Source organism: Drosophila erecta, unplaced genomic scaffold (assembly GCF_003286155.1).
Source record: "Drosophila erecta strain 14021-0224.00,06,07 unplaced genomic scaffold, DereRS2 tig00000000-arrow-pilon, whole genome shotgun sequence".
NCBI lineage: Eukaryota > Metazoa > Arthropoda > Insecta > Diptera > Drosophilidae > Drosophila > Drosophila erecta.
In genome coordinates, this window is record NW_020825194.1 from 16279809 (window position 1) to 16340756 (window position 60948).

At 39.6% G+C, this 60948-nt stretch overlaps 5 protein-coding genes across 5 annotated transcripts; 2 read left to right on the top strand and 3 right to left on the bottom strand.

Moving 5' to 3' along the window:
* The first annotated feature begins 23000 nt into the window (after nucleotides 1-23000).
* Nucleotides 23001-23713, top strand: LOC6553551. The gene has a single exon (XM_001980216.3). It carries the CDS (start codon nucleotides 23202-23204, stop codon nucleotides 23601-23603), a length of 402 nt encoding a protein of 133 aa, XP_001980252.1. The 5' UTR covers nucleotides 23001-23201; the 3' UTR covers nucleotides 23604-23713.
* A 4063-nt stretch (nucleotides 23714-27776) lies between these two features.
* On the bottom strand, nucleotides 27777-28208 carry LOC6553549. Its single transcript, XM_001980214.3, has one exon. The coding sequence runs from the start codon at nucleotides 28171-28173 to the stop codon at nucleotides 27814-27816; it is 360 nt and encodes a 119-aa protein (XP_001980250.2). The 5' UTR covers nucleotides 28174-28208; the 3' UTR covers nucleotides 27777-27813.
* A 21393-nt stretch (nucleotides 28209-49601) lies between these two features.
* LOC6553548 lies at nucleotides 49602-50062 on the bottom strand. Its single transcript, XM_001980213.3, has one exon. The coding sequence runs from the start codon at nucleotides 50021-50023 to the stop codon at nucleotides 49697-49699; it is 327 nt and encodes a 108-aa protein (XP_001980249.1). The 5' UTR covers nucleotides 50024-50062; the 3' UTR covers nucleotides 49602-49696.
* Nucleotides 50063-54701: 4639 nt separating this feature from the next.
* Nucleotides 54702-55260, bottom strand: LOC6553547 (34 kDa spicule matrix protein). Its single transcript, XM_001980212.3, has one exon. It carries the CDS (start codon nucleotides 55173-55175, stop codon nucleotides 54831-54833), a length of 345 nt encoding a protein of 114 aa, XP_001980248.1. The 5' UTR covers nucleotides 55176-55260; the 3' UTR covers nucleotides 54702-54830.
* A 3264-nt stretch (nucleotides 55261-58524) lies between these two features.
* LOC6553546 (keratin-associated protein 19-2) lies at nucleotides 58525-59098 on the top strand. The gene has a single exon (XM_001980211.3). The coding sequence runs from the start codon at nucleotides 58634-58636 to the stop codon at nucleotides 59042-59044; it is 411 nt and encodes a 136-aa protein (XP_001980247.1). The 5' UTR covers nucleotides 58525-58633; the 3' UTR covers nucleotides 59045-59098.
* Nucleotides 59099-60948: the final 1850 nt, after the last annotated feature.

Consider the following 60948-nt stretch of genomic DNA (forward strand, 5'->3'; position numbering starts at 1 on the left):
CTCGCATACATACTACATATGTTGACCATGGAAATGCATAAATAATGCGGCACAGCGGGTGGGGCGGGTATATGGCCTACAACCGTTAGCCAGGAGTCACTAGCCTGGTCGGCAGGATTGCAGGACTGCAGGTCCTGCGACGCTCTCTGTTTGCCATATTCGAACATTCGCATCAGGATTTCCCGCCATTGTACTTTTTGGCTTTTGTTTATTTACAGTCAGCGCAAAAATGTTTGTTATGCTCGGGATGTCCTGTCTCTGTGGTTGTCTCTGCGAGTGTGTGCTGTTATCCGTGTGCATGTGTGTGTGTGTGCTTGTGTGTGTCTAGTTGGATTTAGGCTAAGTAAGCCGCATACACCTGGTCGCAACACAAACACTCACACAATCACACGCTCACATGGCAGCCAGACCAATTTAATACATGATGGCATGCCTGAGCTTTCAATATTTGACTGTAGCCGTATTCGGGCTGTGTTGTTGGCTTTGTTGCATCCCGGCTAAACAACAAATGTCACGCGTGGACTCGCCTCCAATTATTCATGAGCGAAGCGTTATTAATTTGAAAGCATATTTATCACAAACGAAATCTACGCCACATGCCATAATAAATCAACGAACGTTTTTCGGTCCCACATTAAAATCGCACACTCACACAGCTGCGTTCAAAATAATAGCAGCAGTTACAAGGACATTTCTCTTTAAAGCTTATCATGAGGGCTTTTTGTGTTCTTTAAGTGAATGGACACAAAACAGTAAGTGAAATGCAGGATTGCTTGAATTTTTTGAATATCAATATAAAAACATGAGAGATTTTGGCCACCTTATTTCCCAAATAAAATGTTTAACCTAACTTTGCCGAATATCTTATAAAAAGAGCTTTAAATTTGGCAACAAAATAAATGATAAAGGATACAATTTTATAGCACTTTTCACATTTGGTTTGTGTGTTTTAACATATCACAGAACAATGACAATTGTTTAGCTCTACATTACATTGTTGGGTATTATTAAATCAGCAAATCAATTCATTAGAACTCTTTAACACTTAACTAAGCCGACGTATGCTTTTATTACTAGTAACACATTTGTTTATTTGCATAACCGCTTACATAGATTTCGACGCGACGGGGGGTTTGGAATTATGGCTAAAATCGGCGGAGAGGGCATCTGGGTATGTCTGGCCAAATCGAGTCGGGCTGTGTCATATCTATATTTAAGCACACCAGCTCAGAGTCTCGAGATACGAAACACTCAAGGTGATATGAACCTTTTAGCGAGGACCTCGTCCTTTACGTCCTTTCGGTGTCCTTGGCGGCTCACAGCTCGGCGTGCAACAAAAGCAGCAGCAACAACATCATTGATGGTGACGATAAATACATAAATTCACAGCCGCTGCCAGCAAAAAGGTTGACAACGCGTCATTATCCTGTATGTCAGAAATTTTGGCTGCGACTTCAAAAGCCAACACAAGTGCAAAAGGCGAAGCCCCAAATCTAGGAGGGCTTTGATCGAGCACAGACGGAGAAAATATGTTCTTGTCGAGTCATAAAAGTCGAGTCATACCCAGCTAAACTGGTACAATAATCACTTAGAGCAATTACCCAATTCGATTTTGTAATTTAGTAGCTACTCGGCAGAAGCCACGGAAATTGCTATTAATTCAAGTAAGTAACATATTTCAGACGATTTCAGACGCCTATTTTCAAATACCGGTTTCGGAATCGGCCACATGTGTACACTATTGATAAGAAAATATTGGCAAAGCAACGTAGATTGCTCTTCCATTTCTGATATTGGTTTTTTCTCTCTGCAGCAGCAAGTGGGTTTCAATGCCAACGGATGAAATTCCAATTGTTTGGCTCCCCCTTTCGGGATCGACTTTTGAGCTGAGGTTGCTGGTTGCTGGTGGATGGTGGATGGTGGATGGTTGATGGAGCCACAAAAACCAGGAGGTGGAAGCGAGGAGCCCGGCCCTCGTTTCATATTTTTGCGTTTCGGGGCAGAGCTAAGCTAACCCAATTGCAATATTAAAAGCATGCCTGCCGCAGAAAGTTTCCCCAAACGGCGACAGTCTGTGGCAGGCAGAAAAGCGTGACGCTGCCAGAGGAACGTCGACGTTTTGCGGCTTTGCTGCGGCCGCTAAGCTGGCTGCCAAAAAAGCCGGAGTCGCAGCCACGGACGGAGTCGTTGCAGGATAAAAAGGGGATGGGGCACGCCCGTGGCAGCGACACGTTCAAGGACACCGATGCCGCAGGATTTTACAATGTGTGACGCGTCTCGAATTTGCTGTGAGAGTGTTTGGCGTTTCGGTTCGGTTTTTATCTTTTTTTTAAATTTTTTTCTTTATTTTGCATTGGGTGCTTGGCTTTTTTGCCTTATTTTTGGATGTAACGCCCAAAAATGTCAATATACCGCAAAAATACATACAAACAAACACCGCTGTGCGCGAAACCTATCCATTACCCATACGCCATGTATGGTATGCGAATATTTTCGACTATGCACACATATCATGGCGTACTTGTTCTTGGCCGTGTTTGCGCAAATTGGCCAAGGGTGTCGGGCCAAATGTGTAGAAGAATATTAAAATTAAATGTGTACAATGGGAATGGAATCCTTTTGATGGCATAATGGGAAATAAGCATAGCTGAAACATCAGAATAATTTTATATCCATTTCTTTTGAATTTTGGTGCTTTTTAATAAATGGAGTTAAACAATTTATAAATTGACTAATTGTCTTCTTCGTAGACATAACAAAAACATAGATATTGGCCAAAAGACCATTAACCAAGTAACGTCTCTTAAGCTTAAATGGTATGGAAATCTTTTGATGCCACGATGAACAGTGTCAGCATTTAAAAGCAAAAATAATTCTATTTAGATGCTTTCAATTCAAAACATTAACCGCACATTCTGCATGCCTTTATTTTGTAAACAATTCAATTTAATAGTCAATTGCATTTAATGTTTTTATGCTTTTAAATGAAATGACAGAAAAATGTGAGTAATAGTATTTGATTTAATTATTATTTTAAATATTTAATTTAAAAAATTGCAACGCATATCCAAAGCCATAGAATGCCTTTGAGTTAAGAATTTTAACAATGTACTTGTAATTTTAGAATAGAGTAGTTTAAGAAACAATAATTTTTTGAGAACTCCTATTGTTTTTGTCACATTAAAATCCGTTTTTCTTCAAATCCTTTAAATTTCTGAAGACGCTATTAGTCTATAGAAATGTAGACATCATTTATCAATTATGATGATATTGCCTTCAATAAAATTTAATTTATGCAATCCATTAAAGGAGAACTGTAAAAATATGCAGTCCTCAAATTATACGTCCTGTCATGTAATTTGCAAACACCGCAGGGCTGTGAGCCAAATTGAAGGTGATGGAAATATTTCCAATTTGATTATTATTGCCATTGTGCAGCACGACGACAACGTCGATGGGTCGCCTCAGATCCTGAGTGTCGGAGTGTCGGAGTGTCGGAGTGTCGGAGTGACGGGATGACGGAATGACTGGATGACTGGATGACTAGGTGACTGACTGAATGTCTGACTGAAGTTGGCCTGACAACATGCCTACATGCCTATTGCCTCGACGACACTTGGCGATGACACTTCCGTGCAATTGTACGCCGCTTCTGGGTTCCGGCGATCCGAATCCGGATCCGGGCTCCAGTATTCGTGGATGGGGCAACGTTTATTGGGTGTATGCCATGTCGTTTATTGGCCCGTGTGCGTGTCGCCAGTCCATATATGAATATTTGTGGCAATTCTTATGAATTTTCAGGGGCGGACTGGGCGGTCGGGTGAGCAGTGCGCCATGTCAGGCCGCACGACATGGCTGTACAGGATGCGACAATGAGTATCGCTGTACTGGTGTACGGGTGTGCGGGTGTGCGGGTGTATGGGTGTACGGGTGTAGTAGCTATACGGCCGTACAGCTGTACGGTTGTGCGGCTATACGGTACGGTATACGAATCGTGAGTGGAGTCATTGTGTGAGCCATTATTATGGCCATTTTGATGCGCGATGATGCGCTCGGTTATTTGGTTATTTGGGCAAATCAAGCAATTTATTCGCAATTGTCGTCGACGCTGCAATTGTGTGGAAATCGATATGCGTTGTTATTTTAACCGATCATTTCCTTCATTTCGTCGCAGCCATTTCACAATGCCACAATGTCGAGCTGTATCCATAGCCATGTACGAGTGTATGGCTATAGGTATAAAGCTCCTGCTGTCGCCGGCGAAATTTGATTTATGCATATTTCCATATGATTTATTTCATTAGCATCATTCGCTGCTCCTTCTGGAATTTTCCCAAGTTTCCCTAGTTCACCCGCAAATAAAGAAAAAAAAAGGTTGCGGATACTACCTTCAACTTTTCCGTTTACCTTACTTGCCCCGCTCCTCCATGGTCGTCGTTGGTGAGCATTTTACTTTTTAATATTTATTTAAACATTTGTTGCAGCTTCCTTTTTCATTTCTCGTCCGTTACGTTTGAGTGATTCAAACTTGACGTTTGCCTTTGTATAAATTTTTTCTGCCTCATTTGATGCAGAGAATGAAAAGTTTCCATGCACCCCATCATCCGTCCCAATGCGGAACTGTAAAACGGAGGCAAGAACTGTGAATATATATACGTACATATATACCCACAAAACTTTTGTTAAGAAAATATGAATTCAAATGAAAATATGCTAGAAATGAATTGAAACTGTAACGGTTGGAGCGACCAAAAGAGCGCGTGCACGAACGAGCATCCCAGCAGAAGAAGATGGCAGGACGGAATGGGTCCTGGATGCCAATCCCTTGGCCGGCATTGGAAACCGAAGCCACCACCCACGCCTCCTCCTTCAGCGCACAAAGTTGCAAATAAAACAGCGCATAAGAAACAATATACAATAAAAAGCAGGGACGAGCACGATGAGGAGCAGGCGAAGGACCAGCGGCAGGATGAGATGGGGCACGGAACTGGAGATGGAACTGGAGCTCCTGGTGCCGGATCCTGAGCACTGCTCAGCACAGATGGAAATGAAAGGCAAACACGATTCAGTTAACGAGTGACGAACGCTATTGCTAACTGGGGACTGCTTATGCTCGCATGTGATACGTATTTGCACTCGAACAAATTTCAACATGATCAGCCAATTCAATATTTCATTAAATTTCGAATTTTCGTATTTAACTCTATCTAATTGCTAAAGGAATTAAATTATTTTATTACAAAATCGAAAAAATACATATACAAATTCAAATCAATGTCTATATTTACATGGTACTCTAAATATCTAAGATTGATCATGAATCATTTGTAGTCGAAATAAAATTGTCTCGTTTTTACAAACATTTCAAAGACATCGGCTAAAAATTGCCTTTATTTTTTGTGATAACTCATATAATTTATGCGAAAATGTCTGTAGAGAAAAATAACTATGAGACAATTGCACTTGTATTACCTTGGAATCATTTCCGAATTTTTGGCATTGCTTTTTCCCAGGGTGCATGCGTATATAGAGGCGACTATAGAAAAAGATGCTCCTGCTGGCCGACGTCTGATAGAGCTGGACTTGGACGTCCGTGGACGTCCGTGGACGTGGACGTGGCCTAGCATTGGCATTGGGAGTGGAAATGAAAATGGGAATGGGAATGGGAAGCGGAGGGAGCTGGCGGAAAAGCGGGAAAAGCGGGAAAAGCGAATCGCGAGAGTGGGCCGCGTGGAAGCTGGCTGAATGATTGCCTTGCCTGCCGAACTGACTGACTAACCAATGAACGGTTCAAAATGAATGACTGAATGAATGAATAAATGAACGGATGAGCGCACCTCTTCAGATGGCTGCATTCGCAAACTCGTTCAGGCTCTGGCCTTCTGTGTACCCATATATCTCAATATATCTATTGAACTTGGCCGAAAGCCGGAGAAACGGAGCACTCACCCTCGCCCTCACACACTTTGCACAAAGCACAATGGAAGTTAGTTTCACCAAGTCGGGGCTACTTTATTGAGCGTAAGTTTTCGGCCAGGCCGTATTATTTGATGTGGTTGGTTATGAAGTCAAGCCTGTCCGCCGCCAATTGAGGGGCGGAATGGTGAGTACATTTTGCTCGTATATTTCTACACCAACGGCCGATAAAATTAACTATTTTACCAACGTGCACGTAATGGGCGCATCATTTGCCATGGGCTGTCTGCCTTCCCAGCTGTCTGCACATCGTCCTCGCCGTCGTCCTGCGAATCGTTTTCGTCCTCGTCCTGGATTCTCTGTGCTCCAATTTCCTGGCTGAAGTGCTTTAAATTGCCATAAAAATGCGCTATCGACTGGCATCTTTTGGCCGACTGCTGTTATTACTGGGTGTTTTGTGCTTTTGCCTGCCACATTTCTACACTCAATTTGTACAAATTTAATTGTCTGCCGCCCTTCGTCTCGCTTATATTTATTTATTTGTGCAGTCCCTGCCTTACTGTTTCCCTTCCATTTTTCCTCGTTCATTTTTTCGGTAAACGCCTGCCAATGCCAAAGTGTCCAGTGTCCGCTTTTTTGGGGGAAGAACCTTTTATGGCGTTTTATTTATTTACGATGCGCCCTTTAAATCAATGAACCATTCGCCTAGCCTTGTCGCTTAAATTTACGCACAAGTTTGTGAGGAAGCCTCGGCATCCTGAAAAAGTAAAAGTTTCTTGGACTTGGTGGTTACTTTTCGGCGGGTAATAATCGTATAATATCTTTAGCTTTTTCACTGTTTAAGAAGGGACAAATAACAGCCGTGGGCAACAAGAATGTCAGTACTTATATAGCAAGTATTATTCCGAAATAACATTACCTTTTTTTATCAATATTATTTTATGCATTTGGCTTATAAGGGTAGCCTTAAAAAATTCAACATTTCCTTTTTTGGATATTAGGTACTTGGCATTCGATTCCCGTAGAATGTAATTTCCCTTTTTGTTTTGTGCGCGCTAACAGCAATCAGCTAGTAAATCGAATTTCTCGCCTAAAATAACACAACAACAATGGGGACAGCAACTTCGGGCAGAGAGGCAAGTTAAAAAAAAAGAAAAGAAAAGAGCGGCAAATAAATACAAATACAAATAGAAAAGCTCGACGCGCCGGATGGCCGAACAAACTAAACACAGCGTTTGTTTTAGCAGCTTCCGTTTCCTGTTGGCAGCCAGAGCAGCAGAGGAGCACAGAGCCATCAGTGAAGGAACGGAGAAGCATCAGCGACGCAGTCATCCATCCATCCGTCCATCCATCTATTGGGTCAACTAACCAAAAGACTAGCCCATACGCACGGCCATCCATCTATATCGTCTCCGTCTGTCCGCCCATCGGACCATCCGTCGACCATTCATCCATCCATCCTGGCTGGGTCCCATCCCATCCATATCCACATCCACATCCACTACAAAACATCCACATGCAGCCGATGGAGCAAACGTCCAGTTACCGCTCCTTTGACAAGCGGCAAAGCTTCCTGTTTCCCTGTTTTCCTGTCTTCCTGTTGCTGACGCTCCGCTCCGAAATGGACAGGGCTAAACGCATTTGTTCGAAGCTTGTTTAGTTTAACTTTAATTGAATTTTGTGAATTTTGCTTTTCTTGCCTTTGCCAATTCAGTTTCTATAGGTTTTTGCGCCATCTTACTCATTGGGCACAAGGGCATATTCACTTCTTGGGTACTGAGTACCAAAAAAGTAAAACATGTGTCTGGGATTACATTTAATGAAGACTCTCCACTTTACTTAGCTGTCTGCTGCCTATGCTCTTGTTAACATTAAGTCATTTTACAAATAATAAGAAATTATTTAGAAATTCGAAAATGAAAAATAACTTGTTTTGCACTCAGTAATTTCAATATGGACTGCGTATTCTAGAATCAACAATTGTAGTTAGCTTTTCTACAGCTGAAACTTGACTTATCAATGACTAGCTTTATAAGACCGTATAAAACTATTAAATTAAATATAAAATAAAATTATATTAAATTAAATATATAAAAAAGGTTTCAATACTTTGGAAATAAATCGATGCCATTGGGTATATTTCAGTTCTCAACATTCAATGAATCTCCACTTGCTTATTTTGTTCTAGTTGAGTATTCTTTGTAGCCTTTTTATTTGTTCGCCCGCTGGCCAGCTGGTGCCACCTTTATATGGCCTGAATTTATTATGGACGAAAACGGGGAAAAAAAAACAAAATGAAAAAAAAAGGAAACAGCCTGTTGGCCGGAGTTCCCCGTTCAGCCAACAATCGAATCTATATCCCACCGAGAACTGGGGACCAATGCTCCACCATATGGCCAGCAATGGCACGAGTTTGGCTCGTAAAAAGGCTTACATAAGTCGGCAGGCGGTGGACTCTTGGACAACTTACCTTTTTGCCGGGCAACGGTGAAATTGTCTTGTTTCGCTGGCAACCCTTTTTTGTGCAAAAGTGGAAGGACCGAAATGTGAATTCAATTTGTTGGGCCTGCCCCGTCGTTTTGAATAATTTGTATGATTTAATTTTTGCGCTCTTCTCCGAAACGAGGCAATAAAACGATTGCCATTGAAAGCGAAGCGCTTTTGCGGTCGATCGGCCATCCACTTGGCAATAGCCACTGTGGCCTATACGCATACTACTCGTGGCCAACAGCCGGATACATAAAGCCAAAATCAGAGCAGTCATCCATTTCCAACCACGACGACAGCCTAAGCCAATCGACGGTTTTGTGATTGCCAAAGTCAAATATGGGAATTAAATGCGTTAGCGCCCATGACACTACACTGCCTACAAAAGGAAAGCTGGCCCAAGAAGGATTATTTAATTTTAATAATTGCAGTCAAAACCTAAGCTATTTGTGTGCCAACTTCTTAATCTTACTAAGGTCCACTGTGAGACTTTTCAAGGATTAGGCAAAGAGCCTAAATTAATAAAGTATAAATGCGAGACAGATTCTGTGAAAATTTAATGAATTGTACGGCCAAGTTGCTTCTTAAGCTTTTCTTTTGTTTCCGGCTTTAAATCTACATAAATAATGAACGGCAATTTATGTATCTCAAGCTAACGGAAATTGTAGCTGGGTTTTGCCTAAACTAATTTTATATAAATATAAATAAAGTCGTATTTATGGCTTTAGTGCTAAGTTAAATAGAAATACAATTGTAGAGCCTAAGCAATAAAGTAAACTAAAAATGAATATAGCTTGCTTTATGCAAAATGCCGATCGATGGCATTTTAAACACAAACTGATTGTGAAATTGTTGCGGTTGCCGCATTGAATAATATCTGTGTCGGCCAACTTTTTGGCGTCAGTGTTAATCTGGCCGACAATTATAAGCCATATCTATTATGCTCTTTGTTGTGCTGCATAAATTATGCGAAACGCTTCGCTCTGTCCACAAAACCAATGCGGTTAGCCCCCAGAACTCTCTCCGTCCATTCGGAGTTTTATCTAAGCCCAAATAAATTTAATCAACCGCAATCGGAAGTGTTAGAATAATGGCACAATAAACAATAGCAATTAAAATATCAAATATAAATCATTGTGTAAATTTACAGCACAATTGCCATGAAAGCCAACTGCTCAAATTCCAGAGCAGACAGAACAAAACTGCATGCAAATGCACAACAGGAGTTATTACTAGTCCATAGATACGTGGCAATTTGCGAATACATTTATATTTGTTTGCCAGCCTATTTTTTGCGATAGAAAGTCATAAAAAGCGTAGGCAAATAGCAACACGCAAACAGGCTGTTTGCCTATCTGTCTGTCCATTTGTCCGTTTCGCTTGTCCGTTTGTTTGTCCGTTTGTTTGTCCGTTAGTGTGTCCGTGTGCTTGCGGCATGTGCGTGCAGCTAAACACACACTGGAGGACGCATACTGTTCCCCAGACACCGAAATTGCCGCCCCGAAGCGATCGAAGCAGCCCGTAAACGCATGCATAAATTTGCACGCATAAAATCAAATCAAAATTCAACGACATGTGACAATTTTATGTCCACAAAATTATGTATTTGTTGAAAACACACAAGCGACAACAACAACGAAGCATAATAACAACCCAAGCACGGCAAAGCAACAATAATGCAAAGCAATGAAAATAACCACAATGGCAGATACAACAACAACAACAACAACGACAATACCGGCGGCAATGTGAACAACATCGAGAATGGACATAGGAACGAAATTCCGAATCGAGGGGCCAAAGGACTGAGGGACTGTCAACTGCCAACAAGGACATAAGCAATAACAACAAACAGCTAAAATAGCAACATGAGCAGATTATAATGAACAACATATTCGCACGGCCGCACCCACTGGCACACCCCTCATCCATCCGCGGCCCCCCAACCCGCCCCTCTTTCGACCGCTTTCATAATCGCACACGCACTCAATTTCGGTGCGGGAGTGGGCGGAGGGGAGGGGGGGCCAGGGGAAAAAGCAACAAAGCGCCATGCAACAATTTACGTGTTTTGACACTAATACAAAAGCTATTACAATACATGCACACCAAAAAAAAGGTTTAGTTCAAAAACAAATCTTGGTCTTGTGTAAGCCTCCTAACAAATTACGCGACTCACGAACAAACATTTTTTTAAGTAAATGTGGATGACAAAATATACATACACCTAAATTTGATAACTTAATAATTTAATCCAATACTGAATAGAAGAAACATACCAAGTATAAAACAAAATTACAATTATTCCTCATGGGTTACAAAATATATTTCCAATAATTTGCATCCTCAACTTGTTATGCATCAGTAACAATATTTTTTTTCTGTGCACTAATACACACGTGCGCACACGCACACTTCCACGGCCACACCGACAAATTCAAGAGGAAGGAAGGAAAATAGGGGACGAAAAAAGCAAAGTTTCCACATTTCCCTAATGTGCCGAGTGGCTTTCACTCAATTTTTAGGTGGCCCACCCGAAATCGAGTTTGGGTCACCTTTGAAGTCCGAGACTAAAGGAACGAACATCTCGAAAATAGCCGTAGGGGCATATTTAACTAGTTTTACAGGCGATTTTGTCGAGAAAGGGACCAGCGAAAGGAAATGCCTAGGCACTTTTGGATGGCGTGACTTTGGGAATGGACCGCACCTTGCCTTTAAGACAATTTTCGATGGCCAACTGGGCCATCTTTTGCTTGGCTGTTGTCTTGAAAGTCCTGGGACTCGCCCGTGAGTGAAAAAATGGGTCAGGGCGGTCATGTGATGGGGATTTTAATGATGAATTGCTCGGCCGCCGGTGCGTATACGTTACATTTGACATTGACATATTTTGCATTAGCATAAAAGTATGCAACATATTTTCTCGCTCTCTACAATTTTTCCCCATTTATGCTTTGTCCTTTCGCCAATGTCCTGCCGAGCGTGCCTGGGGAAATAGATAAGGATCTTTTGTGCGCTGAAGGAGTGAGAATGAATCTCAGTTATGATGAAGTATGCCAGGAATTTAAACACAATGCCAGCAGTTAGGCAATTGCTTTCGCCGTAAGTAAGAGTTTTCCTTGTGAAACTATCCATTCACTTTGAGCACTCTCGATTGCCCTTAATTATCTTTTTGCTCAGCATTGAAAACTTGACTGACTCAAAGCTTATAAGTTCGATGGGACCCTCGAGTTAAGTCTCCACATTCGATACTTGCAGAATGGTGAAGCATTTTCACTGCTCATTTCACCGTCGGCCATGTGAATTCCAATGTGAAAATGAGCACATTTTCGACAATTACACAAAACGCAAAGTTTTGCCAGGGCAAATATTTACCGCAAAATTTCCCAAATACCGGCAAAACAATCTCTAAGACCGAGGCGAAAATTTTGTGTCGAGTAAGTACCTATCTACAAACATACTACACTCGAAAAGTCATATTTGTCTGGGAGCAAAATGGTGCAAAATTTTAAATCAAATTTGCTGTGCAGTGCAAATAATTCATGCATATTACAACTTAAATTAGGCGTTGCTCTAAGACCAAAGTCAAATACAGATGCGGGCGCATTAGGAAAACGGGGTTAAGAGGGTGGTCATGAAGGCAGTGCCAGGAGGCAGAAGGCAGAAGATTTGCTGATTCGGCTGTCGGTGCATTGTCTTTTCTATGTAGGTGAGTGTAAGTGTATGAGTTTAAGAGAGAGCGCGTGTGTGTGTGTGCTTTTATTGACAGATTGAAGGATTATGAAATGCCTTTGATAATTTGCTGCGGCTGCAGTGAACTTTAAGCTCAACTGGGCAGGACTTTTGCTGAGCCATATGGAAATCATTTGACTAAGCCATCGACTCACACACACACATACGCACACACACATACGCGATGAGGAAGAGATGCACACACAATGCAAATATATTTGCAGTTTATTTTGCGGATTTCCGGTTGCAGACAAATCAAAATTTCTGCTCAAATACACAAAATGTCAGTTGGCAAATGAATGGAAATGAAACCACAGTCAGCAATGTCCTGTTCTGTCCCGTCCTGTCCTCTCATTCCGCCTGTGACAATGTGACAATGAGCGATGAACTGAAGCCACAAAAGACAACACAGCATGTGAAATTAGTTTCATCAGCCAACGCCCTCACAGTCCCGCCCATTTTTTCCCATCAGAGAGAGATAGCAAGACACAATGTTGCAAATTATTGGTTTCCATTTCGATGTTTTACCCATACCCATACCCATACCGTCCGTTTCGCTGAAACGCATTTGCAGCATTCAACTTTTATTTAAAATAACAACCGACACTAATATTACTGTCAACCGCTGTTCACAATATTTTCCATTCCACCGCCTCAATTAAAGTGTCAGCCAACAAAACCGTAAAAACTCACACAATTCGGATTTGAAAAACCGGAACCGAAACCAAACCCAAAATTAGGAGAAACAAAACAACAAAAAGCCGAAAACGAAAAAGTAAAACACTCGAAATTGTCAAAACTTTCGCAGCTTGCTGTTAGCCATTTGCTGTTTTTATTACTTTGCTTTTAACTTGAAACAAGATTTTTGAAGTTCGTCCCCGAAATCGGTGTTCAGTTTGCGGTGGCATCTTTTTTTCTTATTTTTCAATGGGGCGGGTAAGTGGGTGGGGCCCTTGGAGCGCTGGCCAAACACAGTTTGCTCATCAGCTTTCGGACATGACAACAGCAGAAATACATTTCTGGCCCTAATGAATCCCAGAATGGGTATCAAATGGATGGCCATGCAACTGCTCCGGCGATGCCACAATTTGAAATATTAATGTGCGAATCGGCACGGACAGGATGTCGGAAAAGCAAAAAGTTTTCCATCCTTAAATGTGCATTAAACGGAACTTGGGCAGCAACCGAATCCGAATGTTTATTGACCAGCTCTCTCCCAATAGACCAAATCCCAGCGACAAACGACCAGCTAGAAGAGACACTGCTAGAAAAGGGTATCATATTCCAAATTCTTTAAAGTCGCCATGTAGCATTATGTTTGTTTAGGCTTTTTATATTAATTTTGCATTATATATTACCCTGTTTCGTTTTTCTTTTATAAAAATTAAAGTAACCATATTTCACTTTGCAAATCAAAGAGCATTAAGTGCATACGGAGATAGATATTTTTTTGTTTGATAACATTTGTAAATCATTTCAAATTTATCGCAGTGCAGAGACTGCTGTCAAGTTTATTAGCTAGGTTTGGCAAGCAGCTACCGAAATGGCTATGCGATACAACGCCGATGATTGGCTGCTTTGATAAGCTGACAAAAGTGTAACGAGCGAAACTGAGAGGGAATATTTTCGACTTTCGCCATAGAGAATTCCAAATGGCGTAGGAGGGCAGCGCAAATCCTTTAACACGAAATTAAGATACCTAATCCTTGACATGCAGTAATGGCAATCTAATATGCCAACGCGTTCATTTTCGACTAGTCTAAGCCCGATGCTGATTGACAAGGCCAGTGGGTGGGTGGGTGCCCTGGATAACTAAGCCCGGAGTAACAAAAAGGACGCCGAAATTATGGCACTCGCATCGAAGAGGACAGATGGGCAAATCGCTAAGCCCTTCGTCATTTTGTATGGCCTTAAAGCGGCACAGAAGGTTGAAGAATGACTTTCAGCTGTTGGTGGCATTATCAATTGGAATGAAATGTAAATCCCTGAAATCCATTACGGCCCCACCTTAACTCGATTCGGCCAAACGTATCTATCACTTTAATTAGAGCTGCAAAACAATGGAGGCCAACAGCAGATGAAAAGTAATTTAATAGCCGAAGCTAACCTGGCCAAGGGTCGCTGAAAAGGTTAGCCGAATTGAAATAGAAAATTTTAATTACATTTTCTGCAGTGCTACAGTGCACGCTGTGTTCTCTGTTTGTTTGCGTTGAATTAAATTTCATTTCCCTGGCTGCCGTTCATTTCTATTGCTTGCCATTCCTGTTGGGCCGCATTTGGCTTTTGGCTCCGGCCCGGTTGGATTGGGCTGAGTTTTGGTATGTCAAGGCTTGGTTTGGTGGGCCGTGGGCTTTTGGCTTTGCATGCGCAGCGACGCCATTAAACAGCCGTTTCCGGTTTACGCGCTTTGAGTTTCCGCTTCAAGCGGCAACAACAACGGCATCGGAGTTGCCGGAGTCTGATTGTTGTTGGCCGAGTTGCAGCAGCTGTTGCCTTGGTTATTGTGCGCACTTTTGCTGGCATCTCTGTTATTATTTCGACTCAGCCACGCTCACTCACACACACACACACACACACACACACACATGGAGATCCTTGCCGCCGCCCTGCACCATCTTTAATATAAGACTCAATTCAACTCAAAAGGATCTGGAATAGAAGTGAATTGGGGGAGCAGCAAAAGGAACAGCTAAATTTCGCGTTTGTGTGCACCACACTGAAGAGGCGTGGCAAATCACGCATACGCACTGTAGCGCACTTCACAGCAACTGCCATTACACATGAAAAAAAGTGTTGTTGGCACAGCTGCCAGAGAAATCACTAATCCCGTTTAATTATCTATTAAAGCTTTTAAAAGCATCTACCATCCATCACCGAATTATTTCTATGAAAAAGTAAGATTATTTTTTGCACTACATACTTTTAAACACGTTTATCAATTATTTTACAGCCCTACCCACTTCTGTAAACACAATGATGCTGAATTTAAAGTATTTCTTATTATTTAAGATTTCTTAATTTATTTAAAACTTTCTTTTAATAACTTTAGAGAACTTTTAGATGCAACATGTATGTACATACCTAATGAAATGTTTTTTTTGCCAGTACAGTGGGGCAAAAGCAATAAGCAAGGTACATTTTCATTGCCTGGCCATGGCCAAAGACGCCCACCGCAAAACATACTCGCACTCGTGCATTTCTATATTTTTAATTAAACGCAAAAAGCCCTTTTGGCAACACGCGAAGCGCAGCTGCTGAGGCAGAAGCCCAGCAGCCATGGAAATGTGGGCGGAAAATGGGAAAATAGTAGTTGGGTGGTGTGGGAAAAGTGTGTGCTCGAGCGAGTGCAAAGCAATCGCGACGACAACTTCAAGGTTAAGTCGTCAGCTTTGTTCGCCGAGGAAAACTAGGAGGAAAAGGATTTTCTCCATCGAGGTTACTGACTTGCTGCACAATCTAAGTGGAAATGCAAGGCTGAAGCCGTTAAGTGTATTAAAATGTTGTTTTAATTTAGCTAAGAAACTATTTCAAGACGGCGACAGATGTGACACCTTGCAAATTGCATTGCTAATAAAGTGGTTCCCTCACATTGCTCATTAGTATTGAATAGAAACGTACGTGAATTCGGTTTTGATACAGGCAGAGGTCAAGAACTTAATTATATTTTAAGGCTCATCAATGAAAAACAGATTTCATTTGCAACAATTTTTATGTTGTTGCTTTCAAAATTGTAAGGAGTTGGGGCTAAAGAACGAACAACCTAAAACAACTTAAAATGTAAAATGTGCCTTTCAGCTCGCTACTTGAAAAACCACAAATCAAACCGCGTTGAAATTTCCTTTATTGAGTATGCGTTCGAGCTGTTTAATTTAAATAAACCCGAATAATAATTTCCTGCATTATTACTCGACTTTTTCAGTTATTTCTGACGTTCCATGAAAAGCAGATTCAATTTGCAGCATCAAATCGTGTTCAGGGGGTCTATCTGTCGTTTTTATTGTTTCACCTTTCCGGAGCACCGTATTCGTATTATTCGTATTGGTATTGGTATTGGCAATGGTATTGGAAATGGTATTGGTATTGGTATTGGCCTTCCGTTATGCTGACATTGAGCAGGTTATGGCCCATAGCACGTTTGGGAGCACAGAGAGGAAAGGCCCTATGAAAGGCCAATTAATATTTCATAAAGGCGCACGTAGCCAAGACAATACATACACACCCACCCACACACACACACACAGACACACGCCTACATATACAGACAGAGAGTGAAAGAGAAGGCAGCACACAAAAATCCCTCAATCACTGCCAATTAATGTCAGACACAGGCACTCATATTTGGCATTCAGCCAGCCATCGAGGCAGCTCGCAACGTCGTACATAAAAACAATAAATGATTTATACATAAAAACAAAGAGCAATGCGCGCAAAAGCCACAAAAATAAAAATCATACATACACACACACACACACACACACACACACACACCCATAGAAAGGCAGAGACAATGGAAAAGACGAACCAGAAGAGTGAGGAAAATGGAGGAAAAATGGAAGAACAACGACCGCAGCAGGAGTTGTGAAACGTGAATTTGGTGAATTTTACTGACATATTTCTACAACAATTGTATATTTTATTATTTGCCCGAAATCAAAGCCAAACCGAATAGGAAAGAAACCCGACGGAAGGAGCAGCGTTACACACGGAATAAATATATAAATATATATATATATATAGATATATCCATGATTGGGCTTTACGACTCAATCGAGCGTCCACAAGCCCTAACCATAGATAAGACCATATACAGTTGAGTAATGAATTCGCTTTTATGCTATATGTGTAGCATACCTTTTGGGGCAGCTAATTGGGGACCTTAAATTACTCGGTGTACGTGAGCTATCTTTAAAGGCACTCGATCTCGCCCAGTAATTGCTAGTTTTATCAATGGTTTTTGCTAGCGATTCATTTGCATATCAATTATTTTCATAAATAACAGTGAAGTTCGCTTCCTGCCGAAATCACGGCAAAAACCAGTGCACGACAAAACACAAGCCGACAAAAAATAAACAATTTAAGTCAATTTAAATTTCTGATGATTTGCAACTGTCAGTCGCGGCCCGGGGAAATTTTTGGGCTGCCAGGCATAAAAAAGAATCAACTAACTCACCACACTATCAGTCACACTTAGTGCACGTTGCACAGTTTCCATTTTGATGAGCACACACACAACTTGGCCAACGGAAACGAAGCAATGCAACAACTACAACAGAACACTGCAAAAAGTTGATTTTAGTCCGAACACTCTGCCTTTTATCTCTTCATGTTACATGTGCCAGCCGAATGATTATGGGTACCACAAAAAATTTAGTTTTACGAAATTACCAATGCATCTTGATGTCTAATAGAAAGAAAAGCATTTTATCAATTTTAAAAAACCATGTAATCTACTAGCCTATTTTTTTCGGTGCATAAACGCAATGTAACAAGCAACGCGCAAGGAAATTTTAACAGGCAAAAAATAAATATATATGCACGCGGCAATATGTATATGTATGGAAACTATAGTTTATGCCCGGCCAGGAAAAAACGACATGCCCAGAGGGCTTTTCGAGTGCCTCGGTGGGTGGCAAAGTGGGAAAATCGTTGGGAAAAGCGGGGGGATGGGGCGGGAGTAGATGGCTAGCTAGTTGGTGGCTTGTCCAAAGTGCAAAGCCGAAAAAGAAAACAAAAGCAAGCAAAAACAAAACGCGGGAGTGCAAACATTTGCACGCACGCACAAATCAAAACATCAACAAAACAAAAATCGCTGGCGAAAACCAGCGGCACGTAGCCCCCCAGCACTTTTACCCTCACCCATCATAAAAAAAGAACCTCCAACCCCTTTATGTTTTTCATGAAAAGTCTCGGCAACAGTATACGTATTTGACATTTTAAACGGGCCAGTCGCCACTTGTCAATCTTTGTAAAAGTTCGCATTTCACATATTTTCTCGTCCCCTTTGTGCACGTGTGTGTGTTTTCCACTTTCTGGCGATTTTTTAGCCAGCCTTTTCCCTATTTTTCCTTATACCTTTTTCCCTCTGTTTTTTTTTTGTCAACCAACTCGCATTTCTGCTGGCAAATGGCTTTCCAAACGCCAGTTGCCGCAGTTGCGAGCTCGCAAAGTCAGCCTAAAAGTATGCAAATAAAATACGCGCTCTTATCTGTTTGGCATTGGCTTTTGTATGTTGGCCAGGCCAACATGGTCGCCAGCTGATGCCATGTGGCAAAAAGCGTAGCCAAAACAATGTTTTAAAATGCATTTGGGCATACTTTGCACGCCGGCACATTGGCAATTGCATTCACATACCATAAGCCGGGTGTTCCCTCATCCCGCTGCCAAAAAAAACACAGCCCATCTCGGCCAATTCAGCCCCCACACCAATCGCCAGCCCCTGCCCTTCTGGCCAAACAGTTTGGGTGCTTTTGGGCCCAGACGACAACCCCGTGCGACTCCAATCAACCAAATTGAAGCCATTGGTTATTGTTGCTGCCACGTACGTAGTTGCAACAGTGACATCCTGCCAGTTGCGGCTCGTATGTCGCGTGTAGCGCCCAGAAAGCAAAAAGCAAAAGCACAGTAGTTACTTTTGTTTCGCGCGAGCGATAAAGTTAAGCAAAAAATCACTATTTTGCCGGTCTTGCACTTGGGCATTCAGAGGACTTGAGGGTATGCCAAATGGCAGGAAAACTTTAACCAAAAGGTGAGTTATTTTAGACTCTGTTGATTGCCATCAGGCAGTTTAAACTTACTGCAGACCGTTCACCATTTGTTTTGTTTTGTTAAGTACTACTCAAGTTTATTGGTAAATTATATCAAATTTTAAGCCCTATTGATTATTCAATATTCAATCATTCCGATATACAATGTTTATTATTTAAATAAAAATTAGTTTGTATAAAAGTCGTTTTACAATAAAATTCAGCCTTACCTTGAAAGTAAAATATCTGAGGCATTATTGACTACTTTTATTTCTAGCTGAAAAGGGGCCAAAAGTAATTGAAAATCTAATAAAAAACCAATGCTATTAGCCTAATTGCATTTCAAATTAATATGCAGAATTGCCCGCTTTCAAATTAAACGTAATATATGAATGCAATAAACGTTCGTCTGCTTATTGTTTGCTATATTGTTGATGCACTCTTTTAATTAATTTATCCACTTAGTTGTCGAAAACTTTGAGTGCCACTCATTCAGACGGTGAGGCAAAGTGAAATTTGCATCTGTCTCTAATGTGACAATTTCCCTTGAACTCAATTATCCAGAGATTATCTTTCAATTGCAGCGTTTCTCTGCGGCACTGAAAGTTTATTCCTGAGGCTCTGGAAAGCACGGTATCAGTTGCTTCGAGTCTGTAGCATTATATAAACTTGGAACTTCTTTGGCTTTGTCTTCCAAAGCTGTCAGTGGCATATATGTCTAAATAATAGAAAAGTTAGTGGCGAAGAAAGCAAAAAGCTGCACTGAACTCATCTCCAAAATTTATATGGAGGAGCTGCTCTGCGAAAATCAAGTATTCGCTCATATGTTAGCTTTATGGCGCCATTTTGTTAATTTATTTCACTTGCCTGACAGTTTGTTTTCAATTTTTTATTTTCGCTTTCTATTTTTTCTAGCTTTTTGCCCTCGGTTTGGTTGAGTTTTGGTTTGGTATGGTTTGCTTCGGTTTGCTTTTGTCTTTTGTCGCTGGACACTGGAGCACTAAACTTTATAAAGTGGGTGGCGGTGGGCGAAGGGTTGGCAGTTTTTATTTTTTTGTTTTATTTTTTGTGGGGGATATAAATATTTTTTCGCATTTCTTTTGGTGGTGCAGCAAGCCAGCATTCCGCGTTGGTATGGGTGACGCTGTGGTTTTGACATAAAGTGTGCTTATAAAAAACCGCCAAGTTAGAAGCGCGCCGGAATAAAATTTTTTGATGAATGCAACGCTCGCTGGACAAAAAATGGCGCAAAAATAGCTGATAAATTTGCGCTCCCTCCGCAAAATAAATGGTTAAAGTTTTAAATTGAAATTGGGCCAAAAGGCAACGCGGAAATTGGGGTGGGATGCTTATACAGATACGCAAGGTATACGAGCAGCTAAAAAATGTCCATAATAAATATCTCAATCAAAAAAGACAAGCGGGCAAAAAGTAGCATCCGCATCAACATCAGCATCGGAATACAAATATGGCAGAAAAATGGAACAAAACCAGATGAATTTGAAGCACTGTTTGCCGATTTTGCTTGCTGATAAAACAAAAGGCAACAAAAAAGCAATGCACAGATTAAAAATCTAAACTAAAAGCTGTGCTGCTGTGCTATGGAAAAAGGGAAAAGTATAAGCTGTTTCCATTTTCCACCATCAAAGATTTCGCATCCCATTTTGTTAGTTTTTTTTACCCATTTTTCGTTTGTTAGATGTTGATATAAAACAAGCGACTAAATAAAAACCGCACTCACACACCGAAACTCTCGGGGGATGTGGATTGGAGTGGTTCTAGGGGTCCTGGGGTTCTAGGGTTCTGCTGTTCTGGTGTTCTGGGGAAGGTCCTGTGGATGGATTGAGAGCAGGAGACACACGTACAAGTGCAGGTCCATTTATCTTCTGTCATTGTGCGAGTGTTTCCGTTTTTGTAATGAATGTCCAGCTGTGTGCATTGCCCTGCGGACAAGAAGCTCCTTGCTGCCTCCTTCTCTCTGGATCCGAATCCAAATCCGAATCGGGCCCCAGATCTGGCCAATGCAAAGCTAAGGCCAAAGTAAACGAGTCCGGCAGCAAAACGCTTGCTAAAACTGAGACTGAACTGAACTGAAACTGAATCGGAATCCGAATCCGAATCCGTATCTGAAACTGAAACTGAATCCGGACCAAACCGAATCGGTGCCACTACAATTGTCGCACAGACACTCGCTGAAAGGCGTCCTTTATGTCCCTTGATAAGATAAGCCTCGCTTAAAATATATATTCCACGCTATGTATTTATCTGTACGTGTGTATAGTGCAGATGGCGTAAGATGCGAATGGCAAAAGATACTGGCGCACTGGGTGGATATGCAGACCACTCTCTTCTTGATAATTTTGTTGAGACAGAAATGAAAGCTGTACAAATTTCCATTAGAAATATGCCTACTTGGTCCATAAATCTAGCCAAAATATACAGGTAGCTTGTTAAAAAATAGTATCAATAATAATGAAGAAATATCTTCTTTTGCACAGACTGAAAGAATACAGTTACGGTCCACTCTAATGCAAACTCTTTGTGGAAAAGGAACCGGACATCAAGAAATGGCCAAAGTGTGCAACTTGTATGCGGCACATTCTTAATCCGGGTTTTTGTCATTACACTTTCCACTTTTTTTCCGCTCGCTCGCAGATTTGCGTTGTAAGCACTGCCCCGCCCCCTTTGATCCCGCCCCCAATCCGGTCTTCACTGTGAATTAGGCAGATTTTCTCCTCTTTTACTTCCCAATTTCTTTTTTGGATGTTTTCTTTTTCAACACCAAATCTTCCTTTATTTCCCTCGTTTTTGGCCGGGGAACAGAGGAGCAATTGGAAATAATGCAGCTAGGACAGATGAGCACAAAGACAAGGCACACTGGGCAGTGGACAGTGGGAAATTGAGATGCAGGGTCTTAAAACCGGCCAAGAAGAGGCGAGAGGAAAACGGCAAATGGGGCAAGGGGCCGAAACTTTGGACTGAGCTGCTCTGCCAGCCGGGAAAGTAAGCTGCTTGCCGGAAAACTGCAGTTCGGGGCTTATATGCAACCAACTGCAAACTCAAATGCCATCAGCTGTCGGTCTTTTGAACGTGTATCAGGTATGTTAACCGGCGATATCGAAAGGTTTTATTTTCCCCAATATTTGCAGGCAGAAAAACTTTACGGACATATCAACAGTTAAAATTGCTAGAACATTGTTTTGTCAATTGAAACTACCTTTTGGAATTCAAATCAATAGAATGCGTACCAAAAAATATTTATTTTCGAGTAAGCTGAGAGCATATAAGCTCGAATAATTTCGTTGCATACAAGTGAAAAATAATATAAGACAATAAGCTATTGTTCAACAAATACGCAGCATTGCCAATATTTTTCTGACACGCTTTTTTCATGGTTGCGTATATTTATGCTATGATTTTTCCAAGCCAGTTGAGTATATTTTGTATAGAAGTCAGAAAATATTTATTAAAACTAGTGCTGCTATAAGCCACAAGCCCGTAACTACATGTGAATATCGAGGCCTTTGTTTTTCGATCCAGTTTTATAGTAGGTCCATAATTGGCATGGATTTATCCCACTTTAAACACATGAATATTACATAGTAATTGCAGGAGTGGTGGCGAGGTGTTTTTTGTTTGATTTTAGAGCCGCTTCGTCTGAACTTGATTTGGCCATAATTTAGCCTGTCAAAATGCTAGCAACTTTGGCTAAATTATTTGCTTGATTTTTCCCACACCAAGCGCTGACGAGTCCCGCAGGGCAAACGTTAATTCGATTTGAGGGCATCTCTCCACTCGATGTATAAGTATAGCCATCTATATATACAGATCCAGTTCCCCGGGTAAGCAACCTCAATTTACCCATTTCGGCAGTCCCGATGGCATAAGCGAATTCATCCATTAAAGCTGCCAGCAGCGTACATAAAGCCAAACAATTCCCCTAACTACCCAAATTGATCAATTTCAATTCACTGCAAATAGCCTGGGCGTGATTTGCTGGGGTGGCCCAACAGTATTGCCAGTAATGTCACCCCCTGGTTGGTAATGTTTTGCAATATAAACTTTTTGTACTTTTACGATATAGGGAGCTCTACTTTCTCTGTCACAAAGGCAAAAAAATATATCGTATACATATATATCAAACGACACCTCTGCCAAGTAGCTCACTACAAATTTGTCAAAGCCGGGGCAAATCGAAAACAAAACGTGGAAACGTGCTGCAAAGTAAAAACTCCAATCGCAGACAATAGCACACACCGAACGCAAAAGTTTGCATTTCGGGTCTCAATTTCCCTGTTGAGTTTGCTGCATAAGTTCTAGATTGGGGAAATGGTCAACGATCAGGAGAATGGACTTGTGGTCTACGGACTGGTGCTGAGTTTTCCTCTAAGAATGGCGCTGTTTGCGGTGTACGTTTACCTGGAGAATTTGCTGGCGTTGATGCAGTTGATCCAGGAAGCTCTGGGCCTTCAACTCCTATTCGTCAGCCTGGTCATGAAATGGGTGTACCAGCCGAGGCCAGAAAATGGAGCCGCTCCATCGCTGAGGCATCGTACACTGAAAGGCCTCGAGATCCTCCTGGCCAGCTGGACCACGATGCTACACGGCACCGCCCAGACGTTGCGCATCCCGTGCTACGGTATCATGCAACTCAGCCGACTATTCCGCATCTGCGCCAATAGTCGCACCTGGACGATCATGATGCAGCCCCACACTGGCGCCCAACGCTGAAAAATTATCCTGCGAGAGCAATAAACGTTCGCAAGTGCATGAAATTTAATGCTCGCTTTGTGGACTCGAATCCGCATTCCTCTGCACGGTATTAGGAGTACGGCAGAGTATATTTGGTTAATACAAATTAAAATAAAAATGTTATATTTAGCATTAATCTCAAGACAGCACCACCTATGGGAAAATAAACCAAGCGGAACATTTACCATATTTTGTCATCGAAATAATTCAGTACTTTGTAAAAGAAAATTTTGAAGCCGATGTGTCCTCGTCACATAACAGTATTTAACCAATAATATTACATGAAAAATTTAATTAATTACATAATTATTTATCTAAGGAATAACAGATAGTATCGATAAAAAATCTGTGTAAATGCTGTAAAACATTTAGCTTTGGTCACTGCCTATAGCTTTTGAACTCTCTTACTCGATCAAAATGTTATTAGTTCAACTTCTAGGGGATGCACAGTAGCTTTTAGTCGACTATAATGCTCTTAATTTATTTTTTGTTTTGGGAGGGGAAGGCCGCCAAATGCATCCGCATTCGTATTCGCTTTTAGCGTGCGCAATTACACTTGAAGAAATCCTGGGGATTTCATGCGAAAATCCATTTGTCACAATGCCGAGTACGTGCGGCACCAGCGCTGCAGCTCCAGCTGCAGCAGTGCGTGTAAATGTGTCGTCCGGCGAGTCCTTCGGTTCGGGTCCTGGGGATCCTTTGAGTCCTTTGCCAGCTGCGGAGCTGCACAGCTAACGACACCGAACTGATTCCGCTGCAGTGCCGTTGCTCTATCACAATGACACTTCATTTCAGTTGGCCTCTGTGGCAAGGACTGCTCGATGCTTTGCCAAAATATATGTACATCTACATGTCGCTCCGTATCCGTGTCTCTGCCGCTGTATCTGTATTTGTATCCGCATCTGTAACTGTATCTGTAGCTGTGGTCATTGCCGGGAGCCTTTGGCTGAGAAAATGGCCAGCTCTGGATTATTTGAAGCCGACCCAGTGCGTTTGGCTAATGGAGTTGCTCCAAAGGCGAAGTCAGTCGTTTTCATAGGAGGGCTGCTCCAAGCGTATTGGCAACATAAACGGATTCCCGGATTATTAGAATCCAGAACTCCAAGTTGTCGCCAATCAAGTAGATTTCAAAGTGCCATGGCATCTGGTATCTAACGGATTGAAGGGGTGAGAAGTGGGCTCCAACTAAAAATGTGGTTTTAGAGTTCATCTACTCAATTTACATTTAAGAAGTTTTTAAACTAAATTTCGTAGTCTATACAGGTATATGTATAAAGTCAAGGAGCATATAATAATGTAATAATATATAATAATAATATAATATATGACTTATAATTATAATCTTTGAGCATTGTTCAAGTGGCACCTAATAATAATAATGAAGTACTGTGATATAAGCTCAAAATTACTTTAGCGCGTTATATTAAAGTGTTTTGTTTACGCATTGTTCACGTCCAACTTTATTGTTGTTGAGTTAGATATGCACAACCAACCTACCGACTCCTTTGGCAAAAGAATGCCACAATAAATCGCAGGCATCGCCACTTGGCCGAGAACAAAGGCCAAAGGATTTAAATCAAAAGTACTCCATTCGAGCCCTTGATCTGTGCGAACCGCCCTCGCTTTTCACAGATTTCAAGTGCGAAAGCGAACGCCGCACAAGTTTTCATAATCATGAATATTGTTTATCGCCCTGTGAGCAGCTCAGAGTTCTCAGCCTTTGCAAGTGCATTTGAGCATAATGAGATAGACTCCTCCGGTCTCCGGACTCCGCACTCAGCACTCCCAGCTGCATGTTCCGGGTTCCAGACTCCGGCGGAGTTGATTCGCAGTTGAGTTGCAGTTTAAGCCTCTCGCCAAGTGCTAAGTAAAAAATAACCGGGCCATAACAAAAGACTACAAAGAAGAAGAGGTCTTTAGACACTTGACATAGCAATGAGTAAAGTCGGAATATATACTATATGAATAAGCCCTTTTGCACCAACAGAAAAACCCTTTAATTGGCTGCCCACGGCATTTGCATGAAATGTTGTTTGAAGAGTTTACAGCGTATTTACACATAGAATTACATAAATGCTGAGCGTATTAACTTTAATTGGAAAGTATTTTTAATTAATAAATTTCAGCACATTGACGCCAGCACATACGTGTACACATACGAGTACATAATTGCAAGTGGGCATTAAAAAGTGCCCACTCTTCGCGTTAAAAGGCAATCATCACAACAATAACAATATAATGTCTGCACAAACAACTGCATCCGACATACTTGTATGTAAAGTATATATATATCTGAACTGTATAGTACATCGTATTGATATGTCAGACAACAACAATGGCAAACGGAACAGCGACCAGCGGAAAAAAGGTTAATTGACCAACAAATAACTTAATTAAATCAAATGAAAATTAAACAATTCAATTTTTAATGAGGTTCGCTGGTTTTGACCTCGTTTCAATTATGAAAAGCAAGCACAATGGGCACAAGTGCCCGGAGTAGGCAGCTCCCGGATGACTGATTGGCCGGCTGGAGGTCGTTCCCGCCCGTCCGGAAAAGCGGAAAGCCGGAAAAGTGGCAGTGGCACTTCTGACAGCTCTATTAAAATTTCGAATACCCTCAATTTAGACCGCCTTTTCACTACCACTTGCCCATTCGTTTGCGTTCAAAAGGTGGTCAGTCGAAACTATTAATTACAGGTGGTTAACAAAAGAGGTGTAGGCATGGGATTTGGGAATGGGATCCGAGCCCCCCAAACACGTGTGATCTGCTAATTACTAGGATACTTAAACATAAAGTATCCTCAAATACAAATTAACCAAAATAAAGTTTCCCTATCGTACATAGTTTAAACTGGCTCTTAAAGTAGTTTAAAACTCATGAAATATTAAGCAGAACTCTAAATTGAAAATTTGATTTATGTTAATATTTAAAGCTACATACGTGTATGTATGACCAGGAAAATAAATCAAATTAGTTATATATAATTATATATGGATACAGTAATTCCAACTCGCCAACTAATTAATACTGCTTTCATTTTTAATATCTGGCAGAGAATATAAAAATTCACTTCCATTGATTTTGTGAAAACATTTGTACCCTTTGAGACAAAAATCGCCATCGGTGTTCATGCAGTCCTGCAGTTAAATCGATAATTAATTTTTAATGATTTACAACGTGACAACTGCTTGTAAAACGATAATTCAATATTATAGCAGATCAACTATCAAAACTGAAACATTTTCCTCTGCGCTCTCTTCAACAATTCACAAACCGAATGTGTGCAGCTGATCCCATTGGGAGGGAGTGAAGTTCATAAAAAAGGCATAAATTATGTAAATTGATTAAAAAATCAGCATACCTCGGCAATAAAATGATTATAAAGCAGAATGAATAAACAATAGCCACTTGCGAAACTGCAACAATTGCAGGACAGCACTTATAGAGGAACAATTTACAACTGCCGAGTGGCAATTGAAACTAAGACCGTGGAGAAATGTATTTTATTTGATTTGGCTGGTTCCCTTTTTGGTTGGTTGTTATTGTTGTTCGTTTAATGAATTTTATTGATTGCAAATACAAAATAAGAACAGCATCACGCAAATGGAAACCATTTACAGCTTAAAAATATTTAATTACCAACCGCCCACCGCCGAATGGGCAGCGGATTTTCAAATGGGGCGCTGTGGGGCTCGAAATGTTTCAGGTCTTGCCACCAAATTGCAATTAATCTTCTTTTAACAGCAAACTTTTGATCCGCTTTATTTGCATTTCGCTGCGGCCCACAACAACAGCAACACGGCAAGGAAAACAACAACAAATAAGGTGGTCCCACGGAGGGAAAATAACGAAAATGCTTGTCATAAAAAATTATCAAGGGTTAAAAATTATGTTACGCGTTTCATTTTGGTCGCTGCGAAATGATTTATGCAAAATCTGTGCCCCCCGAAAAATGAATATAAATTGTGCAATTTCATGTTGTTCATTTTTTCGCGCCCCACCTCTTCAACTAAACTCAACTTTTTCTGTGTCCGGCAAATTAATTTAAAAGCAGCAACAATAAGTAAAATAACAAACTGCAAAAGGGTCGTCGCTGCTCCTTCCTGGCCATTATTTATAATCTCACATTGAAAGGGGTTTTCTAATCGATATTTCGCGCTGCCTTTTTTCGCTTTTTACAAATCTGCATTAGCCGATGATAATTTTCTGATAGCCGAGGTAGCCGGGATAGTAGCCACTGCCATAACCATAATAGCCAGGCGATGGTGAGCCATAGTAGTTGTACGGATAGCCAGGATATGCCCAAGAATAACCAGTGGCCCAGTTGAGGAAGGGTAAGCCGCCGATGCTGCCGCTGAAGAAGATGCCACGCCTTCGACGAACCGGAAGCACACTTCGCTGCGAATCAGATTCCGATTTACCCGGCAACGCAGCGCCGCCAATTTCCTGCTCCAATGACAGTAAATCCGTTTTTACATCGCCAACTGGTGCCACATCCTTGTCAACAGCCGACGCACCACTCAAGTGCGTGCCCAGCAGCAAAATCATCGCCAGAGGCAGCAGCGATGGCAACGGCAAATGCAATGGCATATTTAAATATTTAATTCAACGATGAGAATATGATATTTATATTTAATTCAATCGACAAACCGCGTCAATGATTTCGAAACAACTGCCGCTCAAAGAGCCGCCGATGTTTCCTATTTATATGTAGAGGGGCATAACGACTGAATTTAATGGCAACACCATTGACGTTTGGTTTAAATTTAAAGCTCGCTAATTGAAGGCAATGCTAATGCCTTCATTCAAAACGCCCACAAAAAAGTGGTTGCCAATAAAAAGCAGTACAAGAGCTGAAGACAAAAAAAGGTTCTAACAAATGTGACGTATTAGTCGAGGCAATCAATGCGGTATAGAATCATGGGAACTCAAAACGGTATACATGAAGATTGGATACCCTTATTTTATTTATTTTATATAATGCGAGCGTGATTATACCAAACTACTCATTGATTAAAGAAACTGGTGATAAATTTAACAATATACAATTTGGCAGCCGCTTTTTCTGTAGGCATGCTTTCCCAACTTCAAATGAAAAACACCGCGCATTATTTTCAATACGATAGGTGTTCGTTTAAAGTTTCTTAATTGGAGGCAATTAAAATCCTTTAATAAAAAACTCGGGAGGAGTCGAAAACGAGAGCAAAAAGTCATATGAAATAAAACCAGAAATAAAACTCAATCAATACGAACACGATTCTTTTATCTAGCTATTTTATGAGCAGGGCAAATTTTTGAACCGAATTTTTAGCATTATGTAACCTATCTTACCTACTCGAACCGGGAAAATTCGTTTAATCTGGCTTTGTGGCTGGACCAGGGACTTAAAACACCCTCTAGAAGATTATACCTAAATCGCTTTATGAACCGAATTATGAAGGCTTGACAGCATTTGTCTGATGCTCGTCGCCAAATACCCTGACTACTGCCATTCCCACCCAACACCACTCATTTGCCGCCCGAGGAAAGTGCCAGACCTTGTGTCCCTTTTCACACATTACGCATACGCCACGTTGTTGCGTTCTTTCAGTGCGTTGCGTTCGGTTCGCTTTGCTAGCTCGTTGGCTGCCAATTGACACATTTCATGTTCAGATATGCGTAAATAACAATTATTGTAATTTTTCAAAGCGCTCGTTGCGAGACAATGCGCAGACTTGTGACAATTCAGCGATAATACATAAAAGCGTAACCTTAACCGACAGCGTGTAAACCTTGAACTTGAGTGACATGGGCAAAAGGGCGCCAAATATCTTTTTTTTCTTTTTATTTTTACCCTCTTTTGTGTACATTTTGCCCGCCTGCGAGTACTCTTCCTCATACTATTCAAATATGTGCCGATTTGCCCATGTCGGCGTGTACATATGTGTTTGCCAATGTGTCAACATTTTAGATTGCCTTGCATGATTTGCAAGAAAAATGAAGACAATAGTTGAGTTTTACACTCTCCACTCAACAACCGCGACAGGAACAACAAATTCATCAGAAACAGCAGCAACACGAGGGCCAAGTACCGCTGTCAGCATGTCACGCGATTTGTTGCCTCTGAACGAGTATGAAATGAATATTTTTCTTATAAAGGAAAGTCATGGCCCGCTGTTTGTGTGTGTCACCGGGTCCTTTTTTATCCCCGATTAACAAGTGCAATGCGCAAAAAGTGGAGTAGGGCGATGGCAAAAGGGGTAAACGAATAACTGCTACCTAGTAAGTTGCTGAAGTGTTAAAATTCAATTATTATTATGAATTAAATTATATATATTTATAAATTAAATAATTTGAGATATATAAAAACTGTCAGTTTTATATATACTTACTTATAATATTTTGCCAATCTTATACGTGTGCTCGCTATTTGAAGTTAGCTTGATATTCTACTGCAACCAAATGCTATATTAAAACATTTACCAATATCCCTCATTACAACAAACAACCCAAAAAACCCCCTGCAATGAGAAATCAGAATTGGGTTAGTTCCGTCTCCGTCGTATTTTAATTCTATTTGCACATTCGGGAGAAACTTGCAAATACAAAGGCGAACTATAAACAATGGCAGCGGAACGAGAACAAGAAATTGCGTTGCCCAGATAACTTCAACAACTTTTCGCGATTTCCGCGACTTGCGACTTTTGTATTGTGTGCATTTGTCTGCGTGCGTATCTATGTTCGATGAGTTTTCCACGCTCACTCTCTCTTTCTCTCGCTCTCTCTCTGTCTCTCTCTTTGCTTCTGTGGCTGAGTGCGTGTGTATGGGTGTGTCAACAAATGACTCGAATGAAATTTATAAGCAAAGTTGGCTGAACGCAGTGGCAAAAGTTGATAAGGGTTCGCTCGGTGGCAAGTGAAGTTTTTCCCCCAAAAAGCCAGAGAGCCAGCTCATCCGCAGATACCAAGTAATGTTAACTGGGCCAAGGATGAGGCATAGTTGCGGTACCCATTTTCCGTCCAGAGTTCAACAGGAGGCCAATAACATGGCCAATGTATTAATTTACGCAAGTCAAATTCAAACTTTCAGTCGAGTTAATTAAATGCCGAGCCGGTGCAGGGGGACTTAACTCAAATAGAAACTAATGATAAAAGGCACTGGTCAAGGAGCGAGATTCTTGGAAGACCATGCAGCCCAGAGATTCCGGCAACTGCTGGCCAATCGAGCAGGCTAGGCCAGGAAATGGTCAAGCCCTCATCTTGTGAATAATAAGCTAGTATCCTTGAATACGCTCTCAAAAGGAAAACTCCTTCCCAATGACGTGCCAAGCCTCAAGTTGGCCGGAAGAAGTGCAAATGTGAGCCAGTTAAACCCTCAAGCAATGAACCCAATGTGTTCATTGAATTCTACGAAATTGTGGGCTCTATCTGTGCGTATACAATTGAATGGATTAAAGCTTAGGTATTTCTCTGCAGGAGAAGTTCACAGCAGTGTGAAATCCCTTACTCTGTCATTAGCACAATTAATAAAACTTGAAAAGGCAACACAACAGGTTGTTTAACATTTCACACACGTTATCCACGTATTTAATTACCTTTTTAATTGAAACAAGATAAAATGCTAGAGTCGAGTTCTCCGACTATCAGATACCCCTTATTCAGCTAGTGAAAGTGCAAACGTTTTAAACATTATCTGGAATATCGGTAAAAGTTGGGAAAAAAAAATGATAAAATAAAAAAATCAAAAATTTTTTAAAAATGTGGTTGTCAGACGGTCACGGCCAGATCGACTCGGCTATTGATCCTGATCAAGAATATATCTCCTTTATCGGTTACTTTATGGTCGCAAACGTTTCCTTCTGCCTGTCACTTACTTTTCAACGAATTTGAATTTTACACATCATACACCAGAAAAACTACAAAAAAAATTTAATAAAACTAAATTTTAAATTTGAATGCAGATTTTTAGAGAATTGCGCCAGAAACATTTAGAGGTATGCCACAGCAAAATCCGAATAAGATAACTTGAGTTATGGAGTTTTGGACTTTAGCCTAGGGACATTTCTTACTTTTTTGAAATTCTTCAACATCATAACATCAAAAAATGACAAAAAATTAAAAAAAAATTAAATTTCTAAATTTGAATGCAGATGCTTAGAGAATTGCACCACAAACATTTAGAGGTATGCCGCGTCAAAATCCGATTAAGATAACTTGAGTTATGGAGTTTTGGACTTCAGCCTTGAGACATTTCTTACTTTTTTGAAATTCTTCAACATCATAACATCAAAAAATGACAAAAAATGTAAAAAAAAATTAAATTTCTAAATTTGAATGCAGATGTTTAGAGAATTGCACCACAAACATTTAGAGGTATGCCACGTCAAAATCCGATTAAGATAACTTGAGTTATGGAGTTTTGGACTTTAGCCTAGGGACATTTCTTACTTTTTTGAAATTCTTCAACATCATAACATCAAAAAATGACAAAAAATTAAACAAAATTAAATTTCTAAATTTGAATGCAGATGCTTAGAGAATTGCACCACAAACATTTAGAGGTATGCCGCGTCAAAATCCGATTAAGATAACTTGAGTTATGGAGTTTTGGACTTCAGCCTTGGGACATTTCTTACTTTTTTGAATCTACAGTATCCTTACATCAAAAAAATGACAAAAAATTAAAAAAAAATTAAATTTCTAAATTTGAATGCAGATGTTTAGAGAATTGCACCACAAACATTTAGAGGTATGCCACGTCAAAATCCGATTAAGATAACTTGAGTTATGTAGTTTTGGACATCAGCCTAGGGACATTTCTTACTTTTTTGAAATTCTTCAACATCATAACATCAAAAAATGACAAAAAATTAAAAAAAAATTAAATTTCTAAATTTGAATGCAGATGCTTAGAGAATTGCACCACAAACATTTAGAGGTATGCCGCGTCAAAATCCGATTAAGATAACTTGAGTTATGGAGTTTTGGACTTCAGCCTTAGGACATTTCTTACTTTTTTGAAATTCTTCAACATCATAACATCAAAAAATGACAAAAAATAAAAAAAAAATTAAATTTCTAAATTTGAATGCAGATGTTTAGAGAATTGCGCCACAAACATTTAGAGGTATGCCACGTCAAAATCCGATTAAGATAACTTGAGTTATGGAGTTTTGGACTTCAGCCTTGAGACATTTCTTACTTTTTTGAAATTCTTCAACATCATAACATCAAAAAATGACAAAAAATGTAAAAAAAATTAAATTTCTAAATTTGAATGCAGATGCTTAGAGAATTGCACCACAAACATTTAGAGGTATGCCACGTCAAAATCCGATTAAGATAACTTGAGTTATGGAGTTTTGAACTTCAGCCTTGGGACATTTCTTACTTTTTTGAAATTCTTCAACATCATAACATCAAAAAATGACAAAAAATTAAAAAAAAATTAAATTTCTAAATTTGAATGCAGATGCTTAGAGAATTGCACCACAAACATTTAGAGGTATGCCGCGTCAAAATCCAATTAAGATAACTTGAGTTATGGAGTTTTGGACTTCAGCCTTGAGACATTTCTTACTTTTTTGAAATTCTTCAACATCATAACATCAAAAAATGACAAAAAATGTAAAAAAAATTAAATTTCTAAATTTGAATGCAGATGCTTAGAGAATTGCACCACAAACATTTAGAGGTATGCCACGTCAAAATCCGATTAAGATAACTTGAGTTATGGAGTTTTGAACTTCAGCCTTGGGACATTTCTTACTTTTTTGAAATTCTTCAACATCATAACATCAAAAAATGACAAAAAATTAAATTTCTAAATTTGAATGCAGATGCTTAGAGAATTGCACCACAAACATTTAGAGGTATGCCGCGTCAAAATCCGATTAAGATAACTTGAGTTATGGAGTTTTGGACTTCAGCCATGGGACATTTCTTATTTTTTTGAAATTCTTCAACATCATAACATCAAAAAATGACAAAAAATTAAAAAAAAATTAAATTTCTAAATTTAAATGCAGATGTTTAGAGAATTGCACCACAAACATTTAGAGGTATGCCACGTCAAAATCCGATTAAGATAACTTGAGTTATGGAGTTTTGGACTTCAGCCTTAGGACATTTCTTACTTTTTTGAAATTCTTCAACATCATAACATCAAAAAATGACAAAAAATTAAAAAAAAATTAAATTTCTAAATTTGAATGCAGATGCTTAGAGAATTGCACCACAAACATTTAAAGGTATGCCACGTCAAAATCCGATTAAGATAACTTGAGTTATGGAGTTTTGGACATCAGCCTAGGGACATTTCTTACTTATTTGAAATTCTTCAACATCATAACATCAAAAAATGACAAAAAATTAAAAAAAAATTAAATTTCTAAATTTGAATGCAGATGCTTAGAGAATTGCACCACAAACATTTAGAGGTATGCCGCGTCAAAATCCGATTAAGATAACTTGAGTTATGGAGTTTTGGACTTCAGCCTTGAGACATTTCTTACTTTTTTGAAATTCTTCAACATCATAACATCAAAAAATGACAAAAAATGTAAAAAAAATTAAATTTCTAAATTTGAATGCAGATGTTTAGAGAATTGCACCACAAACATTTAGAGGTATGCCACGTCAAAATCCGATTAAGATAACTTGAGTTATGGAGTTTTGGACTTTAGCCTAGGGACATTTCTTACTTTTTTGAAATTCTTCAACATCATAACATCAAAAAATGACAAAAAATTAAAAAAAAATTAAATTTCTTAATTTGAATGCAGATGCTTAGAGAATTGCACCACAAACATTTAGAGGTATGCCGCGTCAAAATCCGATTAAGATAACTTGAGTTATGGAGTTTTGAACTTCAGCCTTGGGACATTTCTTACTTTTTTGAAATTCTTCAACATCATAACATCAAAAAATGACAAAAAATTAAAAAAAAATTAAATTTCTAAATTTGAATGCAGATGCTTAGAGAATTGCACCACAAACATTTAGAGGTATGCCGCGTCAAAATCCGATTAAGATAACTTGAGTTATGGAGTTTTAAACTTCAGCCTTGGGACATTTCTTACTTTTTTGAATCTACAGTATCCTTACATCAAAAAAATGACAAAAAATTAAAAAAAAAATTAAATTTCTAAATTTGAATGCAGATGCTTAGAGAATTGCACCACAAACATTTAGAGGTATGCCACGTCAAAATCCGATTAAGATAACTTGAGTTATGGAGTTTTGAACTTCAGCCTTGGGACATTTCTTACTTTTTTGAAATTCTTCAACATCATAACATCAAAAAATGACAAAAAATTTAAAAAAAATTAAATTTCTAAATTTGAATGCAGATGTTTAGAGAATTGCACCACAAACATTTAGAGGTATGCCACGTCAAAATCCGATTAAGATAACTTGAGTTATGGAGTTTTGGACTTTAGCCTAGGGACATTTCTTACTTTTTTGAAATTCTTCAACATCATAACATCAAAAAATGACAAAAAATTAAAAAAAAATTAAATTTCTTAATTTGAATGCAGATGCTTAGAGAATTGCACCACAAACATTTAGAGGTATGCCGCGTCAAAATCCGATTAAGATAACTTGAGTTATGGAGTTTTGAACTTCAGCCTTGGGACATTTCTTACTTTTTTGAAATTCTTCAACATCATAACATCAAAAAATGACAAAAAATTAAAAAAAAATTAAATTTCTAAATTTGAATGCAGATGCTTAGAGAATTGCACCACAAACATTTAGAGGTATGCCGCGTCAAAATCCGATTAAGATAACTTGAGTTATGGAGTTTTAAACTTCAGCCTTGGGACATTTCTTACTTTTTTGAATCTACAGTATCCTTACATCAAAAAAATGACAAAAAATTAAAAAAAAAATTAAATTTCTAAATTTGAATGCAGATGCTTAGAGAATTGCACCACAAACATTTAGAGGTATGCCACGTCAAAATCCGATTAAGATAACTTGAGTTATGGAGTTTTGAACTTCAGCCTTGGGACATTTCTTACTTTTTTGAAATTCTTCAACATCATAACATCAAAAAATGACAAAAAATTTAAAAAAAATTAAATTTCAAAATTTGAATGCAGATGCTTAGAGAATTGCACCACAAACATTTAGAGATATGCCGCGTCAAAATCCGATTAAGATAACTTGAGTTATGGAGTTTTGAACTTCAGCCTTGGGACATTTCTTACTTTTTTGAAATTCTTCAACATCATAACATCAAAAAATGACAAAAAATTAAAAAAAAATTAAATTTCTAAATTTGAATGCAGATGTTTAGAGAATTGCACCACAAACATATAGAGGTATGCCACGTCAAAATCCGATTAAGATAACTTGAGTTATGGAGTTTTGAACTTCAGCCTTGAGACATTTCTTACTTTTTTGAAATTCTTCAACATCATAACATCAAAAAATGACAAAAAATGTAAAAAAAACTAAATTTCTAAATTTGAATGCAGATGTTTAGAGAATTGCACCACAAACATTTAGAGGTATGCCACTTCAAAATCTGATTAAGATAAGTTGAGTTATGGAGTTTAAAACTTCAGCCTTGGGGCATTTTTTGATTTTTTGGAATTTCTACAACATCATACACCAGAAAAATTAAAAAAAAAATTTTTTTTTAAATAAAAAAAAAAAAAAAAAAAATTTCTAAATTGAATGCAGATTTTTAGAGATTTGTTCCAGAAACATTTAGAGGTATGCCACTTCATAATCCGATAAATAAATAATATAATAAAATAATTATATGAGTACTTTAATTAAGCAGGCATTACGCAAACTTGGTAAAATATTTTCTGATATTTAAAGATTACGAGAAGTGCATATTTCCCGTTCACCACATAACGATATATAAATCATTTCAATTAAACCAGTTGAACTGCAATTAATCCGTAACCACCAGCATTCCTTTTCATTTTTCACACTTTTCCGGATCGGCGATAAGTTGTCGCCTGACATCCAGCAAGAGAAAGAGAGATGGCTAGATTTTAAAAAGAAATCCACCGCGGAATGCAGCACAATACATGTTTAATTAACAATTATAATCATATTTGCAGTCGTGGCCTTTGTGGACACATGCGCACAAAATTCAATTAAATCTTTCATTAGTCCTTCCAAGTCCAATCGTTGTATGCAACTCATGCGCTTTATTAAATTCGTATTTGTTTCCAGGACTCGGACTCGGACAAAGGGTCACTCGCAATCCACAAAAAAGTTGGTTTTGACATTTGCTCGACCGTATTATGGAACCTAATGGGAAAGTTTTGTATTAATATTGGTAAACGAACTAAGGGCCGTGTCAATTAGCCCATTCCTTTCCCATAGCTCAGCAATTTTTATTTAATTAGCGTTGATTTACGGTTTGGTAGGTCATAAAACTCGGCTAAGGGCTAAGCCATTGTGAAAGCATAAACGTGAATATGTTGATGTGTAAACGACCGTGCAGAGAAAACAATCAAAATAGTCTAAAGTACTGAGAGGAGTCCCTTGTGTTTGGCGAAAAGGAGTAGATAACCAGAAATTTCAAAAATGTTCTTTAAATGTTGATTCAATACAGAAAGCTATCTGCATTTGTAGAAATAAGCAAACTTTTTTGATATAATTATGAATGTTTGAAAAAAATACATGTGAGCTAATGGTAAACAAAATCATTAATAAACAGCCTAATAACTAATCTAAGTATTAAAGCAATGTTAAACATTTTAAATGCAAGATTTCAATTTTATAGCCTTGCAAGAAATTTAATACTTGTAACACCCCTTTTTCCCAGTGTGCCTATCTTTGATCTAAAATGCTCACATTGAAGCGCATTTTGCTTAATCATCATTTGGCGACCCCACCTCCGCTAATCTTTTTTATACGGCGGCAGTAAAGGCAGGTTGGGAGTAAAAAAATAACTTTTTCAATTTGATATAGCTTAATTGTTATGGTTGTTGCCCTGCGCCGCTCCAGTGCTGTTGTTTAGCTCTTGTTGCTATTATTATTATGACAGGGCACTTTGCGATGTCATTGTCGCTGTCTCACAGCCAGAGTGTCGGCTAATGTGTCGCCCGATATTTGGGGCTTCCCCCAAAAAAAGGTTACATATATTTTTTTTGCTTTTCTGTATGACTTTTATGACATCGCAGCCGGCCAATAAATAAAGCATGACGCCCAGCAGCAGACGTCGCTCCACGTTCCAAGGATTCCAAGGATGGCCGTTCGGGCTTCAATTCCCCCTTTTCTTACCGCAATGTTGGGCCCAAACAAATGCCAAAGTAATCAGCTGGTTAGCTGACTGCTGCCTGCTGCCTGCCCCTTGCAAGAAGTCAAAAAGCAGTTTGGCAGAGTGTGTGGCAGCTTTAAATTCGTGCAGTCAGCACACAAAGAACACCGCAGACCCTCAACCTTCGTGTCGTCTCCCTTTGGATCCCCCTTCGATCCCCTTGGATAGCCCCCTCTAGTCACACTCGACACAACTTAACTCTTGAACACATGCCGCCAGCAGGCACATGGAGGAGAAACTTTTGTGACGAGGACGCCTCGGACGAGGACAGCCAACAATGAAGACGACGACCAAAACTTGCATTCGAATCACACACACACACTCACGTGCACGGCCAGAAAATGCCAGACTTTACCTCAAAATCAAGATAGGAAAGTTCGAAAAGTCACCTATGGGTGAATCTGTAAATTGAAGTAATGGAATGTATTCACAGGCTGGAGTAAAGTCATATATACTTTACTCTTTACTTTACTTTACTTTAAGTACGAAATATATTTTTGATGAGTTCAAATTAAAAGTTCAACCCATGCTAGATATTTTACAATACATTTAAATTGTACTCTATTGTAGTGTACACTTTATGTATATACTCTTTATAAAACTATCAATAATATAATAAGAAATAATTTCCTTTCTATCTATACATCATTTAATTGCCATCCCTGCTGAAGTTCCCCCCCTATTTTTGCTCAGTGCACTAATACACCAAAGCATTCATATAGATACGGTCCCTGAAGTCAAGGGATCGCACAATGGTCAATAAGTGGAGCAGTTTCAATGAAAATTGGGTCACCAACCAGCATAGAAATTGGCATTTCAAAAAGCTGCATGTAATTGATATTTGAATTGGAATCGATAATGGTTTGAGTGTATACTATCCAGTACGTACAACTGCCGAACAATGGCAATAGCGATTAATAAAAGACTTCGGCCTAATTGAATATTTTACATACATATACATATTCCCAATGAGCAGTTAAGATACACGAAATGACTAGCATTCCCTGACTGAGCCACCCACTGTGCAATGGATGGTTGCGCTGCTGGGTAATTAGCCGTATTGAATTTTTGGCATAGAAATATACAAAGAATACCAAAACTTTGTTTTGTGCGCTCTGTGGCTGCCAGAGAATTTCACAACTTGTCAAATTTTACGTTGCTTTCCCCGCACACACACGTATAAACTACTTTTGGTGTTTTCCTGGGGTTCTCACAAGTCGGACGGAATGCTTTCCCAAGTGTCCAACTGTCCGCTGGTCCTTGTGTCCGTAATTCTGACCGTTTGTCCGTAACTCTGTCCGTAACTCTGTCCGTTTGTCCATTTGTCCGTCCGCCCATCCGCCCGTCCATTTCTGTTGCTTTTGGTGGTGGTCCTGCCTCTTGGTCAGTAGTTTACTGTCGGTGTCCAGCCCCCTCGATACATTTGTGCTACGTGACTGGTTACAATGCGTTTCGCAGATGGGAAAAACTACAGTTAAGGACTAGGGATTCGAGGGTCCCTACCCGCAAAACAACCTATACAATTTGTTGGCTCGAAATTGATTTGGCTTAATTCGTGCACATTTTAAATTTGCCAAACGGTCTCTTACCCCTGCAAACGAATATAGTGTTCATGCGAAAAATGCTGAATTTAACACTTTTCGACTACAAAATACCTTCTGTTGAACTTTGTTGATTCTCTAATGTCTTTGTTAGTGGCGGGAAAGTTCTTAATTTAATTTGTGTGCCTTTCCCAATTCCTTAATCAAAGCCGTTAAAAGCTGAGAAAGACATTACCCCATTCCCTTAATGGGGTGTAGTGGCATTGCAATCAGATTAGATCAACACAATTGACAATGTATGTTCTATGTTGTATGTTTTAGTTCTAATAAAAACAAAGTTGCAATTTTCAATGGCTTTGAAATTTTCACTGCTATTTTCAAACCTTTCTCGCATCGAAAATAATGAAAAACTGTTAAGGAAACTATTACACTTCTTTGATTTAAATAAATATTATTTTAGTATTTATTTTAGTACTAGCAAACCATTAGGCTAGTTTCCTTTAGAAAAAACTCTGAAATTATGTTAACCAATTTTAAAATTTTACAAAATTTTACTTTTTATATATACATATTTTATTAACTAGTCAATAATTTATGCAGTAATATTTACAGAGTAATCATGTGGTTTCGAAATATATTCCAAATTTAGTTTCGTAAATTGACAATGGAAAAATAAGTCCAATTTGACGGGAAAAAAGCTGACTTCTCAACAGTGTCTAGCGGGTTCCCTTGGGTGCATTTAGGTCTAAAGCGGCATTTAAAATATTTACACAGCTGCCGCAAAACTATGTGCACACGCACACACACACTTGTACGCACAAATACTAACATGCATAATACATTTTGCTCATTATAACGGCAAACATCGCATTTAGGGGATTTTCCGAAGTTATGGCGGCGTGGAAAGCACATACATAGTTGCAGGCAGCTACAAAAAAATGAAATCCTCAAACCCCAACCATACACAAATATCCAGAGTTTAGTTTGTTATTTGTATTAATGATGGCGAAGAAGCGAAAAAGCGCAAAACTAATACGAAACTTCGTTAATATGAAACGACAAAACTACTTAAAAACTTTCGCATGCCATAAGTCGATCCTGCGGAGGCAGAAAACCCAAAAAAGCGAAACTAAATCCCAATCCCAAGCCCAAAACCCTGTAGATTCAAGCTCTAGAGTGAGGTAAACCCGCGCAAATAGTAGCTGTAACAGCAGGAAAAGCAGCAGGAAAATGTGAAATAGCAGCGGCAACGAAAACTAAAGTAAATACCTAACAACAAGCAAATCCCTTGATGAGTTATTAAATCATTTTAAGCCACTTACAACTAAAAACAAATTGAAATATCACGCAATACCTTTGAGAGTAGAGCGCGAGACCCACGCGACTACCCCAACCATTCAAGGCCCCAACCACAGCACCACCAAACCACCCAACCACCCAAACCACCCGCTGCGTTCAGTTGGTGGTGCTAATGTTGCTGTTTTTGCTTGTAGCAGGCCAAACGTAACAACTTAATAACGTACTAAGCCTCAAACACAAATATGAATACCAGGACCAGGCTGACTTCGCTGCCACGCCCCCACCGCCCCCTCAATCCGTATAACCTGGTCGCATTTTTTGGCTGCTCACCTCAACTACCACTTACAAAAAGGGGCGCACACACATACACGCACAGAGAGAAAAACATTGGAAATTCATAAATTAACTTCATTTAACAGCTTAGTGCTTAGAAAAAATGTTGTATCTCAGCTGTCTTGTGGGGCAAAGTAGAAATGGTTTTTATATATTTTTTTCAAAAGCCATATAAGGATGGTATAGTTGATGGTGGGACCATTAAGCTTGGGATTTCATTATTTAAAAACGAATGTATCCTGAAATACAACAATTTTTCGCACCGTGCATACGCACCACATACCGAACTGAAAGTGCTTTCTGGTTGCCTGCGTAGATGCGCCGGCTTCTGATTCTCATTCAGCTCTTTTTCTGCCCCTGAACCGCCCCAAAAGCGCTAATAACTTTTAAGCTGAGCCCAACTTTTTTCTGCCAACATCCGCCCAGTCACCTCAACGCACCACCCCATTCCCCCACACATTTCCTGCCCCTCTTGAGCGGTTCTATCGTGCCTGACGATGCGACTTCCGCTTTTACCCCCCTTGAGAGTTTAGCTGCTTAGTACAGTGGTCTAAATTATGGCCTATTAAATTCTAATAAACTTGAGTTCGTTTGAAACCCCCAATTAAATAAATATCTTGACACTTTATTTTTAAAGGCGTTTTTCAGCCGGCTGGTTACAAAATAATTTACACGGCCGCGACAACTAAGCGTATACTTAATTTAAAGGTTCCTAGAAAACTTCAGCATTGAATTAAATCTGTTATGTTTCTGAACGCAGAGGTGAAGATGTGAAGACTTCCAGAATGTCTTTGCATTATGAGAGCATTAAATATTTTTGGGATAACAGCCAAAGATTCTAAGGTCTCTTAGAATACAGAAGGACTGAATTGAACTTTAAAATGCAGCAGTTTCCTTTCCAGATGTTCTAAGGCTATTTGACTTAAAGTGGCTAAAACCACGGTGCGTTGATGCTAGTTTTGGGCAGAGAAAAATCGCTGCCTATTCACGGCAAGGCGGCTTGTTGAAAACTTTCTCAATAGTTGGGTGCGTTGTGCACCCACACACACAGACTCTTGTATTTGCCAAGCGGAGCCTACTTACATGTGTATATATACTACATACGAGTATAGTACACACTCACCTACTGTGCGGCGGAAAACTCGGCTCACAGCCCGAAAGTCAGACGCATTGCCAAAAGCGGCTGAGGAAAAGCGACGTGTTTGCAGCGCAAGCAAAACTTTTCATTTAACTTTTTCTGCGGTGGGAGGCGGTGAAGATGGAGGCTTTACCGGCGATCCCACGCCCCATGGAACTACCAGCATTAATATTGTTTTGTGTGCGAAAAATCAGCCAAAATTACGACACTTGAGTGTGTTAAAAGTTGCGCGCGCTGCTCGCTGCTAGTAGCTCCATCCCGTTCGCATCGTATGATGCCACATCCTTTTCGCTCCCGCAAATCGAAAAGTAAAGGAAAAGTAAGGATGGCCAAAAAGAAAAAGTGAAAAGTAGCAGGAAAAGTTTGCCAACTGAGTCGCAGCCAGAGCACGCAAAACAGCAAAAGACAGCAGAAAACTTGGCCAAAACCGGCTGGCGACGGTGTCGAAAGGAGCGCAGCCAGCCTTGTCTATCACAGATAGCGTCCTGACAAGGCTGCTGGAAGGACACTGGAGGATTCACTGAGCGAAAACAATGCAACTGAGGTCCGTTATGGGGGAACTCAAAAGAAACCAAAGGTTTAATGCCATCAATTATATTCCTTCTTCAAATTATCATTGAACTCACAGCTAGAAAAAAGAAATGTTTTCACAGATAAATAAAAGTATAACATATTAGGACGGGTTTTCTAATGTGGAAGCAAGCTGATTTTGCCGAGTAAATAAAGAGACATGATGTATTTTAGTGTAGCAGAACTACTTATCAACCTATCTTGGAAAACGATAGTTTTTTTTTCCAGTGTAGGTAAAGCAGAATCCGGAGCTGCAGCATAAGCAGCTGAAAGTAGGTTTGCTAAACTGGGAAGGAACGGGCTGGGAGCTGCAGACATCTTTGATGGCTCGCCCTGAGCTCGGTGGCTGGTAGTTTGCTTTCCCTACTTTTGCCAGTTTACACGCACCGCTGGGATTTCACAATGGCAAAGAGGCGAAAAAGTTACCATGATCCATTAACGTTAATTGTTTGGCGGCGGTGGTGGCGTCGATGGCGAGGCGAAGCGAGCGAAGTCGGCACAGTGAGACAACTTGCTTGGGATTTGCTCGACACGGCAGCAACTACAAACTTAACAATGGAGGAGCTGGAGGAACTGGAGGAGCGAGGCCAGGAGCTGTGGCTCCAGAAGCCACTACTACCAAACAGCCAAGGCTCGGCGAGGTGTGTATTACAATGACAGGGCAGGAAAGTTTTTCGGCTCATTCCGTCCCAACCTCCTCCTGCGACGATCCCCCAATGAGAAAGCCAAGCCAAGTCGAGGAAACAGACAAACGTGAAGACACGGAGACCCGGAGTTGACTAAATTCAATTAGAGGTGGCCCAAATTGGCATGCGCACACCTGTCATTCGACTTGATAATGATGCATCTGGTGCGGCCAACAAAAACTACGCCAATCCTTTGGCAACTTTGTCCTTTGTCAGCGGCAAGTTAAGCCCATTTAAAAGGCCAAATTCAATCAATTTTGCACTCATACGGGTTTGAAGTTGTGGGTAAGGTGTTGGCCAAATTTAATCTCTTAAAATCAGCGAGTGTAGTAAACTAAAATACATTTCATTTTACCAAACTAATTCTGTATACTGGAATATTAATATTCACGGAATATAGGACATAATATAGGACTTAATATTCACGGAAAATAATGTATTGCCAGACTTGGAAATCGGATAAGCAGGGTCTCTGCATTAAGTTCACCTAATTTTTAAGTACTTGAAATCCCACCCTAAGAACAAAAAAAACCCACACACTGCCAAACTAAATCAATTAAAGTTATTCAAGCAAAATAAAACTCCAAGCAAACTCGCTAAGGAAACTGGGAAACACGACATGCAGAAACAGAAAAAAAGTATAAGGAAAAAACTGAGGGGAGAACCGGGCGGCTTTTCACACTTGTTAATCACATTTTCGCGTCTTAAGCAAATAGCTGGCAAACTCTGGTGCCCCCGACTCGTTGTAATTAAGCGGCTTAGGCGTTTGAAAGCCTCTGCGGCACAAAGGCGCTGCCTGCTTTTAGGCTTTCGGGCGCCACAAAACCAAGGTCGCTGCGAGTCTTCCGAGGGCAGTTTATCGAATTAAAAAAAGCAATGAGCAGGGCGACAAGGAGACAAGGAGCCCAGGAGCCAGGAGGGCGGCAGGATCATGGGGCCGAGGGCACAGTCCAGCTCACACTTCATTGTTCCCAACTTGATGCGGAGGGGAACAATAAAACTGAAGTGGCTGCCGGGATGCCTGACCCACAGGCTCTCCAGTGGGGTGTGTCCCTTCAACACTGATGAAAAAGGAAGATTTTGTACTTGGACAATGCATTACTGTGTATGTATGCATACCCTAGGTCCAAAGCATTTACGCAACTTTCTATATAGAGTAAACAACTGCAAAGTCAAATTTGTAAGACTCTCCTACCATACTTTGGACCAACTAAGTAACTTTTACAATCGTAAGTCCTTTAGTTGTTTTTACCACATTTATTCAGTTTTATATATTTATACACGCTGTCGGACAATTTATTCATTTCGACTGTTTATGCTTATAAAATGTAAGCTTCAATGTAATTTAAGTTTGAAATGTAACCTATAATTATCTGTATAATCCAAATGATGTATTTCACAAATCAAATGCAATCACCAGGCACTTTTGTAAAGTGATAAAATCAAATCATAATTAATTCTATATTTACCCCAGATATAAACGCAATAAAATATAATGATGCAGGCAAAATGCAGCATATCTTGTACTGAAATGATATCCGATACTAATCCTTATGATGTATTCCTAAAACCCTAAAACTCCCTAATCGGTTTCATTGGACTCCATATTTTTGCCCAGTGTTTGAATACATAGAGTGGGCGCGAAATCGGCCATGTGCGGCTGTTGGTGGTGGTAGTGGTGTTAGTGGCTGGACGCGGGCAAAGTTGGCATAATTATTTCATTAACACTTAACAAGTGGCCAAGCCGAGTCTGTCGGGATCCGGAATCGAGGTCCGGGTTCGGGACCGGTCGGGGTTTTCTGTGAGGGACTACGGGATGCTGTCCGCCGGCGGAGCGCAAAAACTTTCGCATTACGCATTTGTGTGCAATTTTCAAATTAACAATTGTTAATTTTGCTATTGTTGGCAGCCTCGCTTTTCTTTTATACTTTCCTTCTTTCCATCACGCGGGCGGGTAACAAAACAAAACGTAAAATGAACACAACAAGTTTAACAAAAAGTACAACATTTTACAAATATATAAATTTGACCGCTTGCCTTTTAGAAATAAATTTTTTTTGGTTTGCTTTTTTTTGCCTTGTACACTGTCCTGTCGTCGGTTTCTTCGTTAATTTTGTATTTTTTCTTCTCCCACCAACTTTTTATTGCGTGTTTAGCATAATTTTTTAATAATTACATTTTTGTGTGCTTGACCAAAAATAAAAAAGTAATGATGAGAATGTGAAGAGGGGGGAATTCGAAAAAGTAAGAAACCAAGAAATAATAAGCAACAAGCTGGGGAAAAGGAAAGGAAACGAAACGCGCTCGTTTCGTTGACTGTGGGCAAAAGTTTAGCAAAGTTTATTTGCATTACTGACAAACTGTTTAATTAGGGATTTTTTCTTAGATTTTTCAACAGCGAAACTTTGCGGCAGGATGTGCCAACATGCCCATCTGTGCACGAGTATTTGTGTTTGCGTTGGTGTTGGTGTTTGCGTTCGCGTTCGCGAGTGTGTGTGTGTTTTCCATACCCACAAATACAATTAAACATGGTAGGCGGGAGTGCACACAACGAAACCAAAATAAAATCATCCTTAATCTGGCCAAAGTGCGTTGAGGCTGTGGACTGGTTTCCGAGTGCTTTTCCCCCATGATGGCTAATGTATCTGATATTTCTGTTGGTCCACGCGAACTAAAGTTTATTAAAACACGCTTTCATTTAATGGGGATTTTCGCTAAAAAGTTCATTTATTTGTCGCATTAAATAAATTTCGTTGCATATAATCCATTCCGAACTAATTTGATTACCCTGTTAATGATTTAAGGGAAAGCTGATTAAATAGTTCATTATTTTTCCCCAAAACAACGATTATGCATGCCCAAAATAAGTGGAATTTATACAAAAACCGCATTCCAAAGTCATTATAATTGTCTTAGGCTGCAGCTCAAATACTCATACAGCAAATGCAATAAAATGTAATCTAGTTGTTGGTTTAAATACTTGAATGACGCAGCAGACGAATCAATAGGTAACCGTCCAAAATATACTGAAAAATAAATACACCTCAAATAATGGCAATATTCGTATTTATTCAAGCGTAAACATATCAAAAGTACGAAGGCATATCAAAAACGAAGGGAATTCAGCAAACCGAAGATATAATACGCTAACCAAACTCATACAGAAAACGAATGATAAACTTTGACATCCAACTCAGGAACAACTAAAATGCCATACCTTTGAAATTGTAATGCCATCGAAGGTGTACATTAAATTAAAATGAGACAATTTATATAGTACGTCAAGAATTAAATGATTTTTATCAGACTTGATCAAAATATCTAATATTACTTTTAACACCATAAGTAATATAATAGATAATAGAAAAGTAAGGCCCCAGGAAGTGTCCATAAAATTGATCTATCCAAGTTCTTAATTGGTGTCTACTGCAGAGCGATGCAAACTGCTGGGTATATTGTTATTACCCTATTCTATTCCCATTGTTATTTCACACTGGTCGAAGTAGCTGGAACATCTGTGGGAATGTCAGCATGAGGGAGTAACAGCAAAGGGGAGCCAAAACCGCAGACGAACGGACGGACAGATAGCCGGAAGGACAGATGGACAGATGGACAGATGGACGGACAGGCATCCACATTCTGATAGCAACTGTCAGTCACTCAAGCAGTCCGTTAACCAGGCAGTCAAGCGTTAGGACCTGGTCTAGCTGAAGTGAACTGAACTGAGCTGCGCTGAGCTGGCCAACAGAATTTGTTCGCATCATTGTAATTGTTAATTACTGCGATATTTATTCTCGTTTTTTTTTTTATTTTTTTACTTTTTTTGCTGCAGATTCTTCTCCTTTTAATACGCACGCACGCACAGGGCAATTTGGCCAGCTGCTGTAGCCAGCGGCTCGTGCATATTTATGCTTATGGCCACATCTACTGGCCAGCCCACAAAACGAAACGAAAGAGCGCTGATTTGGCCGCCACACGCAGCTAACAAGCGATGACCACCCATTCCACCCACAGACACGTCAACACCAAACAGCGTCGTCATGCCATTTGGCAGTGGGTGGCAAACGGCTGCTCAAGGAGGGGGATGCACTGTAAAAATTAATGAGTGCTTCTCAAGAGGGAATCGGAAACGAGCACCAATAATTAAGTTAACTCTCGTCTTAAAAGTTCCCTGTAGCAGTGCTTGCAAAATACCGATGGCTTTATATATTATATATAATATAGTTGGTTTTTGTTAAAATACGAATCGAAATTTATTTGGGTTGAGTGATTTGAGCTTATTTAAATACGAAAAATATAAAGTTTTGTATATGTTATGAAATGTTTTACGGATTAAGCTAGCCTAGTGCTTAATAAAGTTTTCTTTTAGTGGGATAAAACTTTAATAATTGGTCTAGACATTGAATTTAGCAATAGACCATATTGCCTGCCGCATTATGTCAGATCGGCCAGCCTGATAATAATTACGATTTTTCATAGTGTGCAGTACCAGCTCAGCCAGAATGAGCCACGTCAAGTGAGTTCACAATTTTTGCGTGCTACCATTTTTCTTCCGCCTCTGTCAGTCGCGGGTTTCGTCTCTGCACGGATTATCCTTGGCATGCAACGCCTTTATCCTGTTTTATTTGTGTTGTTCTGGGGGCTCTGGTTCCTTCTGGTTTTATTTTACTTTTTTTTTTGTTTTTTGTATATTTTTTTTTTTTCATTTCACCCGCTGATTTCGCTACTTAATTTTTTTGCCCTTTTTTGTGGCTGTAGCTGTAGCTGTAGACGTCTGTCTCTAGGTCTGGTCGTCTATCTACCCTCTGTGTATCGTCTCGTTTCCATTTCTGGCTGGTCTGATTGGGCGTATTTTGTTATTTTCATGTTCAGCTGCTCTTCTACTTTCTGCTGCGGCTCCTGTCTGTCAGTCAAGCCAAAAAGGAGCCAGAAGAAGTCCTGGCCATGGTCCTGGCTTTGGTCCCTGGATGGCACCCGCTCGTTTGTTCATTCGCTTTTTTCCCACGTAATTAAAACTTGAAACGCATATGAATTAGAAAATACAAAAAAAGGAAGAAGAAAATTAAGGATAAAGAAAGTAGAGAAGGGAATAAAATACGAGTACGCGACCCGGAATGAAGCCATTTGATGGTACAGAATGACATCCTGTTTCCCGCAGCCTGACATCGTTAACATCGCTGATTAAGTTTTCTTGTCCTGTGCTCAGTCTGCATGTCACTCAACGTGATTTGAAATGAAATTTTTATAATTTCAACTTCGCCCTTGGGCGAGAGTCCACCCCATCCGATCAACCCTTTTTAGCCACTGTGCTTATATATTTTAATGTTTAAGTTTATTAAGTGCACATTGACTGCCATTGAGCACAAAAACTGTCTAGCGACCGTAGTAATATCCACCAAAACCGTAGTTTCCTTTAAATTTGCGATCATGGAAATAATGGCCATAAGGTTGAACATAGAAGGGACTTCCATATGGAGCCCCTTGCCCAACAGGCCTTGCTCCATAAAATCCAGCGCCGATTCCAAAAGCTCCAATCTGACGTCGTATCCTTTGTATAGTTTCATCTGAACTCTTTACTTTATCGGACTGGGAATAGTGTTCATCCTTTCCATCCTGGGACTTACTGCTTTCAGCCACAGCAACTCCAACGAACAGGACTCAAAAAATTAAAACAATGAAGCACCGAAGTGTACTCATCTTAATTCCACTTAATACAATACATTTAAATGCAAACAGCTCTATTTATGAGAATAATCTAGCTTAAGTAGAGTAAACAAGAACTTGTTTTGGAAATTACAGAAGCTACTTCTTTTGATTTATTTAAACGCTCTGTCAGGTTGCAGCTTATCATCACGAAATCTAGATTGCCCTTTTTAAAAAGAATTATAAAGTTGTAGTATTTAAACATGTCCAAAAATAAAGTGCCTCAAAAAATAACCTCATTTATGATTTGATAAATGAGCTTATGTGCATATTGTTATTTTATGTAAATTTCCAGAGATACGCAAGGTATTCATATATTTATATCAATATATTTTCCAGCAGCTTCCGCTTAGCGCTCATAATATTTAAGATAGAGGAGCACTTGCGTTGGATTTAAAAAAAAAGTGCTCCCCGCATAAAAACTGGTTCTGCACTTGGTAGGATAATTATAGCAGCAGCTTGTGCTGATTTATTAGCAGCTAATCCTGGTCTGATCGTATCACATATGTACACATTAAATTAATAACACCTAGCCGAAGAAGGGGCCACCGAAGAAGGGCGGTGGCGGTGGGCGTGGGTAGAATCCACCGAATCCACCGAAACCGGGTCTCCGGAATCCACCGCCGCCGCAGCAGAATCCGCCAAATTCGCGTCTGCCGAATCCTCCACGGCCGAAACCAAATTGCCTGGCCAGGCGCACAGCCGGCATCTCCTGCTGCTCCTCGGCCTGATTTACATCCTGCAGAGTCAGTTGCTGTACATCCTCATCCGCCTGAGGGGCCGTGGTCCCCGACTTGGCCAGCAGGACCAGTAGGCCGGCACTTAGCACTAATAGATTCAGGTGGTAAGTGCGCATCGTTCTGTTGTCTTGTTCAGCCAAAGTTCTCACTATAGTCGAGGCGATCCCCCGCCAAGGCTCTTTATATAGCTTTCGAGTTGACTGCGATGACTGTGGGGTTCTAAACGAGTTCTGTGTGCCGACGACCTGAAGCAATTAAATTTCCTGAGCATAATCAAATGGCGAAGAAAACCCCCCGACTCTCAAGAGCCCCCAGCTGAAATGGTAAACAACTGGGTGGAAAAAATAAAGTAAATAAAAGCATCATTTTTACGCAGCTCAAGCAACCTGTTTTGGGTTTTACCAAAGACGCAAAGTTGCCATTGTGCCAGTGCGTTTCAAATACGTTTCGGGCATTTTATAGGCTTTATTTAAGACAATTTTTACTACTCACTTTAAAGACCTCACTATTTCACTCACTAATATAATTATGACAAAATAATAGTTTATTATTTAATTACTTACAGCTCGATATTATTTTAGTAGCCCTTTGTATACGAATAAACATAAAAATATATATCCCTTTCAGTGTAGGGTAATCAATTTCTTTACAATTATATTGTATTTTAAATATTTTTTATGAATAAATATTTTAAAATAAATATTATAACATTTCAGACACTTGAATGAATAACATTTGCCCGGTTATTTGTTCAAGAGGGATGCCAATTTGATCTTGCAAGTAATCACACTTAAGAACACATACACTACACTCACTGCTCGACCGGTAAGAGAGATTACTTGAACTACTTTGCGACTCTAAATTAGAAGACATGCCTTACAATATGTTTCCTAAACACAGTAAGTTAAACATTCTTCAGGTTTTAATTAAGACAATTTTTACTACTTTGAGCAAGCAACACATACACTACCTACAGACATACATACATACATGCATACATACATACATACATACATACATACATACATACATACATACATACATACATACACACATACATACATACATACATACATACATACATACATACATACATACATACATACATACATACATACATACATACATACATACATACAAACATACATACATAAATACATACACTCATAGATTCATACATAGATTCATACATAGATTCATACATAGATACATACCTACATACACCGGTACATACACTACACATACACTAAACTCACTGCTCGACCGGTAAGAGAGGTTACTATTTTGTGACTCCAAATTAGAAGACATGCCTTACAGTCTTCACTAGAACTAGTTGGGAATTATAGGGCTATAACCTGCGACGTGGAAAATATATTTGATCTTAGTGATTCTTAGGTGCGCTGGTCCTGCCTCAAGAATTCAATTTTGCAATAAACAGGTTGCATATGAAGTTTTTTATTTATTTAGTATTTTTATTAGTGCAAATTATTAGTATACAAGTAAATAAAATGCAAACTTTGTATTTGAAATGCAAATATTATTTTGTTGAATGTTTTTGTTATATTTTAATTTGATATTTTTAAAAACCTCGCAATTTTAGCATTTAACAGTTCCATCTGAGCTTTTCATACATGAGAAAAACTACTCGATAGAATCGGACTTTGGAAAACTGAAGGCAACTGAACTTTTTTAATATCTGCAAAATACACATTAAAGTTTTTGAAAATATTTTTAAAAATAATAAAAAACAACGGTGTATAAAACAATTTATTGTAGAGCAATGCATTAAGTGCACATATGAAAGTATCGATTTCTCATTATGGTTTCACTCAAATAATGAGTGTTATGTGCATAAAACTGATACATATTTTAAACAAAATAATAAAAGTTTTACTTTTTAAGCATTGCAAGTGGACTGTGACAGCTGCTAAACAAAAAAGCAAGCAAAACTCAGCATTCTATCTCAAATATGAAAAATTAGTGACGACTAAAAATAAATATATACATATATATATGTATATATATATATAGTACAAAAATTTAATAAAATGAATTAAAAAAAGGAGCAAATTATATCGAAAAGCAATAGTTAGAAATCTAGCTTAGTTGGGGAACATGGAAATATTTTATGTTAAGCATTTATTATTTCAAGTCGACTCGAAGGTCATATAAATATACGACCCCATTACAATTGTAATACATATATTACAGATAATTAATAATAAAAATATTTATATGTAAACGGTAGCTAATTTGAGAATAGATACTAAAGAATATTAAAACAACTTCTTAAAAAAAAATAATAGTCACGGCATCAATTTTTAAATAATATTTAGCTTATATTACAACGAAATAGACCAAAACATTAATCAAATTCGTTTCATAGATCAACATTGATTTCGGACCGAAAATCGTCTTCTAGCACAACTTTTTTGTTTTTGTTTTTTGTTTGGCCGTTACGCCCACTCATTTTCTCATCTCGTTCACTACCAATTATGGTCTACAAAAATCGGAGTAACAAACTCAATAAACCAATTTATAAATATCCCATTTCAAAAGATTGCTCAATAAAAATAAAGCAACAGGAGCTTGCTTGTTATACACGGAAGTGCATTATATGCATTGTATGTGCGAAAACTAAAACTTAAACAGCAACCTCATTTTCACTGCTAGATTATTATAATTAGTTGTCATGATTGTAATCACTGCTTATCCATGATCAATAGATACGAATACATAAAACTTTTATATCAATCAATACGTAATTGATACTATACTATTGTTTAAATTACCTAGAAATCGTATCTGCAAATTTAATTAGAGCTGATCACAAAAGTTTCACAGAATTGACAGAATTATATACAATCTCGAATCAAAATGTGCCGTCATTTGGATGACGGAAGCAGAAAAGGTAGGGCGCCTCAAATCCAATTACCAACACAAACTCAAGTTCCACATATGGGTGAATTCATTTGCCGACATCTAATGCTCATTAAGAGATTTCTTAAGTGCGGGCCACATGTGAGTTGTTTACAATTCAGAAATGCCGCCCCGAGCGACGTCCCCTTGCCGAAAACGATACGTATTTATAAGCCATAAATAACGTGTAAACGAAAAGCCGCCGCAAAACAACAAGTATACGCCCGATGGGCCAACAAATCGGGCTCAGCATCTCTCTTGTGGCGACACCAGCAATAACAACATAAGCAACAGCAGCGGTAGTAACAACATCGCGGCCAAATTATAAGGCTATAAAAGGCAATAAAAAACTTTGCGATATCAAATTACAACGCCCTCATAAAGTTATAAAAGTTTCAAGCGTATCCAAACGCACAGCACGTTTCACGTCACGCCCCTTCTCACATTTCTCCATCTTTCTCTGGCATCTCGATTTTCCCTTCTGGTCCAGGCCTAATATTTTCAATAACAAATCAATCAGCTGCGCCTGCTGCCGCGACGGTCAACAGGGATAATCAGTTCGAACGGCTTTTCCGGCCCTCGCATTTTTCCCGCATTTTCCCACCGTTTGATGCCAGCTGCTTGGGCGTGGGACGTGGGGCGTGGGGCTTTGCCCTTGGGTGGGCGGCCCTTCGGAAAAGTGGGCGGGTGTGTATCCGAAGGTGCCGTAGATTTATTGAGACACGATTTCGATAAGAAGAGCTCCGCCAAAATGGCCAAAATGCAGAGGGATCAGTAGTAAACAAGAAGTCATCGAAACGACAATACTCTAAGGGCAATTTTATAATCCTTAATTTGTGCGTTTACTAAAAAAAATATATAGAAACATTTATTAATTTTCTAAAAAATGTAACGAGATGGCAACCGAGTAGAAATTGATTAAGCCTTGCAAAGATATCTCAGCTCTTGACACTGTTTAAAATAACTATTAAATTGTGTAACTAGCAATTAAACCCATTTCATTCTGAACTGTATTAAAGCTTTTTAGTTTATTTGCACTAAAATTCTTAATCTTAAGCTGTTAAATTCCTTAAACCCCAACTATGCAAAGTCATTAAAGCGCTGAGAAAAAAGGAAAAGTCCACTTTTAACAAAGTTCCCAAAGTATACCGGGAAAGTGTAGACTAACAAAGCCTTTTACAAGTCTGCGTTCTAGTAACAAGAAATTTTTCACGAGCCAGAAAAAATGAAAAGCGGGTGATGGGGCAACGAGAATAAAAACGAAAACTTTTATCAATGTTGGCGTATGACCCTTGTATGAGTGGGTGGGCCTTTGGATTGGGTGGGTGGCTGTACTTGGCGCAGAGGTCAAGGGATAACAAAAGGCGTAAATTTAAAGCCAAGTTAATTTTTTAACAATAAAAGGGGCGCTTGTCAAAGGAGGAATTTTACAGCAAGCGTTTAATCTTAAACGACTTTTGCCATCCGACGCGATTGGCAAGTTAGATAGCAAACGCCAGTGGCAGAAGCCGAGGCAAAGTTTCAATGGACTGCTTTGTTATAAGTAGGAAAAAGCAAACAAACCGTGAATGAACGAATTAAATGCTGATTTACAGGCAAGAAAATAATGATCGAATTTATCTTCATTTTTATACGTATACTTGGCACTTATACCTTAAATGGAAGTTCTAGTTTAAAAGGCTAGAAGTTAGAAACCTCCTACAAAGTATAAATGAGGTAGGATATTCTTAAGAAGCTTCTTAATCAGCTTTAATTGCTTAAAATCATCATGTTTCTTTTTATATCTACACCCACTTTTTTTTAGTGCATTCACAAACAACATTTAAGCCTGTAGACCTATGCCAATCACTGAAAACCATGCAAATGACAAGGAAATTAAGTGACTCAAAGAAGAGGGCAAATGTATTTCGAACTTAATTAGAGCGTGCTTGATTACACTTTGATTACAAAGTCTTTTTCTAGCCGGTTATGCTAAGTCAGTCGCAGATAATTGCGGTTTGGTTTCTAGCCCCGGAAGCCTCCAAAGCCTGGTCCTCCAAAACCTCCAAAGCCAGGTTCTCCAAAGCCGCCTGGACGTCCTCCAAAACCGCCATCGAAACCACCTGGACGTCCGAATTCCGGACGGAATCCACCTCCAAAGCCAGGACGTTCAAAACCAGGACGTTCAAAGCCAGGACGTTCAAAGCCAGGACGTCCGAAGCCAAACTGACGAACTTGCCGCGCTGCCGACGGAGCCTGGACACCTGCATCCACATCCAGAAGTTGCGCCGCCACAGGATCATATGTGGCAGCTGAGGAGCCGGCGACCAGGAGGATGGTCGCCAAGACAAGGCAAACAAATGTGCGCATATTCGTGAAAACTTCTGCTACTAATCACCGGCAAAGTTTCGATGGATTCTACCAAGCCTCTGCTCTGCGGCCGGTCAATTTATATGATTTGGAACTTATCGACTGGCGATGGAAGCGAATAAAAGTAGAAGTGGTTCGACTGGGCGCGGAACATCAAAGTTGTGAGTGTTACGCCAAAACTGAAATGAATACAACGAGCAGAGCGATTCGTATTAACTGTCTGGCTAAGCGCTATGAGCAACAACAATAAAGCTGACCCATAATAACAAGCAAAACCTATTAGGCAACAGAAACAGAGGCAAACTTTTTGGCAAACACCCCATGTAGATGATGGGGAAGTCTGAAGTGGAAGTGGATAGCCGGTTCAGGATGGGCTTTCTCCAGACGGCTATTCAAATGCGCAAAACATTCAAGTTTCTTGGCTCAGCTCGCACAACAAAACAGATCGATAGACAAGTGGCCAAGTGTTCGTGGGAAGCACCATCTCAAGTAGGCCGCTCCATTCATCTTTCATTTATCGGATTTCGAAAAGCTTTTCTTCGCGGGAAGTTCGGGGATTTTGTTTGTTTGTTTGACTTAATTAAAATCTAAGGGTAAATAACCGACGCAACTGGTTATTATTTAAATGTCATCAGTATTGTCGATTTCATTTTGACCAAGGCACTGACTCACTTCGCTTATTAGCATGCTCAGTGGTTAGCACATCTTAAGATCTGGTTTGGCCATTGTTAATCTGGATTTGGCACTTCATTTATATATGACATTCATGACATTCATTGCCATTTACATAACAAACTTAATAAAACAAATATACTTAAGGCACAAGTGTATGGATTTTTAATAGAAACCTAAATTTAAAGGCTTTTTAGCGGAAAAATTTTGTGCTAAAATATATGCACAATTCTCAGAAATAATAATTACTCAGTTAACAAAGCCGAAAGCCAGTTTGTCGTTGATCTCCAAAACCCATTTTAGACAGACACGTTATCTTACATAACGGAAAAATATGAAACATGTTTTGAATTTAAAGCAGAAGAAGGCATCAATTAATTATATTTATTGTTTTATTTTTAATTACTTGGTTGAGTTGAATGTCTTAAAGTTCTGGCAGTACATTCATTTACCTGACCAATTATATAATAAATGTAATACCAGTTAATCCACCAAGTTGTCTCGCTTTCTGAAGAAATAAAAACCGACAGAAAACTTTTAATTCAATTATGCACTCAAAGCGCCTGTTAAAATAAATCTGCTACAGCTGGAACTTGTGTATTAAACTGATTTGCTGTCTGACCTGTCATCCGTCAATTGCCGACCATCAGTTCAGTTCAACGGGGATAAGGTGAAATGAAGAAAATGACAAGACTGCCTACGTTTTTCACAACATTATAGCCACCTCTCTGCGACGAAGCAAAACTTTGTGTTGAACTTTTAAAGAAGTAACAAACAAAATGCTAGCAAGAAAATATTAAAAACTTTTAAGGGGGACTCGCATTAAAAAATATTCGCCTTGCTAAAACAGGTAAAAACATCTAGGATGGCACGTGATTTAATGTTTATTAGCTCTTTTTAGTTTGCTAACTTTTTCTTTGTCAACCAATTATAATGTCGTCGTTATCTCCATCAAAAACTATTCTGGTTTCCAAGCTTATATCACTTTTCATTTAATTCAAGGTCGTGTAATTTTTCTTCCGCAAACATCAATAATTAGCTGACGTAAGCAACAACATTTAAATAGCCATGAACCTGGTCTAACCAAAACATATGGAATTTTTGGCCAAAACCTGAACACCAATGTAACCTGAATGGCCAATGTAAATCAGTAATTCCACTAATCGTCTTCCGGTGAGTTGGTGGAAGGTAGAATTTTGAGGGATAAATATTTGCCTGGCCTTTCTGAAAGTTTTCGCTCCTTTTTCTACTTCCACTGCGGTCGGCAGTGGTCGAGTGAAAAGTGTATTTTTAATTTATGCCGTGACTCAGATTTCCCTTTTTTTATCTCGCATTGAGTTTTTCTCGTTGCAGTCAATTTCTCTTGGTGGAAATTTATGCGGAAGTTTATGCCATCCAGTGAATTTTGTAAGAGGAGTGGGTTGGCAAAATGTGCATCATTTTGACGTTGACATCGTTAATTGACCCAGTTTTTTGGACTGGCTAAAAGCGTTTAAATTTGAATAAGCAAATTTGGGCAGCGAAATGGAGCTGGCGATAGAGAATACTTCGCGTTTTGCATAAATGTGTTAAAATGCCGCAGCTATGCACAGCTAAGGATTAGACAGCGGATTTAACCGAAAAACACATGCGCCGAAAATAGCAATAAACCAATTGAGAGCTATTCAAGCCGTCTATAGAGCCATCGAGCATTGTTAATGGCCGGCCCGCGCTCATAAAACAAACAGCGAAGCCAAACAGCAGCAAACAGGCCAACAACCAGGCCGGCAAACTGGCAAACTGGCAAGCAGCAAACTCGCAAACTGGCCAAACTCGGCAAACAACAAGAGCAACAGCTAACAGCAATTCACACTTACGCACCCCGAAGTGGAAGGCATCCGCCGAAGTCTGGGAATGGGCATGGGATTGGTGTGGAGTGGGTATGGGAATGGGTATGGGAATGGGAATGGGTCAGCGGGAGTGGGAGTGGGGGCGGGGGCGGGAGTCTGGTCAATGGCATAACTAACCTTCAAATGAAATTAGCACATTTACACAGCTTACCTGACCGCAGAGGCAGTGCGGCCCACTTGGCTATTAAATCGCCAAAGTTTCAAGTCTAATTATGTGCTAAAGTATGCAACATTTTATAAGCTCTTAAATGTAATGGAAAGTTGCTATAATGTGAGCTTCTGACCTGAATCGTTTGAATAGTTGCTGGATATGTGCGGAAAACGCAAAAGCAGAGCACACTTCCAGACAGCTTTATATGTAATTTTAAGGACCTTGAAATACAAAAATAGTTTAAACATTTTGTGCTGTACATTTTGAATCATATTTGGCCACTTGCTGCAAACCGAAATGGCCAACACTGCCCAGAAGTTGGTGCGGTCACAAAGTGAAATGTTTTGCTCTTTAAACTGGCTGCCATTCGATTTCATGAGCGCCACTTAGCGTGCCACCAAAAAATTCCCGGTCGCAAGCATATGAATTGGCTTTTTGTTCCATTTGTCGTTGTGGCAATGGAGGCTGGGGCATCGTACTCGCATATTTTAATAGTTTGTTTTATGGCACTTACATTAGCATCTAATTTCTGCTAACAAGCGGCCGCAAAAAGGCAAACAAACAAACAGACCGAGTCCAAGCAGGGCGAAACAAAAGTTTCCATTTTATGCCCAAAGTTCTAGGCTATAAAGACACCGGTCGCAAGTTGGCCAGGTCACAGTTTGCAAACGGAGGGCGCGGAGCAATCATAAAGCCACTGATAAAGTCAAGCGACCAGTAAAGCAGTTCAAGGAGCCATAAGGATAATGCGTAGCTGGTTTTTATTTGGATTATATGCGCTGCTAATCGCCGCAACAGTTGGCCAACCGCTGCAGCAAAATGAGTTCGAAAAAAAACAGGATAGCGAAAGGGGCGAGCGAGTGAGTCGCCAAATTCCCTACTTGGGTGGCTACGGAGGATATGGAAGTGGCTACGGAGGATATGGAGGCTATGGAGGACTCGGAGGATATGGGGGATACGGGGGCTATGGAAGCTACGCCGGCATACGCTCCTCACTTTATCCCTACGGCAATCTGTATGGTGCCAGCGGCTTGGGACTGGTGGGCGGATATTATGGTCGTCCTTATGGTTATGGCAGTGGCTATAATATTGGATATCCGGCCATTGGCGGCTTCGGTGCCACCGGCGGCGGCATCTTTGGTGTTACTCCATTCTAACCATTCGCTTAAGTGGATATACGAAATAAAAAAAACCAAAACGAAAAACTAAAATCCTTGGCAACACCAAGCTCGCAAAAAAAATTATACAAATTTGCAAGAAAGGTCTAGCTGCGGCTAAATAAGCTTGGATTACCTAATGATCCCTCAGCTGGCTATTTGACATGGTAATGTGATTGTGGTCGATTGGGAAAAATGTAAAAAATACGCAATTCGTATAACAAAATTTGCTTTACAGATTGACCGACTTAAGAGATTGGTTGTATATATTTTTAGAATATTTCAAGTACAATAAATTATTTAGATTGATAGATACTCTGCCATAATTAAGAATGCTTCCTCAGACATCAGATGAAAGATGTTGGCATAGAATTTGTAGGGAAACAAGTAGAGTAATCATTTCAAAGGATTGAGCCAGGTCCTCTAAAAATAAAATCTCTGTCTCTCTCCTAAGCGATATGAAATTCCCAGTAGTCAACGCAAATGTTTCACTTTGATGGCCCCAAGATATGGCTGTTTATTTGCTCGAGTGTCCAGTCGCTTCTTTGAAGCAATTCAAAACGATTATCGCCTTCATTCATTCAAATCTAGCGTGTGTTACCATATTATTTACACAGCTCTGCGTTAACCAGAGCTGAATCATTTACATTTAGAAGGAGGCGGTTGCAGAAGCTTAAGCAAATAGAGAGATTTTGCAGACAGGAAGGGCGCACTTCTTTTTAGATTTTAATTGCCGATAGTGTACGTAAGCACTATGCTGACATGCCACACCGCAAAAGCAACACACTCTACACTCACAGGCCAGTCGAGCGGAGTGTCCGAGTGCCGTTTAATTAGTGTGTGACTTTTAAACGACTTGCGTTGCACGTACGCCCCGTTGCACTCGCTTTCGTTCAGTGTAGGCAAACACACACACAAACACATGTGTAAGTTGGTCGGAGTTGGTTGCAAAAGCGTACGCAAACAGAAAAACAAGCAACAGGACATCGAAGACACACACACACACACACACACACACATGCAGAAAAACGAAGAAAATAGGGGGAATGGAATGTCTGATGCCCTAACGAGCTACGTGAGCATGAATTATTATTTCAATTAACAGGAACGAAAAACGACAAGGACTGCAGTGGGCCAATAAAGTCATCACTATTTGCATGCACCGCATGTGGGGAATCCTTAATAATTCACAATGGCATGCCGTCAACTAATTGCGGTGTTTGGGCTTCTTAGTTGACTTTGTAATTGCAGTAATTGAGCATAAATTAATAATCATTAGCAACTCCTGGAATTCCAAACATTAATGCGCTGCTAACCGCTATGAAATTCATTTCGGTTACGTATTTTATTTTTGTTTCAAAGTCAATGTTATTATGATAAAAGCATGAATAATATTGTTATTGGCATTGCACTACTGACACCACACTTGTATATTATTACAAAATATGATAGACTTATATATTATTAACATTTTATATAAGACAATCAATTGTAAGTATTTGCTGTTACTATGCCACTTTATTATCAATTTGATAATTGATGTAGAAGTAGAGTGACATTTAATATTTAAACATGGGATCACTATTTAACCATATTCCAAACCTAGCCCAAGGAAATTCCCAGGCACCTAGGACGATCTAGCTTATGTACCCCGCTCTTTAAAGGACTCATCGTTTGACAACTTGGCTTTCACCATCCGCATCCGTTGACAAATACTGAATGTGTCCGCTTGTCTTTCATCCTCTTCGGGGAAACTCTGATTGCGCTTCTACTTGGTGCCGATTATCTTTTAATGTCTCTTCAGGCACTAGCCAGGGTTTTTTTTAGAGCTGAGGAGGATTCTGGTAACACTGGAAGCGCCATTCATTCAATCCTGGTGGTGCTGCTGTGGCTGCTTTATATGC

Bases quoted from the DNA above. Each gene is read 5' to 3' on its own strand.
- LOC6553549 (XM_001980214.3), bottom strand. From the start codon at position 28,173: ATGATTTTGCTGCTGGGCACGCACTTGAGTGGTGCGTCGGCTGTTGAC.
- LOC6553548 (XM_001980213.3), bottom strand. From the start codon at position 50,023: ATGCGCACTTACCACCTGAATCTATTAGTGCTAAGTGCCGGCCTACTG.
- LOC6553551 (XM_001980216.3), top strand. From the start codon at position 23,202: ATGGTCAACGATCAGGAGAATGGACTTGTGGTCTACGGACTGGTGCTG.
- LOC6553546 (XM_001980211.3), top strand. From the start codon at position 58,634: ATGCGTAGCTGGTTTTTATTTGGATTATATGCGCTGCTAATCGCCGCA.
- LOC6553547 (XM_001980212.3), bottom strand. From the start codon at position 55,175: ATGCGCACATTTGTTTGCCTTGTCTTGGCGACCATCCTCCTGGTCGCC.